Raw genomic sequence first — 72089 nt, forward strand, 5'->3', positions numbered from 1 at the left:
ACTGCAATGCTGCTCATCGGGCTATGGCTGGCCTTCATTTTTCCTCCCCAAATGACAATTAGATAACTGTTGGGGAAGGCAGGAGGTGATGAAAAGGAAACATAAAAACACCTTTTAGAGTAAGAAATGTTATTGCCATATTATTAGATTTTCTACATACACTACTGTACACCGACAATCTTGCAGCTTCCAACCATTAGGCACAGCAGTAACCTCTGAAGGAATGTTGTGCAAATGTACATACTGGATCCTACAAGTCATCCATTGACTTTTTTAAAAATCTCATATGGCATCCATCTATTCAGATAATCTTTAAAAACTGCAGAGAAAGGATTTCAGCAAATGTGCTTCATCTAGAATGAGCAGTAATTGTCTCTATGCTCTAAAAATAAATCATATTTCTGAAAAAAAAAATGCAGATAACCAGGAGTCACAGAAATGATTTGTGTAAGATGACAACTTTATTCCCAGCTGTCCAAGCTTTTTTTTAAAATAATCCTGCATTCTTCCAAATGTCATGGATGTGTGTATGTGTGAATGTGCATGAACTTAAGTGTTCAATCCTGGAATTGAGAGGAACTATCATTTTTGGCCTTGATTCTATTATCTTTAAAAACTGTGCAGCAGAAAAAAGTCCCTTGTTTTTTTGGTAAGAAAATGGACCCTTGTTCCTTGTCTTATTCCTGCACAGCCGTTCAAAAAAAATGCAAGGTTGTCTATTTAGGAGAGAATGTTGGATATTCAAACAGACTTGTAAAGAGCACCCAAAATTTTCACCATGAGCCACATTTATAATTGTGGGGATTCCATTATGCAGATAAATATTATGAGGCCAGTAGCTTTTAAAAAAATACTCTCCTTTGTTCTGCACAGAAAGGGAGAGATATTGGTCAGAAGTTTTCATACATAACATCATGTGTCCTTAGCACCTCCCAAATCATCCCAAGTCTTGAATTTCAGAGACTCCTTTTGATGAAAGCTGGCCTCTGAATCATCACGCCAAGAAGCAACTGGCAACATTCGCCATTCTTGAGAAAAGGAAAATGTAAACATTCAGTTGGTCATAACAAATAATTTCTTTTAATGAATTCAACTGAAGAGAGAGAAGAACTCCAGTTAGATCTCACTGTACAAACAAAAAAAGGTGTCCGCAGTGCCATGAAAGCATCATTTACAAGTGTTTAAACTTGGGGATGGGGTTAATGAACACAATCACAAAAGTAGCAATGAAAGAACACAGAATAGAATCAAGTGGGATGTGGAAATGAACAGTAAGAGAAAGTAAAAAATAATAATTATAATTTTATACACACACATACATATAAAACCTTCATTCTTTTCCATCTAGACCGCTTTCATTTTACAAAATGGTACATTAAAATCTGTAAAAGCATGGCCATTCTTTTAAGTTCTTTCTTTCATAGCAGCAACCTTTCTCTCAATCACCTCCATACCATTATTTTTGTTAATTTTAGTGCAAATATTGTAGGCCTGCATTACAAGAAAAGGAATAAGATGACCTCCCTGGAAAGCTTCTCTACCAATGAGAGCTCTTTTACACAGACATTCAGAAAAGGGCTCCCAATTTAAATCACTCCTATCCAAACTTATTTCACCCCGTGTCGGGGAAAAGGAAATGCAAAACTGAATGTGTGGAAAGAAAAAAATAAAGATCCCTATGGATTTGTATATATGATGGGGAAAAATAAAATCACTGAAACAATTTCCTCTACTGATTTTAACACTGGTGTACGTACATCTAAGGTGAATGAATGCATTTAAGATCACAGTCAAATAAAGAGAGAATCGGGCCCTTTGATCCTAAAGTATTCTTTCGTTTTATACCATCAATTTACTGTGCTAATGAAGATGCACTTTTTCTTACCAATATTTAATGGGACTACACAGTAGAATCTATACACATGCACAACATTTATCTGCTCACTGAGACAGACCAAATGTCTATTTTCAACACATAATTCTGGTTTTCCTACATCAAAACAGCCACAAAAGAATCAGAACAGTATTAAAATTCAAGAGTGGGAAAGAAACAGAACCATTTTAAGACAGAAAAACAGTCTTTTACTGAGAGAGAATGCTCTTGTTCTATCTTATAATTTGAAGAAGACTGAAAGTTCATTTTTAGAAACCATTTCTCTGTACATTTTTATATGAGAATCCCCTCTCCCCTTTACATAAGTTTGGAGCTTCTCCCCCTGCCAAAAAAATCTCCTAATCTTTATAGTCCTTGTTAATCTCATGAGATTTGCAGAGAAAGATATAAAAGCACTTACTTTCTTCAGTTCTTCTGGCTTTGTTTTCTATAATTAGAAAATATGCATATACATGTACAATTTGGTGTTCTTGCAGATTCCCCTCCCCCCCACCCTTTTTTTGCTATGATATTCTTCCCATTTGTTTACGCCAAGAACAGCGTTAGACAATCTATTCCATCACCTGGATATGGAATCACATCAACATTCTTTGTTGTCAAATTTAAAAAAAAAACCCAATTCATGCAAATCAATGGATGTAATGAAAGAGCGTCATTTTTACTCTTTCTGTGGGAATTAAATCATATTCTACTTGCCCATTTTAGATCTTTTTGCCTGCAGAATGGATTTTTAATGAATTGGAATAAAACACACCCTAGGATTATACTGATATGCAAAAATGCCACCTAATTGGAATGTTGAATGTGATCATAGGAACCACTGATTTTTTGGAAGAAACAGAAAGTGAGTTATCAAGTCTGTTTCATTCAGCAATTGAGGCAGTCCTACTTAGAAAAGCCCTGGAAACTTTTGCCTGCGAAGCGCATTATGACTGAGATACCAACCTTTTCTGAAAGCACTTGCCTAGTGTTTATTGCACAGATAGATACTTATGGCTTAATGAACACCTCATTCTCCCCCCCGCCCCCTGAAAATAATAATTCTCATGAATGAAAAAAACATGAAATTGAGACTAGTAAACCATTTCTAAACAGAACAGATATTCATACAGATTTGAACAGAACAACGAGAACCAAAATGAAGCACCAAGACAATTCATTGAAAAATTATACAAAGGGAAGGGGAGAAATTATTAACTCTTACCATGTCTAACTATTTTTATTTGAAAAAGAAAAAAAATCAGGATTTTAAAAATCAGTAGGGAAAAAATATTTTTCAAATCCAGATCTGTGGCAAAGAAAAAGATGTAAACATTATAAGTCTATGTTAAAAAAAAAACCAAGAAAGATATGCTATCACTTGCATTCTCTTTTACAATTTTGACCTTCTCTGATTAATTTCATTTTTGCATAAAAAATAGGAACAATTTGTTTAATTAATGGTGAGCAGATTCACTGTAGCCGACACAAAAAATGTTTGCTTGCCAATAAATAAGAAATAATGAGTGTTATTATGATTGGGTGGAATACAAAAGCAGCATACTGCTAAGTTCAAGTGAACTTAGTGGATCAATTAAATAAAACAATAAGGATATTTTTAAATCCATTGATACTGATATGATGACCTCAGATCCTGTTATATCACAAGTACTCAGCTGGTTTAATAAGCAAAATTCATCAAACCCAGTGACTACACCATCCCTAGCTGTGTCATCAGGTCAAAACAGGTTGAAATTAACAGAAGCTGCAAAGCAGAGTTTGCTGGATTGTGTTCTAATGGAAATAAAAAGTCAAGTATAAACATTAGAACTAAGAATGGGTAGGAAGCAGGAATTTAAAGAGAGAGAGAAAAATGCATTAGTGTTGGGAGACAAGTAGACTTTTTCTCTGGAAAAGAAGCCGTTTTCTCCAAAATACTGCAAGAACAGCAATTGCTTTCCATCAAGGCATGCATATTAAGTCCTAAAGTAGCTGGGCAAAACATTGCCAGATCAGAGTTTGGTATAAATCCTGTAGATTGTAAAAAATTTGGATACAACGTATTCTACAAAACTTCTTTAAGTTTGCTTTATTGCATAAAAGCTGTTATTAAGACTTCACGCACAAGCGTGTTACTCATAGAACAGTACCACAGAAAACAAGATCTGAGATGTTAGTTATAACCATGAGCCATGTGTAAGATGCCATCCTATATTGCTCTCATGAGGCTAAATAATTCCTACTACTAGGTCACCTTTAGCGAATTGGGACAATGGTAAAACATGGGTCTCTGCCAATTGTTCTGTAGACCAGAAGCTTGTGGAAGAAAAAGCCAAAACAGAAGAGTTTGTGCCATGCAAACATTTTACAGCATTTACACCAGTGAGGCAGAAGGGAAAATGCAACTATGCAATTTCAAGGGTATAAATGTGCATATTTAAAAAGATGCTAAAAAAAGCCAAAACTAGAATAAAAGCCGGATTCAACTACCCAAAACATGGCAGTGCTCAATCTGAACACATTAATGAACCAATTGTACAAGGTTGACCAAAAAGTATTAGCCACAAAGACACCACTTACTGGAAGAGCATAATGGCCTCAGCCTGCTTGAAGTAATAAGACTGGATGAACCAAATACAAATATACTTTTGCTAGATTCCAGGAACCATCATCCAACTGGGATACACAAACCCATGGAATAAAAATGAAATGAGAAGCAAGCTAAAATTACCTAGAGAGATCTGAGTCAACAATCAGAACCAATTATAGAAGTCTAGATATCTAGAAGCATCTCTTAAGATCGCTATTCCTTCAGCCAAGTTTGAAGCAATTTTCTATTTGATTGAGCTCAGCATCATCATGTCCTGCTACATGGAATTAGAACAAAAGGATCACTACTCAGGTACTTTCTTCAATTCTCCCAGTTTTCTGGAGCAACACTTCTTGAAAAGCACATATTGAAAAGCAAGTTTATCTGTGGAATGATGGCAAGGTCATAGATTCAACATGGAACTGAATACTTAACCCTGCTACTGGCACAACATTAATGGGGAACTTTGACAGAATATTGTCATCTTCTGCCAATAATCATTTAACTTCCAAAATTGCAGGTCAAATTATTTAATTTTATTTACCCTTTAGTTTTTCCAATAATTCCTATGAAGATGGAATTTGTGCTAAATAAATTGTGGCAATTTTATTTCTGAAACATTATGGCAGAGAAGCATTGGTCCCTTACTTCTGATATAAGTATATTGAGTAGTTCCTTTTGATTCTAGTGACAAGATGCTCCCATTAAGATCAGAATCTTCCTTAAAATACCAAACATGAGATGCTCGAATCTGAATCTTGAGCCATACAACATACTTATCATGTGCATATAAAAGCAGTTCTAGACAACTTTTTATTGTGGTTTTATACCAGTCTTCCTCAACATGATACAGCGCAACGTGTTTACAGAAAGACTTGTTCACCACATGACTTTTGGTTCAGACTATGGTGTTGCACATAAACTGAGCATAAATTTGGTCAGCTGGTTTAAATTATTTCAATAAACAGAATCTACTATAGGAGATAACAGCTAGAAAAATCAGTTTGTACACCCTTTCTTCCCTGTAAAGCAAATGTTTGGCTTTTATTGCTATAAATATAAACTTTATAGTGTTAAGTAATGTCTAGGACATGTTTAGCAGTCAAATATACCACCAGTAGCCAGAAATAATCTAGATTTTTTTCCTCCTATGGCCAGCATAGGCAAAAATAGATAATGAAGCTTCATCATTTCTGGGTTTAGAAGCTAAGTGGAGTTTGTTTTGGATCTAATCAATATTTGGGAGACCTCTAGGGAATCCCAGATTGCAGATTAGACTGGAGTTTAAAAATATTGTTGAAGAAAGCAAGCCTCCATCATTGTCCAAAAAATGACAAAAACATGTCCACAAAATCACCAAGAACTGAGCTCCACTTGAATCAAATGCTACCTTTACAGTACTCAAAATTCCCTAGAATTCATTCAGGTCACCAAATCTGACTTCTCTAATTAGGGGGGGGAAGCCCATAATCTAGATCAGAGTTGTCAAACTCTCGGCCTGCAGGCCAGATGCATCACAGTCTGACCACGCCTATGCCCAGTTTAGTGAAGGGGGAAATAGTCCCAATATATCGCGTAATGCCGCCGTGACAATGTGAGCTTGACACCCCTGATCTAGAGCATTCTAAAAACTTCATTAATTAGAAACTCTGATCAAATAACCTAGCATTATATTCCTAACTATGGCTGTGACCCAGACACATTAAAAATAAACAGGAATGTGATCACTGATATCAATAAAAAAAACACTTCCGAGTCAAGACTGCAGTTTCCCAGCTGTTAAGGCAAATCTTGAAGAGGCAAAGATGCCCACCGCTGGACTTAACATGGCTTGAAGATCCTGCCCATACTCAAGAAGCTGATCTCTGAAGAGCACAACGGGGTAAAAAAATTATCAGCTTCCTTGCCTAGCTCGTCCACATATTCCATAAAAGAAAATGAAAGCAGACCCAGTCGTTAATATGTTTACCATTAACTTGAGTTATCTTATGTATTTTGTAAAGGACAAGTTTTAGAGTAAAACTGTCTACTTCCAGATGAAGATACAACAAACCTCTCTCCAAGTTATCTGTGGGTATCCCTGCTAAAATCGGCACACTCTTTATGTACAGTTGCATTAATGCTTGGCACTACAGGGGATGTACATAAGTGAAACATGCTGCCTTTTTCAGTAGTGAGCACAGATTTTGTTTTTATCAGTCATATGTAGTTAAGAGTTGGAAACCAAGTGCAGCGGGAGGCAAAGTGCAGAATCCATTTTTCTTCAGATGTCTCTAGGACTAGGAAAAGGACTGATTTGGCCTGACACCATCAGATGGCAATACACATAACCCTGGCCAGGTCCCGATGACTGAAATTTAGCCAAAGGGGTGGGGTGTGGGGATTTCTTCCAGGGAGCTTCTTGCACATTCTCCCTCAAATTAATCCCCTTCCCTGATCAGCCACAAGAAGAATGGCAGCACTGGGCAAGGGCAACCGCCTGCAACCTGGAAGCTGGTAGCTCTGTTTGAGAAACAGCACCAGCATGTGATTCAGGCATACTTCAGAGGAAGCTGCATCACACCCAAAGTGGCTGGCAGCCAAAAGGAAAGAAAACACAGGGTCCTGCAACAGATTTGACAAACACTAATTACAGAAGACATCATGCCAGAAATAAAGGCTTAGTGGAAACCCACTCTGGCATTTCCCCAGCTCCCTTGGCACCACTCCTGGCCCACTGACGAAGGTATGTTGCAGATACAGCCTTTGTAGACACAAACAGTGCATGGTTCCCTATTGTCTTCAAGGAGACTCTTGTCTTTTTGTTAACCAGTTTCCCCATCATTTTCCCCATTCCCTAATGAAGACACTGGATGTGTAACTTTTGAAGAACCATTTGGACCTGTAATAAATTTCCCTTCTCCCCCCAAAACTTCCACCATGTGCCAAAAGCCACCCAAATATGGCAAAAATTCCCAGGAGGCAGCTCTCAATATCAGCAGTGGTTCAGCAAGCCTTTAGAGTTTTCGAAATGTCATGGTATCCAACAAAAATCAAGAAAATGTTAAGGCCCAAATGAGATCAACTAACTGGAATGTACTGCTTAGCGCAGGAGAAGGAGCCAGGTCAGACGGTCCATTCATCAACCTAACAGGAAAATGGCTAGCAATTGATGGACGGTCACATCCACTGCAGTCATTGGTGAGTGAGGGAAAACCCCTCATCGTCGGGTCCTGGGATTGTGACTGCTGCTTACCAACTCCAGACTGATACAGCTTTCATTTGTTCTAGTCTTCCTGTCTAAGGAAATATCTGGAGCAACATCATTTCCTTTCCTGGCTCTTGTTGGCCTTGTGCTCGAATGCCATTGTGCTGTCTCTGGTCTTGAGGTGGGGGGTTCCCCCCCACAACAGTAACTGGGTGGAGTGGTGGCTAAAGGGTTACAGCGCCAGTAGAGTTGGAGAGTTCAAGGAATCAGAGGACTGATCCCCGCTGCTGCTGCTCCTCCGGTGAGCTTTGGAACAGGATTCTGAGGGGGAGAGTGGGGAATCCTGGTCCAGCACGCTGGGATAGGTGAAGACCAAGTTGGATGTTCCAGGGGTAACAGCAGGAGTCGAAGTCACTACAATAGGTGTGTTGAGTGGCTCTTCTCCATAAAACCCCCCAACAATGCTGATGGGCTTAATGACAGATCTTTGCCCTTTTTCGGGATCTGAAGAGGAAGAGGGGATCTCTTCCTCCATAGGCTCTTGTTTCACCACCACAGGACCACTCATTCCAGTCCTCAGGGCCTGGAGGTTATGAGGTGGAGGGGTTCGATGCCCCTCGGGGCTGATCTTGCACATGGGGCTGTGAGCCATTAACATGAATTTCAGCTTCTCCTTCTCCTTCTCTAGTTCAGCAATCTCCTTTTGCAGCACTGATTTTTCCTCCTCCAGCTCCTCTGTTTCCTGTAGATCCCAGATAAAGAGAAAGTCAGCAAGAAGAACAGCAATTAGCATTCCAAGAAGGGGTTGCAAGATAAGGAGGCCTCACTTCACTTTAACCAACTGTAGCAGAATATGTATTGGCAGCTGTAAGGGGGATAGACTAGGTCCTCTGAGTGATTCTGTTAACTGCCTAAGGCAGAGGTTTCCAAACTTGGCAACTTTAAGATTTGTGGACTTCAACTCCCAGAATTCTTCAGCTAGTCATGCTGGCTGGGCAATTCTGGGAGTTGAAGTCCACAAGTCTTAAAGTTGCCAAGTTTGGAGACTCCTGGCCTAAGGACTGATGGCTGGACATTTAAAGGATGACTAGAGATCTGAAAGCAGGCTTGAAACACCCAAAACACAAAACCTTTTCTGACAAAAATTCACTACACTGATATTCAGGCTCAAAATTTAAGCTCCTTCCCAAAATTTACCTTGTTTAGCTACAATAAAGTACTTGTCACCATAAGAATCTATCAAGGACTGGATGTTGTCCATGTACACCTACTGGCTGCTTTGATAAATTTGAATCATTTAACAGATTAAAAAACTGGAATGATTGCAAGATTAATGCTCTCATTTGCCTTACAAGTAAAGGTGCAATCATGATTTACCTGTAACTGAGCATAAATGCATTCTTACAGCAAAAATATGATCTCCAAAAAGATAGTTATCCAAACAGGTTTGAGATAATTGTAGTTCTTTTGCTGGTCATGAAGAAAAGCAGAAAGAAATATTGTATAGGCATTTGCTTCTTCTGTATTTTGGGTGATTTTTAACACCTTCAAGTGTTTACTTCACCATACTTGTATGATTATCTGATAGAAGCAGAATGAGTAAAAGTTGGTAGCTCATTATTCATACATATTCAGCTTTATTACTTTACTCTTCTTTTGTTAACCAATTCCCAGCACTTTCCCTATTCCCTAATAAAGGTATCAGGTATGTAATTTTTGAAGAACTGTTTAGCTCTTCAAAAATTGTTCTCCCTCCCATCAAAATTTTTTCCCCACCATGTACCAAAAACCACCCATCCATGGCAAGAATCTCCATGGGGCAGCTCTCAACATCAGCAGTGGTTCAGCAAGTCTTCAGAGTTTTAGAAATGTCCTGATACCCAACAAAAATCAATACGATGTTAGATCATCTTGTATCATGCAGCCACAAAATCAGAATATTATATGCCCTATTTTCAAAGTCATCTGGCTTCATGGACAGAGACAGGCCTATTTTAGCACTTGGGTAGGAGGCTATTCAGAAATCCCAGACTACAGGTTAGAATGGAAAGTCAAAAACAAAAGACATCAATGGGAAATTACATCAATATTATTTTCAAGAAAATGACAACATGAAGTCACCGGGTATTGAGCTCAATTCAACAAGACTTCATTTCATCTTACCAAAAATAAAGGCCATAACAAGAAAGGAGGAGATTTATGCAAAATACATACTGCCTGGAGTTTCTCAGTCAGCTCTCGGCGCCTGTTACGGCATTTCGCTGCTGCTAGTTTGTTCCTTTCTCTTCTAATTCTTCGCTTCTCTTCTTCTTCAGGTGATAACTGTAGATAAACAAATGAACAAAACATTCGTTCAAGCTGGTAGTTTGTGCAATGAATCAATAAGAAATGTGACCCAACTGATGAACCCATGGTTTAATTTCTACTTTTCATTTATTGTTTAACTGATTTATATTCTGCTTTCCCTTTAGGAGCTCAAGACAATGTATCCACAATCTTCCCTCCTCCATTTTTCCCACAACCACCATTCTGTAAGGTGATTTGAGCTGAGAATGTGTGATTGGCCCAAAGTCACCCAGTGAACTTCCATGACTCAAGGTGTACTTGAACCTGGGTCTTCCCCAGTTGTTGTCCAACCTCTTAACCTCAAACACTATACTAGCGTGGAAGGTGATAGCAATTAGGGCCTGAAGACTGGTGAAGATAAGCCAAGTTGCTTCAAAAACTATCATGTTACTACTAGCTGAATAATGCAATAGAGCTGAGGCTCCCTCATATGGATCTAGGGTCTCTGAGAAAACAGTCTTTCTCACATCAAGATATTATCAGGGCTTTGATATAATACAGCTCTGGAGCCAGCCACTGAGGAGAAAGAAAAAGTGATAGCAAGGTGGGGGAAGAGCACAGGAGTGGAGAAACCACAGGAAGATTGAGCAAGAAAACAATGAATCTGCAATTAAGGCTAAATGCAAAGATAGAAGTCTCTCGGTAGTTTTGCAATGTGGGTGGTTTGTGAGGTAAGAATATAGGAAGATGTTGCAAGTTTGTCTTTCTTAGGAAAAAAAAATCTGTGTGCCTCTTTTCCTGGGACAACAGTCATTAACTGGAAGGTCAGAAGCCAAGGTCCAGGAGAGGCTGGACAAACTGGAATGACCCTAATCAAATCAAAAGAGCTGCCTTTCCATTCTTTCCTTTCTTACCTCTGACTTTTTAAGATAAGACCCTACATTTCCTGCATCATCAGGCAGCCCTTAAGCAATAGGAGATAAATGTCATGGAGGGCATGGAGTGTTTCACTATGCCCATACACAGCCTAGAGAAGAGAATTAATGCTTTTGGAGGGACTGTAGATAAACTCAGATTTCTAGTAACTTCTCTGCCCTCTCCTCCCACCTGTACATGTGGTAGAGATAACAGTTATCTTAAAACCACTTCAGTATCCTAACCATTGTTAGCCATCTGTTGCAATGAAAAAGGAATTCAGCCACCCCAAAGTTTTCTTATTCTAGTCAATCATCCAATTCTACCAACTTCTTTGAGTCTAACAACAAACTGGAAATAAGAAACGTGACCCCAGTGCAAAAGACTTGAATGGCACCCATGCCCAGGGACTGGGTTTTAGCCTATACTCAGCTACATTGTTAACTCTCTGATCCTTCTCCTTATGCCTGAATGGCCAAAGTCAGGTCCAGCCAGTTCCACGGCAGATCAACGGTGGTGACAGGGGAAGCCAAGATATGAAGATGGATTCAGTGTTGCAATCAAAGGAGCAGGGCTTTGATTGTGATGCTCCAACTGATCTACTCGTGTTCCAGATTCTTTGAACTGCAGCACTCATAGCCATCAACTGTACTGAGAATTGTGTGAATTCAAAAATGAAAAGAAATCACAATGATCCTGAGCCTTAATGGCTTTAAAATGGAAGTATACCAATGAAGGAAAATACCACTGTTCGTTTATTTGATTTCTGTCTTACTTTTCATTCGAGAACTCAAGGGGATACAGTGTTTTCTCCTATTTTTCCCACAACAGATTGTTTATGAAATAGGCTGGTCTCAGAGGGAGTAACTGGCTGAAAGTAAGTACATAAGCTTCTGCGGCTGAGAGTTGACTACAACATGAATTGCTTTACGTCTAGTCCAGCGACTTTGTCGCTGTACCACATTGGCTCTCGATAATGACCAGCTGTAATAGTAAGGAGAGCACTCACCCATCATGCTAAACCTGGCCTTAGTTTAAACATTGTTTAAATTTGCCATTGCGGCCTGGTTTCTGTACATATCCTTATGTTATAATGGGTGGGTTTGCACAACACACTAAACCAGAGGCATTGAAACCACATTTTGCCATAGCATAATGAGTAATGTGTTACCTTCAACTTCAGATATATATTTATCTCTAAATTAGTTGCTCAGGAAGAGCAGGAGTGCAGGAGATTGCTATTACCTCTTGCCTACTTATGGATTATCCAGAGGAATACAGTTGGCTACTGTGGGAAGGACTGCTTGGCATGATCTGGGCATTTCCAGGGGAACGGTCCTTATGTTTTTAGGATGGAACTACCCATTAGAGAGAAATACAGGGCTGCTGCCTTGGATTCCCTTGACTTGAGAAGTTCCTGTGTAGATGCCCACCAGACAACAAAGAATGGCATTCTGTATTATCTTAAGCCTTACACGTGAGTTACAACCAATAATTTAATTGCAATGAAAATGAGATAGTGAACCTTTCCAATGCTTTTGGAATCCACATGTTCCAGTGAAACTATCACTGAAGGAGACACTATTAAAACATTAATGCAAATGAAATCTTAGGCAGAGGTATTACATCAGATTGGGCTACTCATTTAGCTTGCTGAAAGCTGTCAGTCCTGATTAGTGTCAACTTTCTATCTTAACACTACAAATCTTCCCAGTTTTCTTATTCAAGATTCCTTCACTGGAAAATCCTGGGACCAATGCAAGGTCTCCCGTCAAAATGTAAGCTAGTTAAGCTATGGCTTGTGGAGACTTTCTTATACTAAAGTCAGTATTCCTTCAAGCCAGATTCAGGTAATGCCTAAATCTATTGTCAGTTGCCACCAACATTTGAAACACAGACTTAGAAATGTCACATTCAATACCGTCCATTCTGCTAGTTGTTTTAAATAGGGGAGCTACCTGCTCATCTCTTCTCCTCCTGCCCACGGTGGTCCCAATGGTTTTAATAACACCAGGCCTTTGTAGGGCTGTGTGTCCAGTAACTGAAGACAGGTTGGGCAATGCATGGCTGTAGGGATGCGAGCGAGAGTAGGCACTTGGCATGGAGGTTATCACGGTGGGCTGAACCATCCACTGTAGGTCTTGGCTGGTGGTTATCGCGTTGAGAGTAGGAATAAATGTGTTGCTCGATCCTGGCATATCGACCCGGAATTTCTAGAAGACAGAGAGAGAAGTCAGCAACCTATTTAAATGAAAACACAGGATGTCAAAGAACTCCAGGACAATTGCATGCATTGCTTTTCCATCAAATGGAAATGATGTGCATGTAATTCATCTGAGCATCCTTATACATAATTTGGAATAGAGGACTCTGAAAAATAGTTTTAACTGGAGATACCAGGGATTAATTCAGGACCTTAAGAGTCATGACGACGCAGTGGTTAGAATGCAGTACTGCAAGGTGACTTCTGCTGACTGCTGGCTGCCAGCAGTTCAAACAGTTTAAGTCTCACCGGCTCAGCGTGAGCCTTCCATCCTTCCGAGGTCGGTAAAATGATGAGCCAGCTTGTTGGGGACAATATGCTGTGATGCTGTAAATCGTTTAGAGAGGGCTGTAAAGCATTGGGAAGCGGTATATAAGTCTATGTGCTATTGCTATTAATATCCAAATAAAATGCTTCGTAGAAGAATAATTAGCAAATACTTCATTCTTGAGGATCAACAATATTACAAGAAATCTGGTAACCAGACACTTCCATATTGCTGCATGATTTCAGCATAATTGTGAGATTTTGTTTTATATTACTTAATCAAAGTGATGATATATCCTTTCTTGTTCTGAGCTTTGTTTTCAAATTATTGCTTGCTAATTTAAGCATTATTTTCCCATATAACTAGACCTGATTTTTCTTCAGAGCATTCTTATCCAGACAAATACACTGTCTAGACTGTGAGAACAAGAATAGTATCTGGAAAAGCCTAATAGTATTTCATGCAATCTTCGCTTGAAATTACAGTGATCCTGAAAAAGTGACTTATGACCCATTTTCAAACTTACAACCACTGTACCATCCCCTTGGGTCATGTGATTGCAATCTGGGCGTTTGGCAATTGGCTTGCATTTAAATGGGCACAACCTCAAGCATTTACATGATTGCAATGTGCAATCTTCCCAGCCATCTTCCAACAAGCAAAGTCAATTGGGGAACCTGGATTCACTCAACCAGGTCATTCACTTAATGACCGTGATAAAAATGGCAATAAAATCAGATCTGATCACGTGTTGACCCATTTACCAACTATATCACTTAGTGACTGAAATTCCTGTTTCAATTACAGTTGTAAGTTCAAGGGCTACCTCTAAATGAATTTGCTTCTCATTTTTAAATACAGTACAACTGTATCTTTCTCCATCTTCAACTCTCTTACATGACATACTTTTTGATGCTTCAACAGTTAAGCTACAAGTTATTCAAAGAGGAATCATTGTTTGAAAGTTGATCTTTTGTGTAATGTTAACACACACAATTTTATAGCTTCAGATGTGATAGAGATGTATAAGATACACAAATATGTAAATTATTAAAAATATTGAAAGAGACAGTATTTCCAATTCTTACATAGGAGTAATATTGTAATAATTGGAGAAGATGCAATTTATCCTTCCAAACATTGCTGTGGTTCATTGTTCCAATTAATCCTAAAGTATTAGGAAGGACACCCATTATCTACCTATTCTGAAGAACTGACTTGTATACTGGAGCAAGCTTTTTATGGTCCTAGCTGTTAGTATTGATTTAAATAATAGCTAGGATAGGAATACATACAATTTGTTTTCTATTAATATAAGTCAACAACTTTGTGTGCATTTTTATTTTGTATGAATCTTTTTAAATATACAAACCTTAACTATTTATTTGCAAGGGAAACAACATAGCATAAATCTCTAGACCTACTAAACAGTAGAAATTCTATTTCTCATTTTATATATTGGAACAATCCAGAAGTGAGAGCAGACAGTTAAACCGAAAAAACGCCTTTGGTTCCCCTTTAGCATTGGGCAGAATACATTGTAATTTGCAGATGACTAGACAACAATTTATATGAAATAAATGCACTAATTGATCTTCTTGGAGTTCAGCTTAAATATATTATCATAAAAAACAATTAAAGGGACAAAGCTAAATTATATTAAACCGATTCATTCAACGCAGAAACTTACACATTAGGGATGCCTTGCCTTGACCAAGCTCTTCAAAGTGCTTAGATGAAGCAAACACCCCCCTCCATAATGACTGGGTTACTTTTGAATAATATTAAACATAATGTGTAAATTATTTTAGCACACTGATGACACTTGTGTCGCTAACAGCAGAATTCTCATAGCACGAATAAATAAGGCTATGTTATTAAATAAGTTTTTGCTGCCAATTTAAAGAAATCTTTTCATATTACTCAGACATGACTTTTTAGCATAATACAAAGACAGAAATAGTTGGGATATACTGTACTGGTTGGATTGGCTGAAGCCTGCAGGTAAGTTGGTGTTTGAAGATAGTGTTGCTGAAACCCAGAAAACATGAAAGCAAAGATTTGTGTGGTGTGGTTGTTACAGATAAGAAGACTGAAAAGTTCAAACGTTTCTATGTATTGCTGGGGAAAAACCCACTGAGTATTTCCAGTTTGACAAGGGATTGAGTAAACAAAAGTTGCAAATTTTTATCCTAACATTTGAAGCACGTTATTGACTAAAAAAAGATGGAATGCATACATTTATGTGTGGAATGCATACATATTTCATGTGGTTTCATCGAGAGGAAGGGGGGGAAAAAAACAATCCTGGAGTGTTTGTTTGAAAAGTTATTAGTACAAATTTGTGAATTTTGTTGGCGGAAACAGGATAGCAAAGCACAAGCAAGTTACCCAGGGAGTGAGACTTAACTCTGGAAACAAAAACAAACAATAGATGTTTCTGCACAGAAAAAATAGTAGATCTATTATACAAAAACAACTTAATACTATAGATATTAAGTTAATGAAACAAACTAAAAGCTAAATAACTTCAAATGCCACTGTTAAGAACAGGAGCTAAGTATACCTTCAGCAGTGTAATATTTATTTGTAGTATTCGGGCTTGCTTGGAATATGGAAGAAGATTGTAAAAAATGTGAGAGCTTAATCATTTTTATTTTTTCATCAGGTATCTATCCTGATTTTTAAATCAGGAACTCAAGTCAGTATATGTAATACTCTAATGACAGAATAGAAGCTTCACCTTATGCAACATTCTACAGACACTACACAGCATTCAGTGCAAAACTAGGAGTAAGAAGTTGCAAATTAGTAAACAAAAAACAAAAAAAGGGGCAAGAAGTTGCAAATAAAAGAAATTTGTATGTAGTGGACTATAAAAATGATTATTAGGGAGGAAACTGTATCCAAGAACTACAACTTTCATTTTTCAAATGATTTGGACAGATTAGTTTAATTGAACGTGAATCATTGTAAAGTAAAAGCTTTAAAAGAGATACTATTTAGATACACAACATCTTGTTTATAAAAGTTCATGCAATTTGTAAATTAAATTGTAAAGTAAATCTTTCGGAGAAAATCAAATGCAAGATTGCTTATTTACTTTGGGCAGGAATTAAATATGTGGGAAGATGTGAGATTATTTGCAAATAAAGAGAAAAAAAAATCACTGGTCTTTATAGCTAACAATTTGTGTTGCAAATGAGATTTTAGGTATGAAGACCATATTAGAAATGAACTGCATTTCAAGTACGGGGTTGTTTACACAGGTTACTAGTCTACTAAATGAAATCCATAGGCTATTTGTGCTGGTTGGAAGACATGTCTTAATGTTAAAAGCCAAGGTATAATGAGAACTCAAACAGATGAAAATGCTGGGTACAGTAGCACAAGTTGAAGAACCAACAGGTTAATCCTGTAGGAAATGTAGAATGTGGAAAAATCAAATAGCGAACAAATTAGTTCAGTTGAAAGAATCTGAATAAGGATAATTTTGAGAAAATACTTTTCTTTATCTACTTTGCTAAAGTATACTTTAACATATTGACATGATATTTCATGAGCTTTTGAAGTTTATCAAAGAATACAGCAATTTTTTTAAAGAAACTGAGATCAATATAGAGCATGATAAACAAATTCTGAACAAATTTACAGAAATCTGAAATCAAACGTAGCAAATTTTAAAAGATCAACAGAAATAAATCTGGACTACATTCTCATTGCTCATAATATGAAATTTGATGAAAGAAAACTGAAGCTATTGTTGGAATACATTGTCCACAGAATGAAATAAAGATTTTTTTAGATGATTACTCATTCATTTAAATTCATAGCAAATATGACCAGTTTTATAACTCTTATTGCAAGAAGTGGAGTTTCAGTGGTTAGATATGCAAGATATTTGCAGAGCTTAAATATTTAACTAAATTGCTAAATCTGAGATATTATACTGTTGATAAGATAATTTCTATTTCAGCTGATGCTATTGTGTTGGATTGGAAGTAGCGTTTACTTAAGTTTAATTCAAAATAATTGCAGTAATATCCAGAAAAAAGTGGGTCAGTCTACTTACTATTTCAAATCTTATTATATCCAACTGGCATATTAGAAAGGGCAAAGCTGTTAAAAGGATGTTTAAAAAGTAAAAGTTAAATTAGATTAGTCATTTGGCAAATCAGCAGTCCAAATTTTCACAGACATTTGGAATAAAAAAAGTCATTGAAAAAGGTGTACCAAAAAATTGAAAAGGGGAAATCTAAAATAATATCGTAGGAAAGCACTTTTGAGAGTTAAGGAAAATGACTGATGAAAACTTGCTCAAGTAATGAGAAAGTGCAAGTCTTCCAGTGGGCATAGTAGTGGTTTACCGTAGCAATAGGAAAGATCTACAACTAGCTAGAGAACTAACTGTAGTTTTCTGACAACAGGCAGCACCAGAAATACTGAAAATGCAGAAAAATGTTGTAACCAAACAAATTAGAAATTTTTAAAACCACTGATAACATGGTAGAAGAGTGATTACACAAACAGAAACAGAAACTATTAAGCATTGGAGGAAACAAGTAAAATAAATCAGAGAGACACAGGGATTCAATTACTTTTGAATAGTGACTTACTCAAGTAATTTTTGTATATTATTGTAGCAGTATGATGACACCTGTGTTATTAGTAGCAGATACTTTAAGCTGTATTATTAAAAGGCAAGGTTTTGTTGTCACCCAAAAAATAATATCATATCATTCTTTGGATTTGATATTTTTAAATTTTAAAAAACAAAGGCATTGCTTTTATAAGCCAGGACAACTATACTGTATGGTTTTGCTATGACTGAAAAATGGGTCTTCTGCATGACAGAGCTGCCCCTTCCCCAAGAAGGCCAATCAAGGCAAATCTACCATTTCTGCTGTGACAACATGGATTATTTTACTAAAGCTAGAGCAGCTCAATGGTTAGAATGCAGTATTGCAGGCTAACTCACTGCTCAATACGGGAGTTCGATTCTGATCAGCTCCAAGGTTGGCTCAGCCTTCCAAGATCAGTAAAATGGGGACCAAGATTGTTGGAGGCAATATGCTGACTCTGTAAACTGCTTAGGGAGAGCTGTAAATATGAAGCAGTATATAAGTCTAAGTGCTATTGCTATTGCTAAATTGGAATGGGCGTTGGTAGAAGTTACCGTGAACGCCCTTTCTATCTATGCTGCAAGAGAGCCTAGGATGGGTTGACTCCTTCCTATGAGGTCATTTAGCTGAGTCTGTACTAAGATATAAAAGCCAGCCCCCGGGAGAGACCCCAGCTTTGGCAAAGATACTTGACAGACTGAAAGGTGTCTCTGAAAGCCCAAAATAAATACAGAAATATGTCTTACCCTCTCCGGACGAATAAAGGGAGGGGCTGGGCTCTCTTGCAGCATAGATAGAAAGGGCGTTCACGGTAACTTCTACCAACACCCATTCTCCTCCATGCTGCATCGAGAGCCCAGGATGGGACATACCAAAGCTTGCATGTCCACGGGCGAGTCCTCGTCTGGTTCATCACACCGACTGTGGAACCACTCATTGAAGCACCCGTCTGCCGAAGGCTGCAGTCGCCGAGGCAAAAGCATCCAGATGGTAGTGTCTGATGAAAGGAGACGGGGATGTTCACGTGGCCGCACGACAAATCTCCTCCAAGGATGCTTGGGTCACCCAGGCAGCAGAAGTGGCCGCACTTCTGATAGAGTGAGCCGTCAGACCGCAGGGAACTAGAAGGGCCGCAACTTTGTAGGCCTGCTCAATGCAAGACCTGACCCACCTGCTAATAGTAGGAGAAGAGGCCTTGTGCCCCAAGTGAGAAGGGAAAAAGGAAACAAACATGGCTTCCGACTTCCTGAAGGAGGAAGTGCGCTTAATGTATATTCTAAGAGCCCTTCTTATGTCTAGCGTGTGCCACTGCCACTCTAAGTCATGGTGCGGGAGAGGACAGAAGTCAGGCAAAACAATGTCCTGGGACCTGTGAAACCAGGTGTTAACCTTCGGAATAAATGAGGGGTCCAGATGAAGAACAACCCTATCATCGTGAAAGGAACAAAGGTCCTGTCTGATGGAAAGAGCAGCAAGCTCGGAAACCCTCCTGGCAGAAGTAACAGCAGCAAGGAACACTACCTTCACAGTCAGGAAATGGAGAAACACTGTTCTAAGGGGTTCAAAGGGGGGGCTTTGTAGGGGCATTAAGGACCAAATGAAGGTCCCAGGAAGGATACCTGTGAACCACTGGAGAGTGCAGGTTGGAAGCCCCTTTTAAAAATCTCCTGACTGAAGTGTGATGGGATAAGGAAGGAAGTGAACCCCATGAAAGGACTGATGAGAGGGCTGCAACCTGCCTGCATAAGGTGTTGGGGGGCCAAACCTTTCTCCAGCCCATGATGAAGGAAGCTAAGAACTTCTGCCAACTGAGCTGAAGCAGGAGAAAGACCCTCCCTGAGGCACCATTGGGAAAAAGCCTTCCAGGTGGCATCACAGATGCGCCTTGTAGAAGATTTGCGAGAAGCCAGGATAGTGAGGATGACCCTTTCTGGAAGATCAGCCTCCTCTAGCCGCTGCCGCTCAAGTGCCACACGGTCAGCTTGAACCACTGGGGCATTGTCCAGAGCTGCGCTGACATTGTAGAAACGCTTATTTAGAGAAGATGGACGAGGACCTGCCAAAGGAGAAGCGCACTGTTCCTTGACCATGTCCAGGAACAAAATGGGAGAAGGCAAATCCTCTGCATGCACTACAGGCTTGGAGAAGAGTGAATCCCCTTGGCTAGAGGGATTTTCTTGTGGCTCGGGAGCCACTTCCTCTGGCAACAGCTTGGCAGTGACCAAGGCCTTGCTGAGTAATGGTCTGAAGAGAGTAGGTTTGAAGACCAACGCAGAGGACCAATGTCTGCTCTGGGCGAGAATCCTCTTCCTCTGAAAGATTTTGGTCAAAAATCTCACCCTCTTCACACACTGAATGAAAGGAGTAACTGTGTTCAGATGGTGAAGGCCTTCCTTCCTCATCAACCTACTCCCATTCTGGTAGAGAAGAATGGACCCTGAGGTCCTGAGGCCTGTGTAAATCAGGATGATGAGGCAAGGAACTTATAGATTAAGAAGGGAGAAGGGCCTGAACCCTTTCCAGAGGTTGAAGAATTTGCCTGAAGCCTTCAGCCAATCCCTGCCTAATGGCTGATGAGACTACATCTTGGATATCCCTTGGTCTATGCTCAAAGGTAGAGGCAGAAGGCCCGCTGCTGTGGGAGTGAAGGGGGCTTCAGGCTTAGATTGAGGAGAGGTTCGAGGCCTGGAGGGAGTAGGAGGAGCATAGGGCACAGAAGCCTGTTGGAAATAAGGCCCAGATCTGCTTAAATCCTGAGGATCTGACTGTACAGCAAGAGCCTCAGGAGACCAGGATGGATGGAAAGGCTCATAGATAACTTCTCCTCCCCTGGGAGGGCTTGGTTGGGGCCCATGAGTATCACCTGAAACATGCTGTAGTTGCACTCCCTTCTGTTGAATAATTCTGTTGAACTGCCTCTCTAGAGCTGCATTTCTGCGCTTCTCTGCCCTCAATTCAGTCTGAGCTGCCTTCTTAGGGGCTAGAGACTTAGCTTTGATTTTAGCAGCCACCTCCCTCTAGACTGATTGGGTGCGTTGCCTACGTCTTTTTCTCCTACTGGGCTTAAGAGACTGTTCCACTGGGGGGGAAAGCTCTGCCTGAGCCTTATCTTGCTCCATTTGTAAAATAAAGGCTCTTCCGTTGGAAAGAAGCTGTTTAGAAATTTTTCTATTAAGCCCCTTAGGGTATAAATGGCTCCCAGGCTTACAAAATGGCCGCTCACCTCGTGGTGGAAGGCTTGAATCCAAGATGGCCACTGACTACAGGAAAACAGGCTCCAAGATTGAAGAATCGCTCCTTAGGCTATACAGAGCCCCGAGCGAAGTCGGCAAGGGAAAAACACAGCAACCAGCTACACGATCAGCTGGCTGGTGCTCTTATCAGTTTGCCGATTGTGTTTACAATCGCTCCAAACTGCAGGTGTGGGGGAGGTCTGCAGATGCTGCCCAGCTTGCCTCCACAGAGCTCTGTAAAGCTTCTCCCAACGCTGCAGGAGACACACACACACAGAGAGAGCCCTGCTCTCCTGGGAGCTGCTTGAAGAGAGGAAAAAGTACTGAAGCTTGCTGGTGATTGCTATCTAACAGAACGCTTTCAGAGACACAGCTACTAACTGAAAGGAGCTGAGTCAAAAGCTGGGGTCTCTCCCGGGGGCTGGCTTTTATATCTTAGTACAGACTCAGCTATGACATCATAGGAAGGAGTCAACCCATCCTGGGCTCTCGATGCAGCATGGAGGAGAATGATGTATCTTTGCAAATCCATATTAAACATGGCAAAATCGTCAATTGAATTCAATGGCATTTATTCCTAGGTACCATAAATATAGGAAGGACAGCAATTTAAATCTCTAATGTCAATGCAGCCTTCAGGTAGATACTCTGCTTGTTGCTGCAGAATATTACTAAGTCCATATATGTCAATATTGCCATTTTTTTCATTCCTGCATGCAGGTTTTTTTGTTTAAAAACAAGAAAACCTTGAAGGTCCACACCCCAACCTAAAGCAATAAAAGAAAAAAACTTTTGTTAGTCACATATATCCAAGGGATATGGTCTCCCGGAGTCCTTTGCATAGATTTGTGGAAGTGGAAAACATATAGTCACTTTCTTTCCCACTCTTTACAAAGAATCTTTTCTATGTTTTCAGTAGGAAGAAGCAACTAAGATCTGCACCTACTCTGGGTTTCTGTAGTTAAGATTGGCTAGGATGCTTGGCAGGCTAAACTCCCTGTCAGAATAAGACTACAGATTCAAGAAGAATGGATAAATTGTTTATTACATAGAACTAGGAACTAATTAAGAATTGAAGACAACATGAGAAATCAAATTGAAATTCTCAGTTTAAATTCAATCTCTTCCAGGCATGAATATACATTCAGACACATGCACACACAACAAAATACAACAAAAGATACAAAGGAACAAACAGCTTTGAGCAATTCACATACGTCAATTCATTCTCACACACACATCTTTTAATCTGCCTTTAGCCCCACATTTCCATAGACGGCTGTTTATCAATCCTTATTTCAAAGCTAGGCCTGCAAAAGCCAGCTGAGAGAGATTCCATCTTCTCCTGATAGGAGATGAAAAAAGTAGGGATATATGGAGTTGGTCTCCTGCCTTTTCAGAAGCTGTTCTGATAGATAGGGGAAATTGTTCTTGGTTAATTGCTTAGAGCTTGGGTTTCCTGGGTTTTGATGAGTTCTGTCCACAGTCTAGGTCAATGTTTCTCAACCCTGGAAAGTTTAAGATGGATAGACTTCAATTCCCAGAATTCTGAAGTTGAAGTCCACCAATTCTTGCCAAGGTTAAGAAGCACTATTTAGACTGACTGCTTTCTTATCTAAATCCCAGGGAGTGCTTTTCCCTTCTTCATTACAACTTTACTCTTTGACCTGTGTGATCATCCGTGAAATATGGAGGAGTAGATGAGGAAAAAGTTGTGTTTTCTAACCAGTCATCCCAGAGAATTCCAGCATGTAACTAGGTCATATTCTACTCAATTGTTTATGTTCCCACAATACCAATAGTAACTCAAAAGATAAGGCTGACTCATAGAATGACAAAGCTTCAGCAGTCTTTAAGGAAACACTGGCAAGATCCCTGGCTCTCTAGAAAGCAAAAAGTAGGCTGATCTTAAGCAAACCATTTCATACTTAAAACTAAAAAGTTTATGTTTCTGGAAGAATCTGAATGACATTGACCTTGTAAGTTAAGTAGGACTAAGCCTACTGAGGGATGAAACTACTAGAAAACTACAAGTTTGTATGCTAGACTGGAAAGCCCAAAAACATCCAGTAAAAACTTCCATACTATTCCCATGAAAACTAAATGGTTGCATTTTATACAGTCACATCTTTCTTTTCTTCTAAAAAAGCTTAACAATTCCAATAATAACAATATTTGTAGCATTAATAGAATTTTTAAAAGATACCTTAAGAGAGTTTTAAATTATCCAAATACCCTTAATTTTTCCTGTTTATTGCTTTATCAGTTAAAATGTCAATAACTGAAAAATACTTGTTGTTCTGGTATGTTCCAAGCTGATAGAAAATGAAAAAAAAAAAAAGAATATATGGAAACATGACAAATAAATATAAAAATGAAAAAGCTGTTTCACAGACATTGTTCCACCAATATAGCACAGAATTTTAAGTCCTGGTACCAGTTAAAAGTACTGCTGCTTTATATGTCTGATCTGGAGGATGGTTTTAAAAGCAGAATATAAAGATGCCTCAGGCTAAAGCAGATTTATGTGCCTATACTTTAATAATACTCCATAAAAAGTGTTTTGGGATTCAGATCAGAAAAAAAATCCCTGAAGGTTTTTCATCTGTCTAGACAAAACAAAGCAGCAGCTTTTAAAAAGACGCTAGATAATAATTTATTTCAAAAATGTGTATGTATTTGTGTGCATATATAAAAATTTAGAGGCATACTAGTCCACCTTGTTTTGTTTTCATAGTAAATCTGGAACTTTTGCTGGCACCAAAAGCTGGGGCAATGGAGGAAAAAGAAAACAACTGGCAGCCTCTGAAGGACAAAAAAAAAAAGTAGAGAAAAGGGAATGCTTTTCTCTAACAAGGAGACAACAATTGTTGGATTAGATTCACAGACTCATCATGCCCCAGCATGGGGTTTTTAAACCCATTAACTAAAAGTAGTTGCAGTATATGAAAATTATCCCCGCTGTTTTGATTGATGTAATGACATTAAGGGAAGTAAAATAAACGAGCAAAAAAAACAGCAGATCTGTCCTGCAGAATCCAAACTAAGGTCAACTACTGATTCAGAATTGGTGCCTTGAGGATAATCTGCGAAGTTAGTAATAATCTTAACTGTGAAGGTATGTGATGAGAAGAACACATATTTATTTTCCAGAATGATGCCACATAAACAAGGGAGCAAGGGGAAAAGGAGAGAAGTCAGTGGCGATACATTGTATGTCCTCATCCTCACAACCTGCTTGGGAAAGTTAATATTCCAGAATAGTAGTTAAAGGGTTGGCGGGGGTAGGACTTACAAAGGAAGGAAAAAGCCCCACTGTAAAGGAGAAGTCTGCATTAACAATGGCTTTCAGATTAAAACACTCGGTCTTGCTATTCTCTGAACCAACATCCCTCTGTAATCAACAAGGAAGATACTCCTCAAAACCTCCTAAAGAGCATATTTAGGAGTTAAATGCTGTTTTTCTGTGCAACAAGAAAGCATACTATGCAAATGCTAGAACATGCAGACTTCTGAGAATACCATGGATAATCAAGGAAAAACAAACCAAGCAAACAAATTAAGCCAAAATTCTCACTCAAGGCTCTACCTAACCTATTATGTGAGAACCTGGTTCTCTAAAGAAGCCTGTAATGCTGGGAAAGGTAGAAGGAAAGAGAAGGACAATCAGTAACCAGGTGGACGGCTCAGTTGTGATATGTTGTTGAGTACACAATTCGAAGAACTAAAAGAATAAGTAAGGAAAGATTGTCACAGACAAAACGTATGTGGTCGCTAAGAGTTGACGCCAACTCGATGGTACATAATCAATTAAATCCAGAAGATTGAGAATTTTAAGATTCTAGCGGACTTTATCAAGATCTGGAGGTGAAATAGAGCCAAGGCTGTAGACTCGACTGGGAAAAACAATATCCTAAAAGAAATTAATTAACGAATCATCTCCATATTACTGTCAAGGCTAGCAGCGTGGATGCCTGGTCACCAGAGACAGAGCTGAACTCGAGTGTTTTTACCGTGCTTAATTTCAACCCATCTGAATGGCACTGAGTTGGACAAAAGGTAAAACAGTGATTAAGAGCTATCAAGGAAACACTACAGGTGGTCCCCAACCTATGGCCACAATTGAGCCCCAAATTTCTGTTGCTAAGTGAAACATCTGTTAAGTGAGTTTTGCCCTATTTTACAACTTTTCTTGACACCGTTGTTAAGTGAATCACTGCAGTTGTTAACTTAGTAACAGAGTTGTTAAGTGAGTTTGGGTTCCCCTTTGACTTTGCTTGTCAGAAGGTCACAAAAGGGGATCACCTGACCCCAGGATGCGACAACTGTCATAAATGTGAGTCCGTTGCCAGGCATCTAAATTTTGATCATATAATCTTGGGGAATGATGCAATGGTCATAAATGTGAAAAAAGGTCGTAAGTCATTTGTTTCAGTGCCGTTGTAACTTTGAAGAGTCACTAAGCGAAATGCTATAAGTTGAGGACCACCTGTATTATGTTATATGATGCCATATGTTAAGGGAGGAGTTCCTATCATTTAGGCCATCTAAATCAGGGGTCTCCAACCTTGGCAACTTTAAGACTTGTGGACTTCAACTCCCAGAGTTCCTCAGCCAGCTTTGCTGAGTTGAAGTCCACAAAAAAGTTGCCAAGGTTGGAGACCCCTGATCTAAATTACTTATATGAGTACTCAGAAATAAAAATATCCTAAATGATTGTAGAATAAAAATCAGCAAAGTGGCTCAGGTACAATATTCTTGGCAACTACGGTCATGGTCTCATTACTTTTCAAATAGGAATAGCCCTAGAGACAAGAGAGGCTACAACGAAGCAGAAGGATTTTGAGTCAGGATTGATATAGGTTAGTTTGTTTACTTAACTAATCTGAAACTGGTTATGTGCAGCTCTCTATGTACATGCACATACATGCTAATTTCCAACACATCTGGCTAGAGGGAGAAAAAAACAATCTTTCTAATGCTATTTTTCTTTTACATTTTAATAGGATTTTTTTTCCCTTCAGTGAAGCACACTTCAAGCTCAGATGGATATTCTTGAGTAATCTTTTGCAGGATGGAAAACTTAACTATTTTAATTATTAAACATCAAGCTGCTAATCCTTTTCATTCAGAGGGGAATCTAGAGCTATCAGACCAGAATAAAAATGGAAAGCTACTGTGGACTTCCATAATTCAAAGCAAAGAAGAGCCATTGTGCATTTGTGGAACGTTTAAGAAAAATAGTGCTGGATTTCCCACAAGATTTGCTTTATCCTTTATTATGTCTCACAGCAGCCGGTCTATGCACCCATAGTAAGTGATGTAGTATTCTTCTGATATTGGAAATAACAACCATGATAAGTATCCATCTATGTTTGAGATCATTCTTCCTAATAAGAGATATACCATGACAAGAAGAACCTGCACATTCTTATGGCTCCTATTTATTACACAAATCTGCTACTCTTCTTAGCATTATTTTATTTACCATCACCATAACTCCATGAGGATATTCAGCAGAAAATGAGTGGCTTGGTTGAGGTCACCCATTAGCCTCATGATGAAACTGATCTGCTGCAATCTTCTCACTGCTTCACATTTGAGATTTTTTTTTAGTAAAAAGATCAGCCTACCATCAACTACAGCGATGGCTTACAGGATCTCATCTTTTTTACTCTTTCATAAATTGAAAGATAACTAGTTATCTGATCTGATTATGATTAAGATCGTTAACCTTGCAGGATATTTTCAAGATAAGTCCCAGGGTGAAATATCAAAATGCATCCATTATGTGCAGAGTTATCTGTACTGGGAATTTGTGATAACAGCATCATTTTCATAAATAACAGAGTGCTTTAAGAGTGCAGCAATTTAAAGGCAGTACGTTCCCAAAGAAAAGATGCCTCACTCTGAATTAAGAAAGGGAGGGGGCAGATTGGAGATAGATGAGGGAGAATGAATTCAATACATTTTTTTTCTCTGGTAAGGCAGCTGACATAAAATAAGGAGTTTATGAAACATTAATTCTTGAGTTGAAGTTCAGATTTATGCTTAATCTGCAACATCAGAAAGAATCAAAGCAAAAGCTGAAAGCAGAAACTTTCATATTCTCTTTGAACTGTCAGACGCAAGCCATACATGCATCTATTCTGACGTGATTGCCATGTCTTTATTTAATCTGGAACATGACAGCAGTGTCTTAGGGTGTGTACACCACACCCTTTTTGGACCAAGCTGTTCTTCATTTCTTTATAAAATTTCCATCATGCTTTTTAAAAAAACACTCTTAGAATGGAGCTACTATTATCACAAACTGTCAACAAACACTGAAAGCACAAAACAAGATTGAATTTCGGGACCTCTGTGCAAAGGATTTAACTTGAATGTAGAATACTTTATTGGCCAAGTGTGATTGGACACACAAGGAATCTGCTTGGTGTAAATACTCTCAGTATACAAAAAGAAAAGGTACATTTGTTAAGAATCAAGAATCATATGTACAACTTAATGATAGTCATGGGGTACAATCAACAATCAAATCGTACTAGGAAATAGTCAAGTGGCTGGGGATGGGTGATAAGGAGTGGTGAGAAGATTAACAGTAGTAGGGAATTATTTGTTTAGCAGAGTGATGGCTTTCGGGAAAAAACTGTCCTTGTGTCTAGTTGTTCTGGTGTGCAATGCTCTATAGCATCGTTTTGAGGGAAGGAGTTGAAACAGTTTATGTCCGGGATGTGAGGGGTCTGTAAATATTTTCACAGCCCTCTTTTTGACTCGTGCAGTATACAGGTCCTCAGTTGAAGGCAGGTGGGTAGGATTTAACTTCTTGGCCTTTTGGCAAAGATTTAAGGACAGCATGTACTGTAGTAGTGAATACGGGTAGTCCTTGACTTACGACCACAGTTGAGCCCAAAATTTCTGTTGTTAAGAGAGTCAATGCCCCATTTTATGACCTTTCTTGCTTCAATTGTTAAGTGAATCACTGCAGTTGATAAGTTAGTAACCTGGTTGTTACACGAATCTCATTAACTTTGCTTGCCAGAACGTCGCAAAAGATGATCACATGATCTCGGGACACGGCAACGGTCATAAATGAGCTGGTTGCCAAACATCTGAATTTTGATTACATGATCATGGGGATGCTGGAAAGGTGATAACTGTGAAGTGTTCATAAATCATTTTTTTCAATGCCATTCTAACTTTGAACTGTCACTAAATGAACTGTTGTAAGTCAAGGACTACCTTTAAAGTTGTTGACTCTACAAATGAAATCTTATATAAGAAATACTGGTACCGGTAGAAGTATGGTCATGTATACATGATGCCGAAGGCTGAAGCCAATTGGGATTCTTATGTTGCATCCAATAGATTGAAACGACTACTAACAGATAGTCGGCATATGAAAAGGCCAGAGTTGGTTGACTATTTGGCCAATCACTTGAACAGCACAATCCTGATCTTCGGAAACCAGTAAGGTAAAGGCACCTGAAACAATTCCAGTCCCAGAGAGCAGATTTTACAAAAGTGTATTGGGATGTGTTTAAATATAAGTGGAAAGTCTAAAGGGATGAAGCTTTCAGGCAAAAAATGTATAAAACTGAGGAAACAACCACTTGAACCACATGGGTATTTTTTAATATGCTGTATATTTGAAGCAAGCAATTCACCCAGTCCACACACTTAGTGTAAATTACTGCTTTCCATTATCTATAATCTTTGGAAATCTATCTGGATTTGCCAAAAGAGGGCACCAAAGAGGTGTGTGTCTTTGCTATGGAACTAAGCACACAGAGAGTCATTTCTGGTAAAAAAAAAGGGGGGGGGGAAGAGAACCTCTTTGATGTATGGAATCTTGCAGACTGGAATTACTAGCAAAGTTTAACACAAGGCAATTATGCACACATACAAAAAACCACCTATAGCTTATTGTAAAAATAAAGCTGTATTCCCCTTGTTGCTGCTTTACTGCACAAATAATAAAAAAGCCATGGGGGGGAGGTGTAAGGAAAGCAAAGACAACCGTAAACATGTTATGAAATATAAGTTTGTGTAACTGAGGAGATTGTGCAATGCCTTTCAGAGAAGCCATAAATTTTGCCTATAATGAAAAGGCAGCTAGAGGCAGCGGGATGAGGAAGAAATAAAGAGAGAAATGCAAATTGAGAGAAAAAAAAGGCGGAGAACAAACCGGCCATCAGACTTCAGTTCCAACAGGAAATATTCCTCATTCTTTAAGTTCTGACATCATTGAAGACCAGACACTGACCAAAAAAAAGTATCCCAAAAATGTAGCCAGATTGCTCAGATCCTGTAAGAACTTGCATTCTGAAGGTCAAAACCCAATCAACAATAAATACCAACAAGCCGAGGAATGTCTGAATACCAAAGGAAAACAGTAATTGCCCTCTCTTGTTTGCCTGAAGATAAAGCAGATACAAAAAAAAGGCATTCCAATTCCTTCTGGGAAAAACCATTTAAAAATGTAGAAACCAAATTGAATCAACTCCTTTGAAAGGATAGGAGATATTTGGGGCGGGGGGGGGGGTGTTGTATTTTGCCTATGGCTGTATCATTTAAACAGCATTTTTAGCACACACCGAAAAGCTTCATGAAACAGCATTAGAGTTCATGGAAGGGAAAATGATCCCAGCTAGAGTAAAACAGAAGAGTGGCAAACAAGAGATAAAGAAAATCCGTATTTTAAAAAGTACAATTCCACTTGCAGATTCCACTAATTTGCAATAGAGACAGTAATACATTCTGCCTAATCTAGGGAAAAAAATTCTCTCTTGCTTTACATTTTTTCAGTGTAACAAATGATTTACAATCCATTGCAAAAATGCTTTTTTCAGGGCCATTTATTAGATGGGATTATAAAGAAAGTACTGAACACAAAAACATATAGAACATATGTCACCATTAACATACTGAAACTAAAAAAAAAAATGTAATCCCACATCAGATTTTGAATTTAGATTCTAGATTTTCAATGGAAAAAGCCATTTTGCTTTGTGCGTATAATATTTAGTTCGACAACTGAGTTAAAGTAAATTACAAATCAAGCTAATGATACTAACATTAAATCCTTTTTGAAAAGCAAATGTAATTATTTCAAGCTTATTCTGATGTTGTAATTTCTACCTTTTCAAAGTATTGCAGCCTCCTTAGAATCCTAAAAATAACATAAAAATTCTGTTTATACAATAGGAGAAAAAGGAAGAACCAATTTGATTTTCGATTCACAGAAATGTGGTTCTTTGGAAATTTGAAGAAGTTACATCCATAACTCTGAAAATCTACTTCTACCAAATAAAGCACAAATAAATGGGGTGGGTGTTACAGTAAAAAATGCTAACCATTACAAATATCAAGGAAACATTTTGCATTTTAGAAATATCTTGGAAAATTGAAGACTAGTATTTGAAAAGGGAGGGGAGAACTTATTTCCAAAGAGTGAGGCAGAAATGTATTAACTCTGTAAACCCATCTTCACTAAATAACCAGTCTTTTCCTGCTTCTTACGACTTTTGATTCATAATTTTCATCCTAGATACAAAATCAGATAACACAAAAATTATACAGATGCATTATTCCCAATTTTGAAAACTATAACCAGCACATTAAACATTCATAAAAATATCTAATTTTGTTAACTGCCAAAGTATAGCCTAATTTTGCCCATATACTTTTTCAGGCTCCTTCCTATAGACAAACTACTATATCATGAAAATAACGTATCTTTCTTTGGACCTTTGAAATAATTTTCTAGAGGACATTGTAGATTCCATTTTTCTAGATTCACACAATGGTATTACAAATACATTAGTCACATGCCAAATCCTTAATTCTGTCCTGACAGTTATGTGAGCTGGCACCAACCATATTCCCTGAAGACATCTCTATTTTTGTTTTATTTTTTCCAAATCCTAAAAACGATTATTTCATAAGCTTAAATCATTTGAATTGAAGGAACTTAGGAACTGAAGCAGTTCAAAGGAGATTCCCATTGTGGCTTCTCCTGGGAACAGACATGTAAGACTTGGACTGTTCCCAAGACCTGGTGCCTTTCACAATTTCCTTTCTCTCCTTAAACTTCTTATTTCTTAAATAAGAAACTTAGAGATAAGAAATAGAGGAGTGATCAATCCATATAAAGAAAATATATCTATCTGTCCATAAAGTCACATGCATTTCAAATGACTTCAATTCCCTGTTTGGTCATTTCAGTGATCTTTTACACTGATTAAGTCTCACAAGGGTCCAGGTGAGCCTCAACTACCCTGGAATTATATAGGCCTTTAATGTGGGTACCATTGGGTTCACAGATGTGCCCCTTAGAACCATTAGGGCTCATTTCATTGCCCCTCCTAATTTTAAAATCATTTTTATTTTTTACTTAAACATTGGTTTTCTGCTGGAAAATAGTTTGCTGCAAAGCAAAGCACCAGTTTCCAACATAATCATGTGATGCATGTTAGCTCATTTGTATGTTTTGGTGTGGTGTACTTTTTGTCTGAGATTTTCTTCTATGTGGGAGTATAATGATCTGTGTGTTTCTTTAAACATAACCTGTTTGCATTATGTGAAAAAAAAGTATTTTGTTGTGCTTTGTGCAGGCAGATACGTGTTTTGGCACTTGACATTGAGACCACACCTCTGCATTGTATTCATTTGGCAAAGTTATTTATCTCTCAGCCTGTCTCCTCAATTTGCCCTCTGTGAAATGGGTACTGGAGTAGAAGACTATGAGCTCAAAGCAGAAATTTTGTGTTTATAGAAGCCCAGAATTCCTTCTTGCCTTCATAGGAAAAGTTCATAGGTAACCTACATTTTCTATTTTGTAAAATAAAGGAGTTTTGTGACTTGCCCTAACTATCTTGATGGGCATTTGTAAATGTGCAAGTCCTACTGTCCTCTCCAAATTATTAAGAACGCATATAACTTTCTCTTAAAATGTGCCCAATGCTTAAAAGGGCTGGGATTCATGGCTTATGGTCCTTCCCCAGATTCTTTTCTACTCTGTAAAATCTCACCCCAAAACTGCAACTTCTGAACTTTTGGAAATACCATAAGGGAAAAAGTCAAGACAAGAAAACATTACAGATGACCAGACCTACATTTAGGCTGCTGTTTGCAAGCTGCTTACTTGGGGGGTTCTACTGAATATGCCTGAAGAAGAACTTGGTTCATCTCCTCCTCTGCACTCTTAAAAGTCCGCAAAAGAAACTTTGGCTCTCCTTCAGCTAAGGTACCAGACATTTTGGCATTCTTTCCCAATGGGAATGATTGAAGAGCTTGAGGCCCACATATCCCTTTATACTGCTTACACGCCAGTGGAAACCTGTGTTAACAGTTCCAGAAAGCTACTCATCATTTCCTTTCTTTTGTTCCCAATTGGACGTTTTATTCCGAGAAAAACATGCCGCCGACCGCCGTACCCACCCAACACTTTGACCTGGCGCCTACGGCTCTGTACATAGAGATGGCCGCTCAGGCTTTCTCTTCGCCCTGGATTTCTAGACTCTCGCCCAGAAAGGCTCCCCTTCCCTCCGATCCTCCGTGAGGGGACCTCCAGACACACTGATCTCCTCTGAGGAGAATGGACCGAAGATACCAACCACCTTTCCCAGAAGAGACTCCCCACCCCCACCCCACCCCGAAGCCAAGAGAAGCCAAGCAACCTCCCACCCTCCCCACCGCGCGCCTCTGCCTCATCGCCTTTGGCTCCACCAGAGGCCAGCACAAGCTGCGGAAAGCAAGACCGCCTAAGGGGCGCAGGGTTCGGGTTCTGCTTGAGCTCTTAAGAATTCCGGCTAAGGGATCGCGAGCGCACGGACAACCGTGAAGCTCTATTTTCCCAGGAAGAAAAGGAAAAACAAGGGAAGGGAGAGGACCGCCCGCCCTTGCCCCCCCAACCCCGCTTACTTAGCCGGCGCGCCGCCCAAATCGGTGGCTCAGGATCGCATTGGGCTGGCTTGTCACTCCGATCGGGCTGTGTCTCCTGCCTACCAACTTCCAAGGGCTCTCGCGCTCTCTTTCTCTCTCTCTCCCTCCTTTGCACTTCCAAGGACTTGTTCGCGCTCACCCGCAACCGCCCCAACTCTTGAAAAGCCGCGGCCGTTTCCGCCTCCTTTTAAGGTGTGAGCGCGCAGAGAGGCGGCTATTGGACTGGAGGCCAAAGGAGACGCGTCGCCCGCTGCTCCCCTCTTATCTCCGACTGAGGGGAGAGGTCGAGGCGCTCGCACAGGAGGTGGACTGGGGTGTGGTTAGCGAACTTTACTATTTGATTAAGGAGTTGCTGCGAGCCGCGGAGGAAGGGAGGGGGCACACAGATCGCTCGCGGGGTGGGAGGGGGGTGAGAAGCGTGCGAGGGAGAGGCGCTGAGGAGGGGGAAGAAAAGCAAATAATAAATAATCAGCATGATAACAGCGACCCGAACTAGGCAAAGTCACATTAAAATAAAATGTAAGAGGCTGTTCCGCACCCCAAGACGAATTCCTGTTACGGGACCACAAACGGGAGAGAGAGGATGAATTTAGGAGAGGAGATAGGACACGTGTCCTGGTAAAAGGAGGGCCTCGCTGTCAGAACCAGATTTGGGCAATTTGGTGACCAAGGTGCCCGAGCTGGCCCCCTACCTGTTGAGTTGTGATGCTCGAGTAAGTTTCCGGATGCCCTGGAGAAGTGCTGCTGCCCCGAGAGGAGGTATCAAAATTTGCCGGAAAGTCCTGGTACATTGTCCAAGGTGCAAGTGGAAGAGAAATAATAATGAAAAAATAATGCTCTTTCTAGCTGTTGTTCCCTCTTGTTCCACCTTCCTGTCTTGGTTTCCAATCGTGATGCTTTAGGTTTCAAGCGCGCTCAGGTGGAGGCGGATGCAGCTGGCAATTTGGATTTTGATTCTATTTTAAAGCCTGATTTCTCTCTATCTCTCTCTTGAAACAGGACCGTGGGATTAAAAAAAAAGATTCACCCCAAACCTACCACGTATAAGAATGCAAAAATCACTGCTTGTAGAGCCAAATCATTGAGTCTCTTAAGAACGTCAGCATAACTGTGAACAGTCTTTTAAAAAAAGAGACACTTTCCAAACGCGTCTTTATTTCTAAAGAAAATTGGACGTGTCTTGTTTCCCCTTCCTTCCCCTTTGCCTGCCTACTGGTATCCAAGTCTTGATCTCTCTGTAGTTTTAAGGAGGATCGTTGCCTCCTGTATAATTAAGCCCTTCAGAAAAGTGCCGTCTTCCTGCTCGAACTGGACTGGATGACTCAGCCCGGGATCTGAGGCTCTTTTTATTTACTTATTGTTGAAAAATTTGACTGAATTATCGATCTAGCTCTTGATTTTGCTCTCCTCGGCCACGGAGGCGAACTCTTCTGTCCCCCTGCTTACATGTAACCTCCCCCTCCTTTCTCTTTCCCTTGAGCAAGCGCCTCTCTAGCTTAGTATCCTTGTTCTCTGAGCTCCTTTACTCTCCCTGGATGAGTCAGTGCGATGGCATTAGTTCAAATCCCGAGCCTCATTGCATCTCCTCTTCTTAAGATCTGTACCATGTGGACTTCCAAGCGTCAAGCTTGCAGCTTGGCCACGCCCCACTCTCAACGCGGAGCCTCCCACCGGTAGGGGGAGGAGGAGGAGGAGGAGACAGGAGGAAGGCAAAAATCGGTCGGCTCATTAAACCCGACCCAGTTTACTGAAAGCGGACGATCGGAAGGCGGATAGGCGGGCAATTCAGGCAGACGGTCTGACGCCCACTCGCCAGGCCGTCCGACCGGACAGTCCGTTGCCTGGTCCGGAATGGTTTTTCCTCTCTCTCCCCCTCCCCACGTCTCGGTTTAGTCTGTTCCATTGTCGCAGGTCGCGGTTGCCAAAGATGGTCATTTGCGTGGTACTACGTGAGCGTGGGTTTCCTTGGTTAGAGTGACGCGCTCGGAGAGGGATTCCCTGCTCGCCCGCCACAGATCAAATCTCAATTAGGGGGTGAATCTTAATAGAAAAGGCGGGCGAGAACGGATTAAAAGAAGCCTCCTCTGATTCCTCCCCTCCCGGGTTCTTTCTCGGGCGGGGAGCAGGCCGTCCTGCGCGGGAGTGAAGGCAGAAAACTTGAGGGCGACTCGGAAGCAGGACAGGCAGGGAAGAACGGGTGGGGGGGAAGAGTTGCGCTTCGGAGGCTGCGAGGTTTACTTAAATATTGAATTTATTTTTTTAAAAAAATATTTTTATTAAACAATTTTCCTCATAACACCATTTTCATTCTTTGCAATGTTGAATTTAGATGAGATGTTAAAATATGGTGGGGGGAGGGGGTTCCAGTAAATGTAGCTAACGGAAAAATTCCGAAAAGGTGACGGGATTCGAGAAAAGAAACCTGGGCCAGAACCCAGGTAGCGTTGCTGGAGCTTCACACCGCCTAGAATCCCACTGACATCCTCGCATTATCATTGATCTTGTGGTATAAACTTAATAGCCGAGGCTTCTTGAGGTGCGACCATCGGCTCTCACAGTTAATTTCCTCAGCTCGCCTGCTCTAAATACAACCCGGAGTCCTAAAACCTGGACTCCACAATCTGGAGCGGCTCCTTGTCCAGACTTGATTCATTTCTATACTACACGCGTATCGCTACTGTCAGCTCCTCGGGAGTTATGGGGGGGGAAACGGCTGACGGCCGCTTTTCGTTCGTCTGAAAGATAAAAAGCTCCATAGAAGAGTCTTGCGCCCGCGTTATTGTTATATGCAGAGCAATTCTTTTTCCCCCGCCTGTTGAACCCAGGGAACCCAGGATGCCCGAGTAAAGGCGTTGGAAACCGCGCTCTTTTTTAAGACTCCGGCACGTAGACTCCACGAAGCCCCGAATTGGCTCTTGTTTCGGAGTTAAGAGGCGCAGCATCGACTTGGAATTTGCACAGAAGAATAAAATTGCATCAGCGAGAAGAACATCTGGGGAACGCTTTGTACCGAACGGGGAAACGACCGGCGCCCGCCTTTGCAAGCCCTTCGGCGAGGAAAGCTACAGGATTTGTTCGTAGCCGCCGCCAAGCGGCGCAAGCCATTTAAGGAGGAGGAAAGCCGGGCCGGAGCTTCGAGACTACCCATATTCCTATGATCCTGGCCGATGGCCTACCATATAAACAAGTTGCAAGGAGGGGAGGGGAGCGAGGGGGACTCTATGTTCCCTTCGGCTTCGGTCGGGCGCTTGGCCCGGACCAACCTCGTCTGGAAAGCCTCCCCTTCTTCGCTGCAAAGAGCCACTCCTCTTCCAGTAAAGGGCCGGCTAGCCTGTGTAGGCGGAGCGGCGCTGCTGTTGCTGCTGCTGCTGCGTCTGATTTGTGCTGCTTTACACGCACCGATGGAGTTACTCGGGTCGGTTGCCTTCCAGTAAAGTGACGTGGCTGCTGGTTAGTCCCCAGAGATCAAGGAGTTTCTGCGGAATTTGGGCGGCCCTTGATGCAACCTTTGCAACGCCGCGAAGGAGAAAGCGAAGCCGTGACGCCTCCGAGACGGGAGGCAGCGGGCCGGAAACGTAACGGGGGCAAAGATCTGCCCAGCCCAGACCGGAGTTGCGGGAAAAGGAGGGAGGGGCGGCGGAAGATGGAATTTCCCGCTGAGAATTACGTCTGCCCGGACGTTTGGTTTGGTTTTTTTTTTTTTCGAAAAAGCAGCTCTCCAGGAAATTAGGTGCGCACGGTTCCCCTCCCCTCTGCCTATATGGAAACTTAGGTTTTGCATGAGAAAAAAACTCCGCATCAGCAGTTCAAATTAATTGAAAAAGGGGAGGAAGAGGGATTCGCGGACAAGACACACCGAGGGATCCCGAAGTGCCTGCAAAGCAATGCTTTGTTGTAAAAAGACTTGCCCTCCTGGCAAAATAACCGGCAATTGAAATCCTACCCAAAAGTGCCTCGCGTGTCGCCTTAAAAAATACAGAGTTATTCTTTCGGGTTTGAAGGCTGATTTGCCCTATTAGGCTTTCAGATGTCATAAATTATATGTTCGGAAATGACATGGCTCCTGATAAGTCACATAAACTGCATTTAGGCCCCTTGCTCCCCAACGCTTGCTAGGTCGCTGCTGAACATCTTGGAAACAGCATAAAGAGCAAGAAATATTCAAAACAAATGCTCTTTATGTTTTGAGTTTTCAAAGGGACATGTCCTTCCTTTCATTTTTGCTTCACAGCTCCAAATTTGAATACACTTCTTGAGTCAGGAGCATGACATCAATACATGAGGTTGCAGTGCTTATCATTCCAGCAGTGTAAAATATTATACAAACGTGTGTCTTCTTGAGGTGTTGGGAATACAATTCCCAGAATACCTAAGCAACTTTTTCCAAACTTGCTGTACAACAGAAGCAACTTCAGGTAGTCTTTGGCTTACAACAGTTCATATGGTGATGGTTTAAAGTTATAACAGATAGAAAAAAAGGTACTTATGACAATTTTTCACACTTACAACCACTGCAGCATCCCATGGTAATGTGATTTACATTCAGATGCTTGACTGGTTCATATTTATGACGATGCAGTGTCCAGGGGTCATGTCATCACCTTTTGCAACCTGACAAGCAAAGTTAGTGGGGAAGACTTAACAATTGTGGCAAGAAAAGTCGTAAAATGGGGCAAAACTCACTTAACAAATTTCTCACTTAGCAACATAAATTCTGGGTTCAATTGTCATAAGTTGAGCGGTACCTGTACTGAGTAAATGTTCAGATTGAAGATTTCAATCACAAGTCCCCCAAGTTTCGATTCCACCAATAGCTATTTCCTGGATACTGCTGTGTGGCTAATGTAGATGAGAGGTTATACTGACAGCATCATCATAAATCACAGCTTGATATATATTTACAATTCTGTGATATAATTGCAAGAGGGACTTAAAAACAAGACTATGGGAACTATAGTCAGAGAGTATGAAGTCTACATGACTAATATGCCTATAATAATTACAAGTCATCTCATAGTGCTTTTGGCTGATAAGTTTTGTCAATCATCTCAGTGTATTGTAGTATAGAAAGCTGAGATAAAACAATTAAGACAACACTGCTCAATGAAGCAATGTGTAGAAACCTGTAAGCCATATCAATTACAGTAGTTCCTGATACGGCTATGATTCATTGTTTACATACTGAAGTTCTCAAGAGTTATTCCTGTCATCTCTGGGTAGATCTAGAAAAGGCTCCTGTTAAACCCCAGCAAAACTGTTGCCAGACACTGAATAGAAAGGTCAGGCAGAGCTGGGGCTGGTGAGTTATATTTAATGTGTTTTCATTATTAAAAACACAAACCCTTACATCATTCCTTTGGACTTTTGAACTTGGGGATTTGTCCCGATTGCCATAATTGAGCACAAAAGTCCATTCCTGATTACCAGAAACATTCACAAAAAACAAAGTCTTTCTTGTTCAGTGGCTACTAAGCAAGATTGCTGTTGATTGATTTCAGTTTCTGGGACAAAATGCCCCTGGAGGGAAACTGTGGGGGCTGGCAAATATTTGCCCCATGTGCAAACAGAATGCAGAACTAGATAGAATTTGGTCTGATACAGTAGATCTCACTTTGTAAACTTGCCTTTCTTCATTTCAGTAACCTGATAGGGGTCAGGTGCGATACTTTATTTTTAAACTGAAGTATGAAAACCTTATCTCAAGTTGCTCAGAGACTTACCATTCTAATGATTAGCTTAATGCCAGGCTCATAATAAGGCATGAATCTCTTGGGCCTTACAATCATTTGGAAGTTTTTTCATCTCTCATCTCAATGTGTTCATTGTGGTTAGCCCGGCCTTACAATGATTTATTTTAAATACAGTTAGGGTTAGGGTTAGTTAACCTCCGGGAGGAGAAAATTCACCTGCGCTCACCTAGTGCGTGACTCTTGGATATAGTGGGCACTTGGTCTTCCAAAAGTAATAACCCTAGGATCAAGAAGCACAAGTTGAGGGGCAGGAACTATACTCAGTCACCATAGTTTTGGGTGCAGAGTTCAGTTATGAAATTGGTGAGGGATTATTTGAATTTTCAAACTATGAATTTCTTTTCAAGAAGAATATGGATGTCATTCTTAAAAGCACTTGTGATGGGACAGAAGTCAGTAGAAGCCTCTCAAACTAAGAAGGGCTTTACAAGAACGGGCAGTTCACTGCTTGTGAATTTTGGGAGTTGTATCTAGAAGGCTTCAACTGGATAACATTAACTTAGAGGAACACGTAGTACTTGTTATATCCTTTATGATTCTCTTTGGTTATCTTGTTTTCCAGTGTGGGTCCTTGCTAATTTTCTGTCTGTTATAAGCTATTGCTGTTTGTATTTTTTCTTATATTGTAAGCCAGCTAGAGAGAGGCAGCTGTAGGCTGATTTGATTAAATCAGGGCTGTCAAACTCGCGGCCCGCAGGCCAAATGTGTCACACGCTGGACACTCCCATGCCCAGTTTAGCAAAGGGGGGGAAAGTCATGATACATCACGTGACAACACCATGATGATGCAAGTTTGACACCCCTGGGTTAAATAAATCATTTGCTTTTTAAAGTATTTGTATCATCCCTTTCTTCTGTTTGATCCATTGTTTCCTTTTTTTTTTGGAAGCTATTTAAATCAATAGCTTCCAAAAAAAGAGGAAACAATGGATCCAGACCCATCCGCCTGACATCAATACCTGGGAAGATTCTGGAAAAGATAAACAATGAATCTGTGAACACCTAGAAGCAAATAAAGTCATAACCAGAAGCCAACACGGGTTTGTCAAAAACAGATCATGCTAAACTAATCTTATTGCAATCTTTCACAAAATTATGGACCAGTGAAATATTGTGGATATAACTTATTTCAGTAAGGCATCGTAAACCACAACTTACTACTTGATAAGATAGAAAAATGTGGGTTAGACAGCATCATCACCAGATGGATTCATAACTGGCTGACCAACTGCACTCTACGTGTAGTCCTTAATAGAATTATATCTGCATGGAGGAAAGTATGCAGTGCAGAACCCCAAGGCTCTGTCTTAGGCCCAGTACTGTTCAATATCTCCATCAACGATTTAGATGAGGGGACAGAAGGGGAAGTCATTAAATTTGCAGTTGACGTCAAGCTGGCAGGAATAGTCAAGAGTCTAGAAGATAGACACAAGATTCAGAAGCCTCTTTATATATATATATATAAGTTTTATTGTTTTTTAAAACAAACATAGACAAACAAAACACAAAAACATCAAGCCATCTTCCATATATACACACACAGTGTGTCGGTTGGTTTACAAATTGTTTTGTGCTTCCACTTCGTAGTCTTCAACCACAGTTACATTGTACATATTCTCATATTGTCAATCCCAAATACATTAATATCATTATTAATCAATCATTTGACTATACTGTTTTCATTCATGTTTTACAAGATAATCCATATTTTATTTAATTTGTTTTGTGACAGTTCATATTATTTCAGATCTATCCTACAATCATTTTATAGATATAATAAAAAAAAATACATTTTTCTATATTCATTATGTTCTAAAAATCTACATATTTCATTACCATGTTTCATTGTCTAACCATTGATAGAATAGATCCCAAATTTTATAAAATTATTTATCATCTTGTTCTCTGATTTCAAATGTCAATCTACTCATTTCAGCACATTCCAATATTTTCTTAATAATTTCCTCCTGTGATGGTACTTTCTCATTTTTCCAGTTTTTGGCAAATACAATCCTAGCCACTGTTAATACATTTACAGTCAGGTATTTCAATTCTTTACTATATATTTCAGGTAAAATTCACAGGAAAAATCTCTCTGGTTTCAAGTCAATATGCTTTTTTGTCATTTTTTCCAACCATGTGTGGATTTTAGTCCAATATTTTTTGGCATCTGCACAAGTCCACCACATATGGTAATATGAACCAGGTACTTGATGACATTTCCAACATTTTTCAGATTTATTGAACATTCTTGCTATTCTTGTTGGGGGGAAATTCCACCTGCTGTTGACAATGTCATTTTATAATTTTGAGACCACAATTTTTGCCATTTCTCTAGATCAATCCCATATCCAAAATTCTTCCCCCAAGCAATCATTGTTTCTTTAACTTGTTCTTCTACTTTAATTTCATACAATTTTTAATCACCTTTTCATCAGTACCTGTCAAAATCTTATCAAAATCAGTCAATTTATCAGAAACCTTCTGTTTTAGCATCTTTATCATACCTTGAATGTATTTGCGCATATGAAAACCAATTCATCTTTATACCTTGTTCTTCTAATTTTTGCATAGATTTAAGTTCACTCTTTTCATTCAATATTTCACCATATCTAACTGTTTGTTCCTTTTTGTATATTATAGGATAAGAAAAAGCTTCTATAGTCGATAGCCAGCCTGGAATTTTCAAATAACATTGCCTTTTAGTCTTCTCCCAGTTTAACCACAGAGACTCCCGTATATAATGTCTTCTAAAGTACCCCTGTGTTTTAGTTGCCACCCCAACAACAGATCATGTCCTTCTAGTATCAAAAATCTAGCATTTCTTAATGTTATCCATTCCTTAACCCACATCAAATTTGTAGCTTGGTAGTACAACTCCCAATTAGGCAAACCAAATCCTCCTCTTATTCTAGCATCTTGCAAAAGTTTTAATTGTATTCTCGCTTTCTTACCTTGCCATGTGTGTTTCAACACAATTTTATTTAAATCTTCAAAATAATCTTTTCCAAGCCTAATTGGAATTGTTTGAAACAAATATAAAATTCTGGGTAATATATTCATCTTGATTGTGGATATTCTCCCTATTAATGACAGTTGTAACTTTTCCCATTTCGCCAAATCTCGCGCTATCTGCTGCTTAAGTTTAGTATAGTTGTTCTCTTTTAATGTACTGCATCTTGCTGTCAAATGTATTCCCAAGTACTTGATCTTATTCGTGACCTGGATTTTTAATACATCCGCCAGTTCTTCCTTTTGTCTTGATAACATATTCTTTGTCAAAAGCTTTGTTTTGTCTTTGTTTATTTTCAAACCAGCCACCTTCCCATATACCTCTATCTTTTCTGTCAATTTTAATGCTGTTTCTAGTGGATCTTCTAAGATGAAAACCAGATCATCTGCAAATGCTTGCAATTTAAATTCTTCTTTTTTAATTTTCATCCCTTTTATGTCCTTTTCTTCTCTAATATTTCTGTTTAGCACTTCCAAGGTTAACACAAACAACAAAGGTGACAGTGGGCACCCTTGTCTTGTTCCTTTTCTTATATCAATAGAGTCCGTTAATTCTCCCTCTATCATTACCTTTGCTGTTTGCTTATGATATATAGCTTCTATTGCTTGGATGAATTTTTGACCAAAGCCCATCTGTTCCAGCTGTAATAACATGAATTGCCAAGTCACATTGTCAAATGCCTTCTGTGCATCTAAGAATACTGTGGTAATCTATTTTATTAATCATTTTCTGTAAGTCCTTTGTACAGCTATTTTGCATAGATCTAGGGATATGCAAACGCTCCTGGTGGGGGCAGTAGTGCCTTTGCTATGGGTGTTTCGTCCTGTTTTGATCTGCGAGCTTAGAGGGACCAGGAATATAGGTGAAAGTTCATGGTACACAGCAGAGACTTTCCCATGGGATTTTTCGTGCCTGTATATTCTCATGGGACTTTCTGCAGCTGTATATTCTCACCCTGTTGAGGTAACATCCTGTTGAGGTCATTGTTTTCTGTATATGCATTCTGTTTCTCAATAAAAGCTGCTACCTGAGTTTACTCGGGGCTGGCATTTGCTCAGACGTTTCCCTGCGTCTCATTTCAAGTGCCAGACCACCACAAGTGGTGACCCCGACGTGATAGTTTGGAAGAGCTATAGGTTCCGACGTGATAGCTTGGAAAGGCTATACGTTTCCCGCATCCTATACTCATCGTCGAGGACGTCGACTGTGCCCTCATCTTCTTCGCTGGACGGAGATAGATTCTTTTCGTGAGTATGGGGGGAGATCTCTCGAAGGCTCAGAAAGGGCACATCAGGGAATTGAGAGGGATCATAGGGAATAGTTTTGGTTTTGGAGTTCATAGTAGAGGACATGCCATAGGAAAGAAAGAAATTGAGGACTTATTACAGTATGTTTGGAAACATATTCAGTCATATCCAGAGGGAGGTAGTATTAAAGTAGAGTCCTGGAAAAAAATAGGGATATTTTTGCACGAAGAACCTCATGCCCCTTCTTCAATTTTGTTAACCTGGAGGGTGGTTATGGATGCGTTAGCTACTCATGAACAACCGCTCCTAGCACCCCCCGAAGAAGGTTTGCCGCCTTACCATGCGGTACGTTTATTGCCGCCGACGGCACCTCCAGATAAATCCAGAGGACTGTCAGGCACTGAAAATACTTTGTCAGAAGATAAGAGTTTACCTTTAAGAGTTCAAGTAGATGCAGTTACTGCAGCTATCCAAGAAGCAAAAAATAGAGGGGAATTATCAGGAGATGATTTGGTGGAATTTGGAGTAGAGATTCAACTTAATCCAGTAGAAATTGGCATGGACGCTGCATTAAATCCGCAGCGGGAGTGGAAGCCTTTACCTCTCAGAGTTTTAAAGGAAGTTAAGCAAGCAGCAAAAGAGTATGGTGTTAGATCACCATACACTCAGGCGTTGTTAGAAGCAGTTGGCTATGGAAATAAAATGATTCCGGCTGACTGGAGAGCTCTGTTGAATATGATTTTAACTCCAGCTCAATATTTGGTGTTAGATCAGAAATGGAGACAGCTGGCAGTTCAGAGGGGAACAGCAAATGTTACCCCAGATCAGCTTTACGGAGCTGGTAATTTTACAACAGTGGAACAACAGAGAGATGGAATGCCTGAGGAGGGGTTCGTTCTTCTCCCACAATTAATTTTTCAAGCCGTAGGGGCTCTCCCTGACGGTGAAGGTGGTGAGAAGACCTTTACTAACATCAAACAAGGGAACAATGAACCCTATGAAAATTTCATTAGCAGACTGAAATTGGCTATTGAAAGGCAAATTGACAATCAATTCGCCCGGAACGAATTGCTTTTGAAGTTAGCAGTAGAACAAGCTAACACAGATTGTAGAAAGATCTTAAATCCACTTGTAGCAAGTGGAGAGCGAGAGATCGCAGATTTGATTAATGCATGTAGGAAGGTTGGGAGTCAGTCTTTTAACATGGAGACTTTAGCTTTGGCTCTGCAAGCAGGAAATGCTAAAAAGGGAAATTGTTTCAATTGTGGGAAGCCTGGACATTTTAAAGCGCAATGTCGGGCTCCTGGAGGGGGTCAAAGTCAGCATAAAAAGAGATCAATGGGACAGGGTGTGACCTAAATCAGCCTATATCAGATGCTCCTACAGTTTTTACTGATGGAGGGAAAGTTTTTGGTGCTTGTGTTTGGAAAGATAAATCTGGAATTTGGCATACAAAAGTGACATCAGAGCAGAAGTCTGCCCAGCAGGCAGAACTTGCTGCTGTAGTTTTGGCTTTTCAAAATTTTCAAAATCAGGATTTTAATCTAATAGTGGATTCTTTGTATGTGTATAATTTGTTACCCTTTGTAGCAGGTTCTTATTTGTCTCCTGGTATATCACCTAACATTTTAAGATTGCTTTTGTTATTGCAAGGATGTTTGGAGCAACGTGTGAATGTGTGTTTTGTTGCTCACATTCGTAGTCATAGTAATTTGCCTGGAATTTTATCACAAGGTAATGCCAAAGCTGACAGTGCTGTAACTTCAGTTCTCACTGTCCAGCCATGGGACAGCCATAGTTATTTTCATCAAAACGCTAAAGCGTTGGCATCCCAATTCAAACTTACTGCTGCAGAAGCTGCTGCCATAATTCAACAATGTCCAACTTGTTCAAAGCAGGGCACGGCTATCCCTATGGGAGTCAACCCCAGGGGGTTGAAACCTTCAATGATTTGGCAAATGGATGTTACTCAATATCCATCATTTGCACCCTGGAAGTATATACATGTGACTGTGGATACTTACTCAGGATTTCTAATGGCTACCCCTCAAAGGGGTGAGGCGGTTAAACATGTCATTAATCATTGCATTAAGACATTTTCAGTTGCTGGTACACCTCAAATTTAAAAACAGACAATGGTGCGGGTTATCGGAGCACAGTCTTTGATCAGTTTTGCAAACAGTGATCCGTGGAACATAAATTTGGGATTCCATACAATTCCACAGGACAGGCTATTGTAGAGCGTCATAATGGCACGCTCAAAAACATGTTAGCTAAATTAAATAAAAAAGGAGGGAAGCTCCTGGGACTTCCGGCAATTCAAGATCATTTAAATCTAGCTTTATATACTTTAAATTTTTTAAATTTGTCTGGTAACCCCCCTGCGAGTGCGGCCAGCAGGCATTTTTCTTCTCCTTCTACAGATGCGGTGAGGCCTCGGGTGTTGGTGCGATTCCTCCCGGATCCGGCATGGGTTCCTGCTGAGCTCGGTGTGTTCGGCCTGATCATTCTCAGGCACCAGTGAAGGAGGTTTCGGAGGAGCAGGATGGCATTTCTGTGGTTCCTGATTCCGTACCTGTGGTTCCTGATTCTCTTGATACCGGCAGTCCAGGCACGGCGCTGTGAAGGCTGGGAAAAGATGACTGCTTATCTGAGATTGCCAACTTGTATGCAGCAGGTTCCTTTGGGGAATCGGACTAAATTGATCTGCAAACAGCGGCATCCTTTGATTTTTCCAGCATATTGGTCCTGGCATAAAGATCAAGACATTCTTTACTCGGGACCTGATAAGGATATTATATCTTCAGCCTGTGCAACAACTCTGATTCTGTTTAATGTTTCTGTTTCAGACTATGGACAATATTGGTGTCAATTGGAGTTGCCTATGTTACCTTATACAGACTCTCTTTCCCACCTTTGGGAATAGCTATGAACTATAGAGATATTCATATTTTAAATAATTTTACTGTTGCTATGTTTAATAATACTATTAGAAGCATTAAGATGTTGAATGAAGAAGTGTCTGAAATTCGCCAAGTTACTTTACAAAATCGTTATGCTTTAGACATAATGTTAGCTGCCAAAGGAGGAGTTTGTGCCTTAATTCATTCACATTGTTGTGTTTTTATACATAATTATGAGCCTAACATTACAAGAACTGTTCATGATATGGAAGACCGTATAGCTGAACACGAAGCAGGAAAAGATGGCTTCAATAAGTCACTTTGGGCTTTGCTATGGGATTGGCTTCCTGACAGCTCATGGTTACGTTTATTGCTTCAATTAGTTGTAATAATTGTTATTATACTTATTATGTTATGTTGCTGTATTCAATGTATTCCTAATCTATTTCAAATGTGTACCTCAGCCTTTCAACGTATGGGACCAGGTCGCGAGGGAACTGTGTACTATGCCACTAAAACACCCCCCGTCTTTGAATAAATAAAAAAGGAGGGAATGTGGTAATATATTTTATTAATCATTTTCTGTAAGTCCTTTGTACAGCTATTTTGCATAGATCTAGGGATATGCAAACGCTCCTGGTGGGGGCAGTAGTGCCTTTGCTATGGGTGTTTCGTCCTGTTTTGATCTGCGAGCTTAGAGGGACCAGGAATATAGGTGAAAGTTCATGGTACACAGCAGAGACTTTCCCATGGGATTTTTCGTGCCTGTATATTCTCATGGGACTTTCCGCAGCTGTATATTCTCACCCTGTTGAGGTAACATCCTGTTGAGGTCATTGTTTTCTGTATATGCATTCTGTTTCTCAATAAAAGCTGCTACCTGAGTTTACTCGGGGCTGGCATTTGCTCAGACGTTTCCCTGCGTCTCATTTCAAGTGCCAGACCACCACAAATACCAAAGCCATTTGTTTTTCAGGGTGCGCCTCGTAGTATTCCAAAGTGTCCAAGATTACTCTCATATTTTCTTTAATTTGTCTCTTTGGCAGAAATCCATTTTGGTCAGAGTGAATAAAATTATTTAGGTATTTTTAAAGTCTTTCTGCCAATATTGAAGCAAAAATTTTATAATCTGCATTTAGTAGGGAAATAGGCCTGTAATTCTTGATTTGTAATGGGTCGGCCTCCTCTTTTGGGATAAGTGTAATATAAGCTTCTGACTTAGGATTATGATTTAGGTATCTTCTTCTTTGACATAACTTCATAACTTCTAGCAATGGAAGATTTCATGATTCTTGTAGTGTTTTATAAAATTCCGCCGGAAGTCCATCTGGGCCTGGTGCCTTTCCATTGTTTTGTTTCTTAAGTGCTTCAGTTAACTCCATCATCGTTATATTACTTTATAACATTATTTCAATCTCTTTAGGTATCTGGGGTAGGTTAGCATTCTGTAAGTACTGTTTAACTCTTCCATCATCAATTTTCTCTTGTGTATATAGTTTCCCGTATTAGTCTCGTATAATTTCCTTCTTCTCTTTACTACCATAGCAAACTTGTCCTTGATCATCTATTAATTGCAATATTTTCCTTGGTTCTTTCTCCTTTCTCAGTTTAGATGCTAACCATTTACCTGGTTTATTTACATCTTCAGAGTAGTTCTGTTTTGTGCCTCTGATTTTCTGTGCTAATTCTTCTTTTTCCATTAATCGCATTTTATGTTTAATTATATCCATTTTTAACTTAATGTCCTTTTTCTGTGCCATTTTCTGTAACTCTTTTTCAAGTTCTTTATACTCATCCTCTAATGTCTAAGAGGCTAGTCTTTTCATGATATTTCTTTTCCTTGTATAGTCTATTATCAAGCCTCTGGAATATGCCTTCATTGTATCCCATACATTCTGCGTTGATGTGTCTTCTTTTTTATTTTCTTTAAAGAAAAAAGCCAGTTCTTTGTCCATCCTCTGTATGAAATCATTTTCTTTTAATATAGTATTGTTTAACGTCCATCTAGATCTTCTTTGTCCTTTCCATTTAATTGTCATTGGATTATGATCTGCCCAAATACTTGTTTCAATATTTCTTTCTTGCATATTGGCTAACAATTCTGTTGACATCCATATCATATCTATTCTGGACCATGGTAAATGTCTGTTTGAATAGAAAGTGTATTGTTTAGTCTTAGCATTTCTTTCTCTCCATGCATCTTTTAGGTTTATTTCATTTGTCATTTTAAAAAAGGATTTAGGGAGAGTCTTTCTGTTTTGCTTTGTTGTTTTCTGTGTTGTATAGTCCAATTTATTGCCTACAATTCCATTGAAATCTCCCATCATAACGATATTAGTATAGTCCAGTTCAATTATTTTCATATGTAGTTTTCTATAAAATTCTTCTTGATTGTCGTTCGGGGCATAGATTGCCATCAGGAGTGTTTTTATGTTATTGTCCATTATTTCCACCATTAATACACTTCTGTCATCATCTGTATCAATCAATTTCGCTGGGATAATATCTTTAATGTATAAAACCACTCCTCTTTTCTTGCATTGTGTCAAAGAAGTAAATATTTTCCCTAACTTTGGCTGTATCAACAGTTGTTCATGTTGCTTTTTAATATGTACTTCTTGTAGGCAGATTATATCACATTTTAATTTCTCTAATTTATGAAAAGTTTTCCTTCTTTTAGCAGCTGAATTAAGTCCGTTTATGTTAATTGTAATCAGCTTTTTCTCTTCCATGTTTATACTTTATAATTAGGTTTAGCAGCTCTTGTAGATCTTGGTTCACGTTGTTCCTTAACTTCCATCTTTCCGCCTACTACACCTTCTTCTTTTTCAGTCGCTATTTGGCAATCCTCTTGGAATTCAATTAGTGACATTTCTTTTTCTGTCTCCTCCTCTCTCCCTCCAAAGTATTCAGTATAAAATGATTCAGCTTTCTCAATTGAGTCAATTCTGTGTCTCTGTTCTTGCCGTGTGAACATTAAACCTTCTGGAATCAGCCATCTATAATTCACCTCTTTTTTAAGTAGGATTTTAGTCAGGAATCAGTATTCTCTTCTCATTTCGCTCACTCTTCTAGGCACTTGTTTCAGGACCACAATCTCCTTATCTTTATATTTCAATGTTTTCTCTCTTGCCACCTGTAATATTTGTGTGTTAATGACTTTCTTTGTAAATCTGATGTGAACTTCTCTTGGTAAGCTATTTCTCATTGCATATCTTGTGAAGACTCAAAAAACCTTGTCTATTCCATCCATCTTCTCCTCTTTGGTTATTTCCAGAGCTTCAGCCAAGATTTCTATCATTATCTCAGCTAAGTTTTGTCCCTTTTCTTCCTCTATGTTTTGAAATCTGAGATAAAATTCTGATCTATCCACCTCCCATCTCAGCATCCCAGTTTTATCTTGTTCAACTGTTAATCTGTCATCAATATCTCCAATCTTCTGATCTCTTTGTTTATCTTCTTCTTCAATTTTTTTGAATTTCTCATCATACTTCATCATCATTTGTTGAATATTCTCCACTTTTTCATCAATTTTTTCTATTCTCCTTTCAATATTCTCTGTTCTTGCTTGTATGCTTTGAATTCCTTGCATTATCATCTGCAATGTCACCTTTTCCTGTTCTTTTTCTTGCTGTAACATCGTCTATATTGAGCATTGTCCTCCAAATGGTGAAGAGGAAGAAGTAGGAATTGAACCAGCTGCTGTTAATTTCCTGCTCATTTTGGACAATTCAAAATCTTCAGGTTCTTCTAAACCTTAATCCACTCACGGAATAGCCAATTGTAAATCCAAGTAAAAATAGTGGAAAAAAAGAAATAAGATAGAAAAAAAAAGATTTCTTCAGGTGTATACCTTAATCCAATAGCTTAGTTAAATAGCAGTAAAAGCTCAAAAAAGGAAGAAAGAAAAACCATAAACAGAGAAAGGAAAAAAATTGTTAATTCTTGTAAAAGGCAGAAAGATAAAAAGTAAAAACAAAAAGGAATTTCTTCAAGTTCTTCAACATCTTAATCCAATTAGAAAGTCTCAGGTATGAAAAAGTATAAAAAAAGAAAAGGAAGCCACAAAAAAAAAAAACCCAATATGGAGAGTAGATAAAAAATGCAGGAGAGGGAGAGAGAGAAAAAGAAAAGGCCTACTCCCTTAAAAAAAGAAGAAGAAGAAGAAGGAAAACATTAATACTAAGGTTTTTCCTTTAAAATAGAATGCAAAAGTAAAAATTAGGCTCCAAAAGCAAAAAGAAAGACAAAAGCAGGTTCCAAAGGTCCAGAGATCCAAATAACTATTACAAATAATAAGCTGATAAGGAGGGGGTGTGAGGAATAGCCCAACTTTAAAAAGAGAAAAAGAACACACTGCACTTATTTAGTTATCCAAGGCTTTTGTTAATTTTTATAGCTCCCTTCTCTAGAATCTTATCATCTTTTTTCTGTATACTTCAACACCAGACTCCAGCTACTGATAGAAACCCAGAAGAGCACCTGCAATAACACTCTCCCATGCTCTTCCCTCTATCTTATCAAACAGGCAATGTCCTTGAAAAGAAGTCTCAGTTCTTTCTCAGCTTTGTCTGGTCAAGAAAAAAAAAATATTTCCAAGCCTCTAGTTGGCAGTGTTACAAAGTTTCCTCTGTTTTCACTTTCCCCCTCCTTTTCCAAACAAATTATTATAAAAAAGTTAATTAAAAAGTAAAAAGGGTTTCAAAAAAAAAAAAAGGCTAAAAGGGGATCTCTAGCCTAAAATATTGTAAAGACAAAAAGGAGAAGAAAAAAATGAAAAATAAGATAGAAAAAAACCCAGTCCAGTTCAAAGTAAAAAATCGCATAGAAAGAGTCCAGCAAAAAAGAAAAAGAAAAAATTAATTTGACTTCCTGTTTAAAATTGCCACTTAATTACTTCTGTCTGAGATTTTACAGATCCTTTCTTTTCCTTAGGGTGTCCTTTTAAATCTTAAAGTAAAGAAAAACTCACCAAACTGGCACACTTTCTCTTTCTACCCTCTTCCGTTTCGGAGCTGTCCCAGCTTCAGCAACTTTAATGGCTGCCTCTTTGCTGCTGACAAAAAAGAGCTTCTCCTGGATCTACCAGGGACTTTGCGGTATCCCTGGGATCGACAGGATGCGCTGTTTAAATTCACTGTCTGTTCAGGATGGTTTAGATCCATTTGGACCATCCAGGAGCAAAGATATCGGCAGCGATCTCAGACTTCCAAGATCGCATACCGTATTGTCGAGATGCCAGCTCCGCCCCAAGATTCAGTAGCCTCTTGACAGGCTTGGAACACTGCCCCCTATCTAACAAAATAAAATTCAGTGGTGAGAAAAATAAGCTTCTATATTTAGGCAAGAAAAACCAAATATACAGGTATAGAATAGATTGTACCTGGGTCAATAGTAGTAATTGTAAGACAGATCTCTTGGAGTCCTAGTGGACAGCCACTCAAATATGAGTCAGCAGTGTGCTACAGTTGCCAAAAAAAGCCAACACAGTTCTAGGCTGCATTAACACAGGGATAGAATCAAGATCATGAGAAGTGTTAACACCAGTTTATAATGCCTTGGTTAGACCACACTTGGAATATTGCATCCAGATGTTGAGACTCTAGAAAAGAGTACAGAGAAGAAAGATGATTAGGGGACTAAAACATACAAAGAATGGTTGCAGCAATTGGGTATGTCTAGTTTAATGAAAAGGAGCAGGGATGACATGAGAGCAGTGTTCCTGTGTATGAGGGACTGCCACAAAAAGGAGGGGATCAACCTATTACCCAAAGCACTTGAAGGCAGGACACAAAGCAATAGATGGAAACTAATCAAGGAAAGAACCAATCTAGAAGTAGGAGAACAATCAAGCAGTGAAATAACTTGCCTCCAGAAGTTGTGGGTGCCCCAACACGAGATTTTTAAGAAAAGATTGGACAACCATTTCCTGAAATGATATCCTAACCCTACTTGAGCAGGGGGTTGTACTAGAAGACCTTCCAACTCTGTTATTATTCTGAAAGAATCAAAATGGCAGAAATACAAACAACAGAAGATAATATAAAAATATAAACCCAAATTACTTGATGGCTGAAAACCAGGTCATTGAGACAAATAGGTAAATGGTTCTTAGAAACCACGGACCCCTTTTGAGGGAGAATTCCAAAGATTGGATATAACCAGCTACTGGTTCACAATAGAACCTCCACAGCATAGTCCATTTGTCAAACTAGACATTTAAAAGGAGAAGCATGCAAAATATAGAGCTCAAAATCAATCACACTGGAAACATTAACTGTCATTGCTAGAACCCACATTGCCATGTTCTTAAAGTAGATGTCTAATAAAACCAGGGATAGAGAATAATGTTTTTATTTGCTGCTTCTCTGCCTCAGAATTTCCCTTTTCCCAGAAATTTCTGAAGCTCTTTCTGATGGCAATGCAAATTCTTTTTAATCTGACCAGTATTATTCAAAGAGAGGAATAAACTGACTTTTCTTGCTGTTTTGCATACTGCGTTCTAAAAGCCTGCAAGTCTTCTCATCCAGCATGCATGTTGATCTACATAGCAAGAGAAGAAAGAAGACTGCTTTTTCTGTAAGTTTTGTGTCTGTTGAATCCAATTAGTTCAAAATTTACAAGGAGCAAATTAGAGGTAGGCGTTGGGAACTCACTCAAAGATGTAGCTTGTCTTGGGCAAATCCCACACTCTTTTATGCCTGAGGTTCCCCTTCTGGAAGATTAATGTCTCTACATTACCACAAAGAGGTAGAGTGCCACTTAATTGATTTTTCAAAGGGCTTGGAGCAAAGGGGCCTATTAGAGCACAAAGCTGGTTGTTAATTACACATCTCTCTTAAGTATTTTAATCAACTCTCTTTGGCAGCAAGAATTGGTAGGTTCCTTTTGAAAGAGAGAGAGGGAGAGGGAGGCCAGTGATTTGTCAGCACTGGTAAGGGCAGGTCACTTTTCTGAACAGGAACATGAAAGAAATCAGCATTTCCCTTCACAGCTGAGATAGTAAATATAAGAATACCTGTTGGGACTCTATTAACACTAGGGGTGATAGTATCCCACAGTTTTCTGCACATGAAAATTGGGTCCATAGGTTTCTGCAAAAACATATCATTTCCTAAAAATAGTCAGTTTAGCCATCTTGGAAAACCTGGAACAGGTAAGGGAAAATACAGTTTTTCTTTATTTTGGTTAATTTTACAGACACTGCTCTGTTTCTTTAGCTATTGAATGACATACAAGCATGGTGAAAACAAATACTGTAAATGTATATCTTCTCCTTGACTATAGATATACAGGTCATCCCCACCAATCATAATTGGGACCAGCAACTCTGTCATTATGTGATGTGGTCGCAAAGTGAAATGTGACTGACACCAGTTTGTCAGTTCTGGCTGAGAAAGCTGTTAAGTGAATCATTGTGGGTCATTAAGCGTGACTGCCATTCCCAACTTCCTGCCAGCTTTCCCATTGATTTTACTTGTCAAAAGCCAGTTATGAAGCTTCCAAATGGTGATGACTAGAATGCTTCAGCCTGCATAAATGTGCACCAGTTACCAAGTCTCCAAATTGTGATCATAGGACCATGAAGACTGTAGTGGATTTTTCTATTTTAATTTATTTTTCTATCATAGTGTGGCCTCTGTTCATCTGAAGTTATTTTAAATATATCATTTAACTGTTTGGCCTGTCCTTAGAATCTCCAGGGTATAAGCCAAGGAAAACAATTAATGTTCTTAAACATCAATCATGTATATTTGTTGACAGATTCTAAATAACCAGAAAAACTAGGATGACATCACTTCTATAAAGAATAGAGATGGTATCAACATACTGAAGGCACTTCATATAGAAAATAATGTAAGATATGTACATATCAGCTTCCACTCTAATCAATATATCAGTCTCAAAAATTATCTGGCTAGGAAGGAAATATACTTTTCTAGGTTTTCCTTTCAATTAAGGATATAGAGGTCAAGTTTGGATTGGGATGTTGTGTAATTTAATATATGCTAGAAACAGTTCCCTTTCCTTCTTTAACATATGAGAAAAGTTAGTTTCCTATGGTGTTTAAGAAGAATTGTGATATAAAGTGCAAATAAACTACGAGGGAAAATAATTTGGAATATAGAAATAAAAATATATCGCATTACTTCTCTGAAGGCTATTAAAGTAATATCTTAAGAAGGAGGCGAGGCCAGGAAGCACTTAGCCCATTCCTTTATTGACCGAAAGAAACCTACATTTCCATAATCAGAGCTCATTAGGTCCACCAGATGGAATAATATATTTTCAATAAATTTGCACTGAGAGAAAGGTGATTTTCCTGTTATTTTCTATTTTGGGGGAGATTGCTGAAAACAATATTCCACTTCATTTTGAAGTGTTGATTTGAAACCGCGACTACATCAAGCTGAAACCTTTTAGCATATGATTAAGCACCTCTTTATGAACCAAATTCCTCTTAGTGTGCATTGCTTGGCAGATGTTTTGTTTTCTGGCATCTAAAAAAGATCTGGTCCCAAATTAGCTGTTTTGTTTCATGCAGTGCCTATTTTTAGAGGAGGTGTGCTTAGTTCTATAAAAATAAGACCGTTTGCTGCAATCATTTTGCATTATATTTAGGCAGCAAGGTGGAAGAACCACAATAAAATTATTGTCTCTTCTTTGACTTATATAGTATATCATGCATTCAAGAACTGTGTCAGTTGATTTGTACTGAAATGTTATTGAAGCTAAAGCACCTCTGCCAATGCATCAGCAAGATTTTAAAAACTGCCATGGTTGAAATAACTCTGAATTACTCATTGACAAAGACTGATGCCACAGGGTTTTAAAAAATCTATGTAGAATTGGATAGACATTTTAAAGAAGGCTTAGAAAACTACCTTTGGCATTTTATATCTAAAATGAAAAGTAATATGTGGCTTGGATTCTGGATTTTCTGTCTGTGCAATCCTAGGTTCTGTTTGATAAGCATAGATATAACAATGGGCTATGGAGTTAAGGTCCAAACCAAATTAAAAAGATTTTTATTGACTACCCTTCTTTAGACAAGAGAGGGCAATCTATATGCTATGAGCCATATGCAATCTAGAAATGTTTTTGTAAGTGCTAAAAATTCTTAAATCCTCTAAATGCCAAAAATTCATAAATAATACACATTATTTTGTTGAAATGCATAAGCAAACTAGCAAAGTTTAGTATCCACGTTACTAGGATGCGGTCAACAAAATCGGCATAGCAGCTGCAATGGTGCGATAGATGCCCCACCCGAATTTTATATGGATTCTATATGCAATGCACATAAAACACAAGCAGGTCTTCCCCATTGCATCCATCATCTTGATAGATGTTTGGCCATATCTTGCTGATACCCCTATCAGAAATAACTCTAGTTGGTTCAAAATACAATTATGAATGTTATGAAAATGGTGGCTGCGATTATCTGGTGCTACAGTGTTTCATGTCAATTTTAAAACAAACATGTTGCTTAACTGTTTACGGAGGAAGGATCAGCCAAGGGCAGTGACGTGTTGCCCTCTGCTGGGACAGTTTAAAGGTAAAGAAGGAAAAGCATCACTTTGGAGTTGCCTATCATCTCCTAGCACCAGGGCTACAGGCTGAGAAGGCACACAAAGTGCTCTAATATCATAGAGTAACTCCCCTCCCCCCAAATAACTTTGATACATAAAAACTTAGGCAACAGGAGGTTCATTGTGATAGTTGCTTTTTTCTGGGTTCCTTTTGGACAGTTCATAAAAGCTCTTTATCTTTTCTGCAGAGGATTTATCAGTATTTAGAAAAAAGACCATGTAGAAAAAATTGCTTTGGTAGCCTAATCCATCCTTTTCCTACTTTCCTCATCGGTGTTTTCAGGCAGAAACATTAATTAGTAGTGAGAAATCAGGTTTTCCAAAAGGCACTCATAACTAATTCTCCTCTGTGACTGGTAGACATAGTCACCCTACATCTGCTACAGCTATGATAAATGACTGTGATTTCTTATGGTGCATTGCATTTGAAAATTTCCATTGGCTTCAACTGCTTTTGAAGCTTAGAACTGGACTTGTTTGTCCTAGAGACCAGCGCTCATATACACGCCACATACACAAAGCAATCCATCGCCTGAGAAAAGAATCAGTTGCGTGTAACATACTGAGATCTGGTTGTGATAAAGTTCTCTTGCAATAAATTACTTGGCCAAAGTAATTCTAAACAAGCTTGTCTTTTAGTATCCCAGACATGTGTTCAGAGCTGCCTGGGTTGAGCAATAACCCAATCTGTTCCTTAAAAAACAAGAGATAACATGCATGCTTGCTCGGTCCAGTCTTGCCTGAACATTAAACAAGTTAAGTTCCAGGTTTCAGGGCAAGGGAGGAACTCTGACAGGCAAATGAGAAGCTTGGGTGCTGCATGTTCCAAGAACACAAGTGTAGCTTGCAGAATGAAGTAAATAACTAAAATAACTCCATCACTTTAATTAATGATCACTCCTATACAGTATACCAAGGGCCTCACATCATGGGTAAAATAGGCTTTTAATTTGAACAAAATAACAACTAGGAATGCCAACAGAAAACCTCCACATTTTAGGACTCTGCTGGACAGCAATACAAAGGCAAAATAAAGTTTCTCATCATATTGAACTGTGGTGGTGCAGTGGTTAGAATACTGTATTGCAAACTGACTCTGCCAACTGCCAGGAGTTCAATCCTGATGGAGCTTAAGGTTGACTCAGCCTTCCATCCTTCTGAGGTCAGTAAAAAGAGGATCCAGATTGTTGGGGGCAATATTCTGACTCCGTAAACTGCTTAGAGAGGGCTGTAAAGCACTACAAAGTGGTATATAAGTCTAAGTGCTACTGCTGTAGTGCTATTTTAATGAGGCTTTGTCTATTTTCAATTTTATAATTTCTTTTTTAAAAAAGCATTTCAGTGGTATACATATTAATCAAACTCAAGATTAGTAAGAAGTATGAAGATTATTTCAGCCAGCGAAAAATATACAATTTTAATATTTTGGGCTACAAGAAGATGTGCAGTATCCTTACCTTCTCCTATTCCTCCCCTCTTCTTCCTTCAACTATGCTTTTCTTTTCTTTTTCAACATTTCTCACCTTTTAATTTTACATGTATTCATATGTTTTTAGAAAGTTTGAGATGTATCAGAAAATGTATTTGGCAGAATCTCTGGCCCAGAAGCATTCACTGCATTGCCTCCCATCCCTGTCTTTCCCTCTTGCAACCAATGCCAAAGATGAATTTCAACTTTGTCCCACAGATCTAATATGACTATGTTGTTAAAATGCACCCCCTGCCTCATGCATGCACCTCCTATGCCAAATTGTAGTAATACTAACCCCCGAAATGACCAATTAGTTCAACACAGAGAGAGACTCATTCGGGGAAAACACAAATTGTGAGCCAGAGGGTCGTACCTAATGTGCACAGCTTGTTTGCATACACTCCTTATTTAATTTGCATAATATTTGAACAAACTTGGTGGACATATCACTGCTGATGGACATATGGCAGCACTTCTGTGATGCCATTTGTGCAATTTCCAGTGACACACAAATATTGCAGCTGGAGAAGAAGGTAGACTCTATTTCCATCTTGATATCAAAGGTTGGAATGATTATCACTTTCCTTGTAAGTGGATTATGCAGTAGAGAGAGGAGTAAATACAGATAGAGAGATCTTGGTGGATTAGAATTACTATATGGCCAAGTTTTCCAGAAAAACTCCAAATAATGGTGAAATCTAAAATGACCGAAATCATGAAACAGTCTCAGATGCAGAGATAAGAGTGAAAAACTATTAAATCCATATGCAGAACATATTCCATAAGTAGGGCATTGAGGATAAGTTTGTGTTAGCTGTTTGTTTTAAAGTCCCTTTCTGTAGGGCTGACCTGATGTTTATATTCAAAACATGGTTGCTAAGACATAAGACCTTGTCCTTTTTGTCAGTGTAATTCTACAGCAGTTATCATTTTAATTTTTTTATCCTACCATTCCTTCAAATAACAGCCTTTTCTCTCTTAATTTTATGTTCACAACTACTGTACGTGACTTAGATTATCTATCTAGTGAACATAATGGGCAAGGGGAGATTTGAAATAAGCTTTCATCATTTCTACTATAACAATGTCCATTTCATCCATATGATGTGACAGCGAAGAATTACCAATGAACTGGATTTTTTTTTCTTCTCACCACCATTGATAAGGCTGAGTGGCAGATGGTTAATGGAACTTTGAGGTAGAAAAACGTGTTCATTCTGAAACATGGCAGCTGGCATGTGTGCAGCTAACCACAGGAGAAGCAGGTACAAATATTACATTGTGCTGATTAAAAGCTATTCATTATGTAGCAAGCATGGTTGTTGCATAGGAGAGAAGTCTCTTGCAATACCTTAGATAATAACATCATCTGTTCACATCTTTTGCCAGCTTAGTGTGCTCATGTGGGAATCCCAGCAACCTGGGCACTGTCTAAAATATGTATCCACCATGAATATCGTCCACAAATTTACAGGAAACCCAGCTTAATATCAATTATATTTTCCACCATTGTGTTTCTTCCATAACATGCATATTTGCCTTAATCTTGAAGAAACAAAATGGTGACAAAACCAATGGGCTTTTTCTCCCTAAAATAAAATATCACTTTTGCAAGCTGGATTGCCTCAGGACAGAGGTTCTCAGTGTGTAAAAAAATGCCATCATAAAAGTTTTGATTCACATATTCTAAATTATCATGTATTTTGGCGTATTACAATACATGAAACATCCCATGATGTTTTAACATTCTACTACTATGGCTTATCCACAGACCATAGTTTAAGAAATTCTGACTTCGAATTCCTAAGCCACAGAAGCTGTTTGCAATTAAAACAGCAGGAGATAGCAATGAAGTCTAAAATAATCCTAAGTATGTACCTGAAAAACTATCCTCCCTCGTGTTTGCTTTTCTGCCACTTGCTAATGAGAAACGAAGTTGCAGCCACCTTCCTTCCAATGTTTCTTGTAGGCCAGGGGACTCCAACCTTGACAACTTTAAGACTTGTGGACTTCAACTCCCAGAATTCCTCATCCAGCTTTGCTGGGAGTTGAAGTCCACAAGTCTTAAAGTTGTCAAGGTTGGAGATCCCTGTTGTAGGCTATTGTGAGAGTTTACTGCTTAGATTAGATGACCATTTTCATTCAGGAGGAATGTTTTCTGCCTGAAATATCTGCGTTCCTCACCTATTGAAAAAGGCAGGCACATGCAGTAGGGTTCCTAGACTGGTGTCATTTATTGTGTATGGGGCATGCGAGGGGGAATAGTGGAAGGAGAAAGAAAGGAGAGTTCTTTGCTAGGAGGAAAAGGAAACTCATTCTGTAGGGAGTATGGATGTTGGAATACCCTAGGGATGTTTGTGAACATCCCACTATCCCCAGCCAGTGTGCTGAACAGTGAGAGAAAATGGAAGACTTGGAGGAAATCTATCTATTGTATATAGTTGCTAGAAGTTGAAAATAACTTGGTAGTACATAGTTACACAATCCCTAAAAAGCTAAACTCATCTTTCTTCTGACATATGGAATTCCAAATTATACAGTACGCAATTTGCACCCCAGGTGATCAACCCCTTCATAACTCAGTTCCCCTACATCCTCCTATGTTCAATTCCTTACCAGCAACACACTTCTGGAATGGCACCTTTCTGCCTCATTCTCCCTCTTTCCTCTGTGAGACATATGTGTCAAAGATAGGGAAAGATAGATAGGTCGTATATATGAGACAGTGGGGTGGGAGGTATTTTTGCTCACATGCTTCTTACTTGATGATCAACCTGGAAATCAACTGTGATCGTGACAAGATCTCTGTAAAGTGCTTATATAAATGCAAAATCAACAGTTCAGCAATGATGTTAATTAAAAGTTATTGTAATAATACCTTAATTAGATTTCATTTTCATCCCCACATTTTTGTAAAAAAAATGTTTTGCAAACTCATTCTTCTTTTTCTACACGAGACATTCAAAGGCTGGGGTGCTCCTCAGCATAAGGATCTAGAGCTAGAATAGATTAGTTATAGATTAGAATAGATTAGTTTAGAATAGATTAATAGAATAGTTCAGATCTAGAATAGCTCCCATTTCCTGAATCAGCATTTATAACCTTAGGAGGAGATACATTGTTTTGCGCTGTGAGAATCTAAAAATAGCTTTATATAAAAATGTGAGTGTTCCTTCCCACTTTTTCTTAAGGTTGTTTCAGTATGTGCACAGTATCCTTGATTTCTTTGTTTACAATACCATACAAGCCCTATTATGTATATCCATAAAATTGCAGTGTGCCCAACATTACAGAATCTATATGTATTTGTGCTATCTTTATCTATGTTTTGGTGAATTCTTGCAAAACAACAGTTTGGGTTGACTGTAAGAGATAACATACAGTACATTCCTATCTTCCCATAAGCATTCAGGATAAGCAAAATATATACAATAATACAGAAGAAACAAAACAGGTTGGGCAGGTTTACAGCTAGCCAGAAGCAAGCCTAATTATATCTCATTTGCACAGATGTAAAGGCCCACACAAATTATCAAGTTAAGCAGCATAATATTTTAACTTATTCTGTACATACCTTTTTTTCTGGAATAATAATCTCCTTGGCAATATAGTTAACGGTTGCTATATATACTTTTGGCACGCCATTGTTTTGATTCTTGTTTTTCATTCTTGTTTAAAAGATATGTTTAACTACTATCTCAAAGACCCTTAGATCAGTGGTTCTCCACATTCCTAATGCTGTGATCCTTTAATACAGTTCTTCATGTTGTGGTGACCCTCAACCATAAAATTATTGCTCAGTTCATAAGGCCATTGAAAATATATGTTTTCCGATGGTCTTAGGCGACCCCTATGAAAGGGTTGTTTGACCCCCAAAGAGGTCGCGACCCACAGGTTGAGAACCACTGCCTTAGATGAAAAAAGACAATTTAGCAAATGTGCCTAAAACCACATGAAGTGCATTTACAGTATGTCATTAATTTTTTTTTCAATATCTCTACAGCTCTTACTATGGAATATGGCTTTTGATTTCTGCCAGACATACAGTAACATATCCATATAACTCCAAAGTTTCATTTTTGATTCTTTTGTCCTTTAAATATTCCTTCCAGAAGTCTTGAGGATCTTTTAGGAACTTTTAGCAAAGCGGAGATGAGCATCAGTCTTCTTAATTTGCAACACTTCTGCCTTGTTCTTCTCCTGTTAATCTTACCATAATTTTCTAATGGTAGAGCCATCAATACTGGCTTCAGCCAAGGTAAGAAGGCCTTGCAAATTGCTATTTAGTTCATTCATTTTGGCTGGTAGTGATTTTAATGAGACAGCTCCTCTTGGGAAGATTTATTAGTGCTCCAAATCTTCTCAGTTTCAGGCTATGCACCTGACTGGGGATTGCTGGACCCTAAGAGCATTAGAAATAGTTTTGTAAAGGCTTTGTAAATTAACCTTAAATGTTTAATCACATACTTGCATAACTAGCCCAACTTATTTAATTAATTAACAACATTAAAATAATTAAAATGAAAACATGTAGATGAATTTTATTTTGGGGATTCGATTTATTAATGTAAATATAATTAATTTAAAATCAGTGTATTTAATGTAATGTATTTGGATTAAAGGAGTTACTACTTTTTCACATTGACACATAACATGTTAGATTACTTGGAACTCCGGTTTGAGCTTCTTCGGCAACAGACCAAAACCGCGTCTCTGTGCGGTTTTGATCTGTGCTCACCGCTGGAGCGCCCCAAGCCGGCTGGTTTCGGGGCTAAGCCACCCCGTAGAGGTGGTGAAGAAGGGGGAGACTGCCAGCAGGGCTGAGGAGAGCCGCATCTTTCCTCCCCAGCTGACCATTACTCCCTTTCCCGAAGGTGGTTGTAGCAATGATCAGAAATGTCCACCACAAAGAACTCGACTGGAAAAGAATGTGCAGGAGGAAGATAAGAAGAGAAAGTTTTGGTTGACCGGGTCAAACAACAAAAGCAACAAATAAGGTACCCTGGAATTGAAACTATTAAAAAAAACCAATAACATTGTTCCCTAAGAAGATTTCTAAGCTGCGAAGGAGAGAGAAAAGGGAAAGGGTTTGGTTTTCTCCTTTTCCTGTACTGACAGCTAAGAGACTTAACCAAGAAATTGGAAAAAAATCCACTTTGACATTAATAGGCATTTAATGCTGAAAATAAAAAGTCACAGGGATAATAAAGATTTCTGGATAATTAAAAGCTTTTGAAAACAGGAAAGGAGAGAAAAAGAATAAAAGGGCAGGATCTGGAAGGGAGGAGACTGCCTGGAATTGAAAAGAACTTACAGCAAAATCTCAACAAGACTTCCAAAAGATACATTTTAACTGAAATATTGCAACAAAAACCCCAGGAAGAGAAAGTGAAAAAAGAAATAAGAAGAAACGGCTCGGGACTATTTGGATTACTTGATGATCTGATTCTTGGTTCTTGCATTTGAATGACTAAAATCAATCGGGTGGTTGTTTAAAACTGTTTAAAATGACTCCACTTTTAGAAGAACTAAAAATGGAACTTAAAAAGTACAAAGAAGATGCACAAGAAGGGTGAGGTTCTTTTGGCTTTGTATTTCAGTTCTTAGAAATGGAGATTTGGAACCATGAGAAACAACAAGAAATGCCTGCAGAACAAGAAGATTGGGACAAAGAAGAAGCCATCTTTAATGAACAAGTAATCTTAGGTGGGGGGAAAAAGGAAAGGGGGGAAAGAGAATGGAAAGTTTAAGATTGGGAAAAACAACCCAAAAAAAGAATAGAGTGAAAAATAAGTATAAAATCAGAAAGCAACAGAAGAGGGAAATGCAGAAGAGAGAATTAGAAGTAGAAAGACAAGGGGGTAAAAAAGGGAGGGAGAAGAGAAAGAAAAGAAGTTATAAAGGACAGAAACAAAATATGGAGAAACGGGGCCTATTTAGAGATAATGGGTGAAAATCTAATGGAAAAGGGGATTCTGCAAAGGTACATAGGATAGTATTGTTATATTAAGAAATAGAAATAATTTCAGAAAATATGAAACAATGTATGATTAAAATGTTTGATAAAATAGTTATCGTAACTTAGTGGAATGCTTGTCAATAAATAAATGTAACAAAATGAATATTTAATGATTTACAAAACCTGAAGAGAAATAAGGGAAAAATTAATTAGGGAGATTATATGTGTCTTTAAGGAAGTATGATATTTAATTGAAAAGAAATGTTAAAGATGTTAAGACTTTAATGATTATTAATGATAGAACTGAATTGGAATGGAATGAGAGTTTATAATTACATATATTTATAATCCTGTTTTTTTTTTAAAGAATATAGTGTGTATTATAAGAATGTACCAAGCAGAATTCGATTGGAAGTTATATATTATGTATTATATTGAAGGTCATAACCTTAAGGTATATATTGAAGTTTAAATAAGAGTTGAATGGATATAATTAAAAGATATAAAGGTGTCATACTCCAATTAGTAACTACAGGAGAAAATTTGTTTAATGAGAAAAGATAATCTGAAATTGAAACAGAACAGACAAAAATATAAATATAATGATTTGAATTGAGATGAGATAATCAAAATAAAATTGAGAAAATTAAAAGAGGGGAAAAACTATATAGAAAATGTAGAATAGTATAAGATATGGAATAGAACACAAAAATGAGCATGAAATTGAGTTTGTGTCTGTATAAAGAAGTTCAACCCGGGACCATGCTATTTTCAAAAAAGATGTTTTACTTGTATTTTGTGTGTGTGAAAACCAAAATAAAACTTTATTTTTTTAAAAAAATGTTAGATTACTTTGTTTATGAAAGAGATTAAACAAGCCCGATCAATTTTTTATATTTTTTCTTTTCTTTATATATCAGTAGGACCCATAAGAACCTTTGATATGGAAAACAAAAATACAAATACCAAGTGAATAGTTTTCCACCCGATATAATAAAGGATTATTTTCAGTACAGGAAATGTGAGGATATTGCAATTGTTTGATACATCATCAAAATAAATATTCAGTTACACATCTCTAATTAATTCATATGTTGAGGGCCTGTCCTTATATTTAATATAATGAATTGTGAAGTTCTGATATTTCCAGGAGGGTGAGATTGCATGTATGAACACTCTTTTTTAAACAGGATGAGGAGATGAAGTGTTAGTTGTTGTAATTGTTGTTTCTAGAGATAGAAATAACAATTAGGAGGCAGGCTGAACTAGATACATCTCCTTGACATCTTCTGGAGCCAGTTGTATCATAATGCAGAGTGAGGTTATGATCTTATAAAAATTATTTTAAGCATCATGGACACTGTTGCTTTTGTTAATTTACCTGTTTTACTCTCAAAGATAAACTCTTCTGGGATATTTTGCCTCTGAAGCTACAATAACTTGATCAGCCTTGGATAATGGGGGAAAGGGTGTCATTTCCAGTTCCTAGAAGTTTTCCTTCTTTGTGAAAAAGTTTTGCGGTTTTGCCTCCTTTCTGTGAGGATTTCTTTTGTATTTTGTATGACGGGTCTTGATAGAGAAAGAGGACAGTAAGTGTGCCTGCTAACATTCCTGTTCTATTTATTCTCCATCTTTCTGTTGCTGTAATACCTCCTGTTTGCCCATACTTTTCAATTGAAAAAGTCCACTACAAGAGGTTGATGTTGGTCATATGTCTTTCCTTTAGGGTTTAATAGAAGTCTGAGAAGCCAAGGAGCTGCAGACCGTTAGAGAGATAATTGTGCAATGAAAGACAGGGCAATGAAACTAATCCCTTGGGTTTTTGGTAATAGACTAAGTGCAAGAACGCTATTGCCTAGGCATGAAAAGTTCTACCAACATTCTCTTCTCTGGAAAAAAAATGGAAATGAATCTACTTTCCACAAATGAAATGAAAATGGCTAACCTCTTTATCATTTAGACAAATGGTTGTCCAATCTCTTCTTAAAAACATTCAGTGTTCGTGCACTCACAACTTCTGGAGGCAAGTTGTTAATTGATTGATTGTTCTAACTGATTAATTGTTCCAACTGTCTGGAAATTTCTCCTTAGCTCTAGGTTGCTTCTCTTATTGATTTGTTTCCACCCATTGGTTCTTGTCCTGCCCTCAGGTGCTTTGGCGAATAGCTTGACTCCCTCTTCTTTTTGGCAACCTGTGATGACCCAGAGTGTATCAGAAATATAACAAAAACCAAAACGTAAATAAAAGTCCTTTAATGCCTTCAACTTGGCTTCACTGTTTAATTGTTCACAGTGGAGGAGTAAACTATTTTCAAAATAACATTTCAAAGAAAAGAAACACAGTTCAAAGAGCCGATAACGAAGCAAAAACCAAAAACAAACTGCACTGAATAAAGTTCTATGACAGACCAGATAGATAATTGCCAACTTCAGGAAGATAACCAGGTACAGTCCGTTGGAAGAACGGCAACCAAGATACACCTTCTTTGGGAATAAAACTCTAATTTGTCTTCAGCATCTGTTGCACGCAGGTCCAAACTCTTATGCAAATCTCATACCTGCAACCCATGAAGAGGATCATGGCCCTCTCCTCCCAAGTAGATTACGTTTTACTCTGATCCTCTCCTCCCTGCGTTCCCTAAGATGGATAGGGGATGGGCCTGGGTCCTCTGACTGCTCAGCCGGCCTCTGCCCTTCCCCAGCCTCCTCCTCCACCTCTGGAGCCACACTTCCACTCCCTGTTGGCTGTTCCTCCTCTTCCTCAGAGTCAGTCTTCACCAGGGGCATGACACAACCCCTGAAATATTAGAACACTGCTATCATGTCTCCCCTAGTCACCCAAGCAATCTGTCTCTTGGACTTTCAGGAAATACTTTCAGGGGAAAGATTCACACTTGATTATGATGAATAAGTGACTTGAAGAGGGAAAGGCAAAGAAAGAGTAAGGTAGAATAGTATGATGAATTGAAAAAGATGCTTATGTAAAATTCAGGTAAAGGCCTTTCTGTTCCTTTCAGCATTCTAAAGCTTGTACTAAAGATACTTCTGGCTGTCTTCTACAACCAGTAGGTGAAAGGACATATATCATTTGCCAATGACACTGAGAATAAGGGCAATCCAAGCTGGATCACTTTCATGTGATCTACTCCTATTACTTGAGATTAATTATATTTACCCTTAGTGATGAATAGATGCTGTACATAATCACATCTCACAGATTACATAATTGGGCTCTGCTAATGTGGATCCCCCCTCCCCTTTTCTGTTTATTTCTGATGGGTGTGCACTCACTTAAGTTCTCCCACAGATATAAATATTTACAAATCTTTTAAAACCAGTGATCCTTTTATTGATCCCCTGAGACCTATTCATCTGAGTGAGCAGGAGGATCTGTAGACCAGTAAGACTACTTTAGCAAATTAAGAGCGACGGTGACACAATGGTTAGAATGCAGTACTTCAGGCTACTTCTGCTGACTGCTGGCTGCCTGAAGTTTGGCAGTTCAAATCTCACCAGGCTCAAGGTTGACTCAGCCTTCCATCCTTCCAAGGTCAGTAAAATGAGGACTCAGATTGTTGGGGACAGGTATGCTGACTATAAACCATTTACAGAGGGCTGTAAAGCACTGTGAAGTAGTATATAAATGCTATTGCTATTTCTATCTGAATACAGAGTCAAAGAGAGTTGAACTAAGGTTAAAATTACCCACTATATTACCCCTTAAAACATGGGGAAACCAACATTTTTTACAATAAAAATATAAAGGCCAGAACACTCAGAGGAAACGAGATTGCTGTAACAAGTGATTGGAGAATTTATTCAAAAGGAGTGTCTGAGCAAACCAACATTGCCACAGACAAATTATTTTTGGTTGCATCTCATAAAGCTTGGCTAGAAACATGTTTCTGAGATATCTGAGTGGCAACAGAAGCTGAATTATTTGGTAGAGTAGAGACTTCGTGTGTTTTTTTATCCCCGAATTGCTGCTGTTCAAATGAAGTTGGCACAGTTTGAAATATCACAATCCCTTGCAAAATCTGAAAACACCTAAGCAACCTTTTGTATTTCTCTGCAGTTAAATAATAACAATTTGCAATCTAGCAGTCTTAATTGTGACCTGAAGAACATAGCGGAGCAAGTCAGATTATTTAACCATCTACAGATCTTGGAAAATAAATGAATAAAGAATTTTCAGATACCTGCACATTGTTTGATTATTAATTTGCTTGATTCTAAGAAAAGTATTGCAGAACTGTGGAAATTTCTTGTGTGCTGACATAACTATCTTTATGTTTAGTTGTTAAATAAGCAATTAGCTTTCTGGAGTCCCTCTGAGTCTTCTGCTGACTGCACCTTGAGCTCTTGGGCTGGCTGAAAACCTTTTGCTGCTGGGGACAATAAGCAGGATAAGTATCTCCACCCATTCCATGTTTACAGTAAATGGTGACCTGACTAACAAATTAATCTTATTTCAACAGTAGTGACAAGGTAGTATTCTACACTGCACCTAAGGGCAAATGGTTATTTAGGAGGTTAAAGGCAGGCAAATGATATACAACTGTGGCCAGCAACAACTTGCTGCCTGCTTCTGCCAATTAGCATCTGAGGGCTTACTCCATTCCCTGCGGAGTCCAAGAATAGATCTCAGGATTTCTGTGTGGAAAGCTTACATTCTACCTGTGAGCTACAGTTCAATTATTTCATGGATAACAGCCTGCTTCAATGGTATGTTGAGAGGGAGAAGAACCTCGCCTAAGGGACTATACTTCCAACATTTTCACAGACTCTTACATCTACCCCTGCAGGATCCTGAATGAGCAAACTCATGGTGAAATAACAATTTAGTAAAATAAAGCAAAGTGACTACTTTAAGATTACAATCATTATTTTCCCTTTTCAGAAATAGGAAGAAAGGTGAGCTGGTTCCCCATTAGGCAGAGTCTTCGCAGGGTGCTTTCCCTCCAAAACTTGTGATTCCTTAACACAAAAGAGTTTGATACAGAGACCTAGATACTGCATCTCTGGGATACAGAACTTCGCTCTCTGACAAACCATATCAATTAATAATCAAGAAAACTATTTGGAGCAAAAGTTGTAACATTTTAGTATAGGACATTGGTAACAATACTGCCTAAAACAAAAATGCTTTTTAAAAATCAGCTGTATTTTAGATAGAAGAACTGTTTTCTTGTGTTATAGGTCAATATTTTCTTCCTTTGCATTTTAGGTTTCTTTTGTCATCACACAAATAATATTGTGGACAGTTTTGAACTTTGGAATCCTGTAAAGACCCTCAATCAAATTTGACCTCAAAATGTAAAAATCCAAAAATAGGTGTATTTTACCCAGAAATCTTTGAGATGAATCAAAACTTCTGAAGTGGTATTCTTTTTGAAAATAGGTGGAAACTGCATTACTGAATGCAGGCTTCATGTTTGGGGGAAAAATGTAGTCTATTCAGATGCAATGTGAGAGTGAAAACTTCCCACTATTTCCTCTAGATGAGTGATAAGCTTTCCATATGTACAACAACTTTTTTAAACTTAAAACACTCTGGCCCTGAACGTCTGTCAGAAGTAGAACTTGCTGCTCAAAATGCATTTCCTTATGTGGACAAACCATCTTCCATGGAACTCTCATCTATTATTAAGTGTCTTATTAAATATCTCTGTGGAATTTCCAGTGAAACTCCTGATCCAAAATGATCTGCTGACAAGATAGCTAGGGTTGACTGGCTATTTTTTTTGCTCTGGGCTCTTTGTTTAGCATTCTGTGATGTAATGAAGTTATAGAGATCTCTAAGGCTGACTTGCAATGGTAGATCCAACCCTAAACAAAATGGTGCTTTTTTCTTTACCTACTTGTCCTTCAGGGAAAATTCTGTCTTTACAACTATGAAGGGTTCAAGACTGGCATCAGCATTTGGCATCCTTGAGTAGCTGGCAGGGCCCATAATTTATGCTTGGATTCTTGCTACCATTTTAACTTCTCACAGAACCCTGGAACAGTACTTTGTCATACTGCAGGAAGTTTAACCTAGTGACCAGATCTGCTCATCTTGTATTGTGTAGTGTATAGAAGCTGCCAGGCACCAGGGAAGCTCACCAAGACTTCTTGATCATGAAGGGGTTCACCAAAATCCCAAGGAAATCTCTTTCTTTGTAAGGAAGAGCCAGAATTGTTGGTTTTACAGCTGACAAGAAAACCAGAGAATAAATCAAAGAAACAATTCTTCTTTGAACACACATTTAGTTCCTCTTAAAAGTTGTGGACCACAGTAAACAACCTTCAAACATTATCTTCCCTTTGGAAACGTGAGAAAGGGAACAAAATGTAAAGAGAAGATTGGAGGGAAATATTGCATGGCCACTCCAGGGCAGTAAATAGACAGGCTTGATGATTTCCAGAGACAGTCTCTTGCAGCCCTCTTCTCTGGAATTAAAACATTGCTCAACTCCTGCTTGGCCAGCTTTATGCTGAAGTTAACTTGCCCTGAGCACTGTCATCAGGCTAGTTTAGAGAACAGTAATTTTAATTGCCCCCCCAGTTGTGAGTGGGGCTTTCAGTTTTATGGAGTGCATACCTCTCTTTCCTCTCTTGCTGTCTCCATGGCATTTTAAGGCACCCTACCATTTGTAGGGCCTGAAAGTTTTCCCTCACCCCCCACTTGTTTTGTATGGGTTCTTCCAAGCTTACAAAAGGAGATAATTTAACCCATCGTTTTCCTTTTCTGCAACAATAGCAGCAGCTTGATGACAAGCAGGCTGGAGTCTATTAAAGGCTATAGAAACATATTCTGCCTTCTGCCCCCATGCAGTTGTCTGCTCCCTCACGCTGTGCTGGCAATTTTCAAAGCTGTCAGTGATCAGCATGTTAATAACCTTTCATAATGTTTAATTCCTTGGAAAGGTAATCAGTCTTAGGATAATTATTTAAAAGGCATGCCCACTTTGTTTGCTCTTGGCAAAGACCTCTTTCCTCTTTTCATAAGCTTGATGTGGCTGAGGCGGTTTCACACCAAGTAAGATTTTTGGCCCTTCGGGATTTTTCTTTTACCTCAACACCCCCTTTCCTCTCCCTGCATTGCAATTCCACTTCACATTTCTTCAGATCTGTAAAGCACAAAATTGGCACCTGGTTTCTTAGGGTTTCTGCCAATTGCAGATAAGTGATCGATTTCTTTCAAAATGATCCAGGGGTTTTGCCATCTGATATGGAACACTTTTCACAAATTGCCCAGAGGTGTAAGGCATTCACAGATGGCACTTACTGCAGTAGACTTATTGAACGTTTGTTTCTTGGAAGAAATATAATAATGATTAAATACTTGTAGATGCATAAACACCCAGCTTGGGGAAAATATGTTTTTCTTAACATGGTATGTACTTAGGTTTGCTTGTTTTTAATAGAGGATTAGCCTGGATTAAGATATGCAAGGTTGAGAATCTCTGGTGTAGTGCATCCAAAGTCATCAACTTTATATGTACATTTTTAAAAATGATCTTGCAATTTAATGTAACTTTATAATTGTTCTTATTCAGCAGTTTTCCTTGTTATTCTGGTACAATGAGTATTAGTTAATTGAGCACCTATACTGTTCACATGGACCTGGGTTATGAATGAAAACTGTCATGTCAACCTCAACAAAGAGCTCTGTGTGTGATCAGATGTGTCTCTCCTTCTTTATGTGGGAAATTTAATTTCTTCTTCTATATGTTAGTTGCTAATATGGATCTCCCAAAGCCCCAAACTATTTCCACTTGATTACTGCAGGTACTGTATGTTTGTCAAAATGGAGGCATAGGCCAAACCAAGTTCTATGAGCTGGGCTGGTGCTCTCTTACCAATTTTCAAGGGCAATCTACAGATCTTTCTGTCTCATTGCTATTCTCGAAATTTTATGCTATGTCTCATCCTAATCCTAGTGTTTTCTTCTTTCATAAATTCCTTTTGTTTTGAATATTTTGCAGGGACTAAAACTAAATAACTCAGAACACTGTTGCTCTGCAATCTTAAATATTTTTGCTTTTGCACCAACTTCAAATTTTTCATCCTGTCTGAAATTTTTGGCTGGTGTATGGATCCTCCTAAGAGCTTCCTCTTTCCCCGATGTGAATCTCTACCTTTCATCAGTAACAACTAGCTCTGCTCAAATGAAAGGGTTCAAATCCGGGGAGTATTTCTAGTGGGAGTTGGTGATCTTTGCTAATTGCCCCCTTGGTCTTACAATCTCTTCAGCCATAGTCCAAATTTGGCCTGTTGCTGATCCCCCTAGAACAGCATGACAGATGGCACTGGAGCAATCACAAAATAATGACTTTTTCCCTTTCTTGCTTGCCAGAGTTACCTGAACAAAATTTGGCTCTGAAAGTTCTTTCTCCTGTTAGTAAAAAAATGGATCCAACCCACCAGAAAGTGTATGGTTATAATTGTACAAATTAAGGATTAATTAAATAAAAATGAACACCTGCCATACATTTCCAGGTGAAAAAAGCACTAATGATTGGGGAATAAATGCACAGTTTGTTTCATGTTGAGAAAAACAAATTGATTGCAGGATGAAATTCTCTTGTTGACTCCATAGAGTTTAAAGGAAATGAGCCTCAAATTTAGTCAAGAAAAGCCAGTAAACTCAATTCAGCAGCTTTTTTTTTTTTTTTTTTGCAAAATGGCCAGCCAGGCTTTTTAGCAAAATCCGTAAGGTACATTTTTTTCCCCTCCAGAACAGCTAGATCCAGCTCTGTTTGTTCCATTATAAATAATGAAGCATGTTCCCATTAAGCAGATAGCAATTAGACTCCACCTTCTCAATTCCCATCATTCTTACTTATTTCTGATTCATGTTATATTTACACCATGCTAGTCATTAAATGTATTCAGGGCAACAGACAGCATTAAACACTATTATAGAAATAACTAATCTTTGTAACATAATGAGAAATAATAAAGCCATATCAAACATTAAAAGTC

The 72089-nt window shown here is 38.8% G+C and overlaps 1 protein-coding gene across 4 annotated transcripts; it reads right to left on the reverse strand.

The window, feature by feature from the left end:
• Positions 1-1061: 1061 nt before the first annotated feature.
• Positions 1062-35098, reverse strand: FOSL2 (FOS like 2, AP-1 transcription factor subunit). Of its 4 annotated transcripts, none has more exons than XM_026695618.2 (4): positions 33876-35098; positions 12810-13064; positions 9865-9972; positions 1062-8392 (listed from the first exon to the last, which is right to left on the reverse strand). In XM_026695618.2, exons 1-4 carry the CDS (start codon positions 33972-33974, stop codon positions 7883-7885), a joined length of 972 nt encoding a protein of 323 aa, XP_026551403.1. In that variant the 5' UTR covers positions 33975-35098; the 3' UTR covers positions 1062-7882. The 4 variants fall into 4 exon arrangements, with proteins under 4 accessions (XP_026551403.1, XP_026551404.1, XP_087790952.1 ...); XM_026695619.2 differs by lacking the exon at positions 33876-35098 and adding an exon at positions 33163-33464; XM_087934826.1 differs by lacking the exon at positions 33876-35098 and adding an exon at positions 33323-33457.
• Between the last annotated feature and the right edge of the window lie 36991 nt (positions 35099-72089).

The sequence above is a fragment of the Pseudonaja textilis genome, chromosome 1, assembly GCF_049901715.1.
Source record: "Pseudonaja textilis isolate UNSWEBS1 chromosome 1, rPseTex1.2, whole genome shotgun sequence".
NCBI lineage: Eukaryota > Metazoa > Chordata > Lepidosauria > Squamata > Elapidae > Pseudonaja > Pseudonaja textilis.

Coding starts and splice junctions, on each gene's coding strand:
- FOSL2 (XM_026695618.2), bottom strand. CDS start 33,974: ATGTACCAGGACTTTCCGGCAAATTTTGATACCTCCTCTCGGGGCAGC. Junction 13,065..33,875: donor CGAGCATCACAACTCAACAG/GTAGGGGGCCAG, acceptor TCTGTCTTCTAG/AAATTCCGGGTCGATATGCC. Junction 9,973..12,809: donor GGAGGAGAAGAGATGAGCAG/GTAGCTCCCCTA, acceptor GTTTATCTACAG/TTATCACCTGAAGAAGAAGA.